This window comes from Phodopus roborovskii, unplaced genomic scaffold, assembly GCF_943737965.1.
Source record: "Phodopus roborovskii unplaced genomic scaffold, PHOROB, whole genome shotgun sequence".
Classification (NCBI taxonomy): Eukaryota; Metazoa; Chordata; class Mammalia; order Rodentia; family Cricetidae; genus Phodopus; species Phodopus roborovskii.
Window position 1 is genome coordinate 3,396,117 of NW_026126583.1, and position 71,038 is coordinate 3,467,154.

The window sequence follows — 71,038 nt, forward strand, 5'->3', positions numbered from 1 at the left end:
GTTTTGCCACTAAAGTTTGATGACATTTGGCTTCAAGTCCTATTCACCCTTCAGCTCCTCCCACTCTTCAAAAGCTCATGAGATGTTACCATTGTCACATATTTGCTAACTTCCCACAGGTTCATTCTGTTTTGCTTTCTCTGTGTTTTGGACTGATGGTTCTATATAGGACTTTCCAACTCTTAACATTATGTTCCTTTCAAGAAACTGCTCGCTTCTATCATCACCATCTGGCAGCTTCTCCACCCAAGCTCCACCCTAGCAGCAGCACACAGGTAACTTTAATCTTTCATCTGTCTATCAACTCCTAGAGGGAGAAACACTAATAGGCCACCCCCATGTGGCTGGGCAGGCAATGGTAGGCATGGCGGTTGATTGGTAGAATCAGTTAACTAAACACTCTGTGGCAGGATTTTAGCTGGAGTCCCCCTTTCTCATGCATTGTTTGACTCCTGCCTGTCTGGGTCCTGTGTTTTCCCTGCACAGACAATAGATCTTCCCCTAGGTCTACTGCTCTACCCGTTTCCACAAATGCAGAAGAGATCTCTTGTCTGTACCATTCTGGTCACAGTGGACACTATGAAGCCACTGTCCTTCCTCAAATGTTACTTATCATGTCCCATCAACCTTCCACACCACACCACAATAGGAAGACACTCCTGCATCCCAATTTTATCATTAGACTCAGCTTGTCTCAGAAACAAAGGTACCAACACCTGACCTAGACTTCCAGTATCAAAATACCAATTTCTCACAACTGTTGTTTCCCCAAACTGAGTTTTAACATAAGAAGAAGGGTAGGGAAAGGGAAGAAATGAAACTAATGTCCATTTGCATGAAAACCAAATCAAAATACTATCAAATTGTCACCAACATCTCTTGGGTTACGTGTAACAAGTCTTGAAATTGTTTATACAGTAATTTTAAGAACAACAAGATAATTGTAGTCTTGGGATTATATTTACCAATTGGAAGATCTGAAACATGTTGTGAAATGCCAAAATCAGGTGACCAGGACAGGTTATGAAAACCCGTAGGTCTCCTTGGAAAAACTGGGGACAGGGATCCCATTTATGCAATTTCCAAGGCTCAGCTCCCTGCACGGTCACCTGTGTAAAAGAGGCCTGGCACTGCAGAGCCTGAGAATCAGGCTACCAACCTGGTTAGCCACCTCCTTTCAGGGTGATAGGTGGGGTTATCCTACTCCTGGTGGTCCTGAGTGCCCCTGACTGGCCACAGGTATTGGGGGACAAGGGACTCCCCCTTCCTCTGCTGGTTCCAGCCTAGACAAGCACGTCCAGCCTCATCCCCGGCCTCTGCTGCAGATCCTCTTTCCCATTCAGACCTTCAGGGAACCAGGGGACCTAGAGAAGCAGAAAAGCATCAGGAAACGGGAGCCCTGAGAAAAGCTTCCATCGGCTACAGCAGTTTCTCAAAGCTCCGGAGCTAATAACTCCAAGATCACTGTGGGAGCAACCCCCAAGGCCAGAAATAACCAGTAGTTCTCAGTCCGATCTGCACAGATGAAGCCCCTGGAGCCTTGCTGGGTACTAGATTCTGATAGGGTGGGAAGGGCACAACTCTAAATGTGATCTGGAGTGGTGTACAGTCGAAACTACCCTGCTGGGAGCCCTGCTTATGCCAGACATCACCAAGACCCCGCTGCCCAAGTTTTCTTTCATTCATGAGAAATTCCAGCACCAATCCCCATCTAAATTCTAGAAACAAGACCACAACTAATTATGTTTGTTGGTGTTACATTCCATCCCATACGCATCCTGCCAATTTCCTACCTGCTCACCAAAAATATCAGTTTCTTCCTTCTGTAGCTTTGCCAGTAGTGTTGCTGTCAAAGGATATTACCAGTGTGATAAGTGACAAGTGTGCTCTTTATTATGCTGCTGAGCATCTCTCCACACCTGTAAAGATCATTGCCCTTAATCTGCCTCGTTTGTCTTATTCATCTGATTGTATGTACTTCATGACTTTCCCCTCATAGGTACATTCATGGGCATTTGAGCATCTCTCTATATGTATCCATCCCCCTCACTTTTTCTCTCTCCTCATCAAGTCCACTCTGTGTTTGTTAACCACTCCTGGGCATGGGGTCTGTCCTGAGTGTAGTCCATTGAAGAAAGCCATCCCCTCTCCCCCAGCACTGATCAAATGACAAAATCTCCTTAGCTTTTAGTACAAATTCCTTCCTACCTTCCTTTCCCCATGGTAGTATTTCATCTGTCTTTAGCTTATATACGTTTTACATAGGCTGACACAATCACTACAATTACTTCTCTATTCCAGCAGTGTATGCATAGTACTTTCTGGCACAACGAACCCGAACCAGTAGGGATGAAGCTTGCAGTTGACTGCCATATAGATGTCTTCATGTACTTTGACTCAAGTATGCATTTTCTTCTCTTCATCAATAGAGTCTTATTGACAAGTTCTGGGGGTAACCAAGACAATTGGGGGTATGTCTCAGAATCTATAATGTTTGGGGGATGTATATAGGAATCTATAGGTCAAATTTCAAAAAAAAAAAAAGTATATAATTCCTGGTATTAGGATTTAATTTGGTAGTGTTTGGTGTCTAGTTGAAGTATTTTCCTCTTTATTATAGAATGGATCAATTTAAACTCTTTTTATATATGTATATATTTTAGAAAGCCTTTATGGCAGTAGGTTTTTATGTGGCTTTTTCAAAAGGCCCCCATCCCCTACCCCCATTGAATCCTTCCTGATTATTTTTCCTCTTTATCCCTTTACAACATTGTATTCCATATATTCTTTCTTGAAAGATTCTTTCCTCTGAATGGTGCTTCACGAGTTACTTCACCTCTATGGGTTTTCTAAATAGAGCATACATAAAGCATAAAAGGTAGGATCCACGTATGAGAGAAAATATGCAATATTCACCCATCTTTCCTTTCATTCTGTATTTACTTTATATATTTAATTATTACAGTGCTTGGTGCATATACACACAGCTATTAGTACTCATATCATATAATGTATTTTGTTATCATATATGGTCTTCTTCACGACTATTCTACTACTGTAAAGAGACACTATGACCATGACAGCTTATAAAAGAAAGTGTTTAATTGGTGGCTTGCTTGCTTTTTTAGAGGTTAGTCCACGATCATCATGGCAGGAAGCATAACAGCAGGCAGGCAGGCTCTGAAGCAGTAGCTAAGTGATTACATCCGATCCACAGCTTGTGGCAGAGCGAGTAAGACTGGGCCTAGCCTAGGCTTTTGAAACTCAAAGCCTAACCCCATTGTCATACCTCCTCTAACAAAGCCATACATTCTAATGCTTTCCAAACAGTTCCACTAACTGGGAACCCAGCATTCAAATACATAAACCTATGGGGGAGGGTATTCTCATTCAAACCACCACAATGGATTTTAACATAAAGCCTATATTATCAAATGAAAATATAACTATTCCTGCTCTTGTTTTTGTTTCTATTTGCATAAAATAGTTCTTTCTAGCCTTTAATTTGCTACATATGCATATCCATGTAGGTTTGGGTCTTGTCTTTTAATTAGAGAATTCTGTCTATTTATATTCAAGACAAACAATGATGGGTAGAGACTTACTACTATCATTTTGTTGCTCTTTTTGTCTTGTGATTTATTTGCTGTTGTCTCAAATACTTCTCATGGTATCTTCCTTTGCTTTTTAAGCTATCTTTAAATACCCTGTTTTCTCCAAACCACCGATTTTCTTAATGTTTGTTTTATTTTTGAGATTAAAATATAATTACATTATTTTCCTCTTTACTTCCACCCTTCCAAACCCTCCTTTTTCTCTTTCAAATTCGTGGTCTCTATTTCACTAATTATTACCAAGTGCATACATGTATATACATACATAAATATACATACACATATGCATACATACATGTCTAACCTGCTGAGGGTGTATAATGTCTCTTGTTTGTGTGTGTTCAGTGCTGGTCATTTGATATTGGATAATCAGTTGGTGTGCTCTTTCCCAGGAGACTTTTCTCCCTTTCTGAGAATTTCTTAGTTGCTTTTAGTTCTTTATGTAGAATTAAGGCTTCATGGTCGTTCTCCTTTCTACTTTGGCATGTCTATAGGTGCTGTCTTTGTTCACAAATGTTTGGGCAGACATGCTGGTGACACTTTATAGTTGTAGATTCTAACATTACTAGGAGAACCATCTCACATCAAACTCCATGAACCTCTGGTTTATAATCTGTCCACACCACACCACACCCTGCACTACCCACCCCCCCCCCACACACACACATACACCTCTCCAATGTTCCCTGATCTCTGCATGCAGGAGTTGTTTTGGGACCTGAGCTCCACATCTCTGAATTTTGATTGGTTGTGGTTTTCTATAATAGTCTGTGGCTGTTACAAAGAGACACTTCCTTGATAAGAAGTGAGAACTATACTTGTCTATAGGTACAAAGACAGATATTTCCAATGTAGTTAATTATACTGGTTTAGTAAAGTGGTGCTTGTAGGTTCTCCTCCAAGATCCATGACTTCACTAGCCCTGGGTAGGTGACTGGGTTTCCACTATCATGCATGGGTTCTAACATGTTGAATGCTGACTGGGTTTCCATACCATGAATGGGTTGTAGCATGTTGAATGCTGGCTGGGTTTCCAGTGTCATACATGGATTCTAGCATCTTGAATTCCATTACCATGCATGGGTTCTAGCATGTTGAATGATGGCAGGGTTTCCATATAATGTGTGGGTTCTAGCATGTTGAGTGTCATCAGTTCTTTTACTTTGCTCTTATGGTTCTCCAAATGCTCATTAATTCTGGTTCCCTCTGCTACAGTTTTTGTTTGAGGTTTTTAGATACTATTTTAATCTCAGTTAAATTTCTCTGATAAATTTCTGAGTTGTGTGTTAGCATTACCTTAGTGTTGACTTAGTTTCTTCAAGACAGCTGTTTTGATTACTTGATCATCCCGTCGTCTTGCATCAGTCACTCATGCCTTCTTTGTTTCATTGGAAGAGTACACTGCTCTCCATTTGCTCTTAATTCCTATGGGTTCATATCTGTGCCTTTGCACCGAGGAGTTTGATAGTTACCCAGGTCTTTGTCATCTAGCTTGCTTTGTGTTTGTTTTGAAAAAATGTTGGGTTCTAAACTCAGAGTCAATGCTTCCTTTTGCCACCAGATGGCATCCTAAGCCCAGGTTGCTTCGGGTCTTAATAATAGTATGTTTTTCAAGATGTTGCAGTTTGAGCCCCACAGAAAGAGAGGGAGCAGGAATTGTGAGAGCCTAAGGGCTAGGAGACACCTGGAGATCATAGCCCATGAAATCAGCTAAGTGGGAATCCTGGGAGCTCTCAGAGACTGAAGTAACTAACAATCATGGCCCCTGAAAGAGTCTGTGCTAAGTCTTCTGAATATGTTATGGTTGTTAGCTTAGTGTTTGGGGGAATCCTGATACTGGGAGTAGGGTTGTCTCTGACTCTTTTGACTTCTCTTGGGACCCTTTCCCTCCTACTGGGTTTGTTTGGGTGCTATCCCTCGGAGGCCTGATCTTTTCTCAGGATGCATAGTTAAGGGAGAGGGGGCATGGGAAGGAAGCTGGGAGGAGTGGAATGAGAGGAAGCTGTGGTCAGGATGTGTTGTATGGAAGAGGAATAAGTAAAAATTAAAATAAAGAAATAAAAGGTGATTCTCAACCTGTGAGTCACCACCCTTTTGGGAGGCCAAATGATCCTTTTACCGAGGTCATCTAAGACCATCAGAAACACATATTTCTGATGGTCTTAGAAACTGAGATGCTGCTCCCCTATCTATCCCCAGGCGGGTCTGTCCACATGCCTGCATAGGAGTACATGGTGTGATAGCATCATTGAGCCAACCCCAGAACACACACCCCAAACAAATACAGCTGTATGTGACATGAACGATAATATACTTATGAAGACCAGTCACATATAGAGAGAGATGCTAGTGTGTTAAAAACAGCAGTACTGGAGGTAATACTACTTCAAGAATTATAATTACTGGATAAATATAAAATCATGTACTGTAAAATTATCAAATACTTCAACACACACACACACACACACACACACACACACACGAGCTTAATCTGAAAAGCTGAGTGGTCTTTTTATATTCACCTGTGGCTGTTGTGAATACTGTCTCCCTGCCCCCGTGTTAGTAAAAGGAATAGGTGTATAAAAAAAGAAGAAGAAAAGGACAGACAATGATAAATCAATGATGTCATAAGAAGCTTTAATGAACTTTTTACTCATTATAGTTTGTATTATTAAAGCTATTGGTACATATTATTTTCACTAGAAAACCACGCCATAACAATAGATCATGTAGAGAAGGTTAAAATAATATAGTCAGGATTTCTTTACAGTATGGTTTTACTGCAATAATTACAGGAGGAATTGAGAAACAACAATGTGTTATTTGTTGTAAAATTCCATCAGCAGCATCTATGCAGCAGAATAAACTAAAACGCCTTTTTGACAGCAAGCACAAGGATGCTGCAGACAAGGATACTACCAATGTTTGAAGCAAAGCAAAGCAAATGGCCTTGAGAGCCAGATTTGACATTGGGGGCAAGTACCACAAATAGAACGTAACAGCTGTTGGAGCATCATGTTTGCTGGCACGCAGACTCGCCAGAGCAATGAAACCTCACCCAACTGCTGAGGATTTGCTGTTGCCAGCAGCCAAAGACAGAATTCGAGTAGTGATCATCGGAGATGAATATGCTAAGCAATGGAGTGCAGTTTCCTTATCTAACAACACTGTCCACAGAATAGATGACATGTCTGTTGGTGTTCTTGATCAGGTAACCCAGGAAATTAAATGTGCCCCACTTTCAATACTTAGAGTTCAGCTTGATGGATCTACAGACGTTGCAAAATGTTCACAGTTACTGCAACCTTAATTCTCTTTTGCAAACCTCTTGAAATAAGTACTGCACGTGAAGTATTTGACACAGATAGTTCATTCCTGAAAGAACAGAAGATCTCTTGGAAAAGGTTCGTGGCGTTTGCACAGATGGTGCTCCAACTATGGATTTCAACTTGGAAGGAGTCACCAAAATTTATCAGAGCTCACTGTATGATTCATCAGCAAATAGTAATAATGATGCTGCCACAAGAGTTACAAGAAGTATAGCTGGGCAAGGTGGTACATGCCTTTAATCCCAGCACTTGGGAGAAGAGGCAGGTGGATTTCTGTGAGTTCAAGGCCAGCCTGATTCACAAAGCAAATTCCAGGACAAACATGGCTGTTATACAGAGAAACCCTATCTCTAAAAACCACAATAAGTAAATAATAGTTACCAGGAAGTAATGAGAAGTGCCCTAAGTTCCATCAATTTCTAAAGACTAGCACTTTGAACTGTTTTCTCATCCGTGCTATGAGTTGGATGCGTGGACAAAGCTCTGGTATTTCACACTAAAGTGAGATGGTTGTCAAGAGGAGAAGTTTAAAGCATGCTTTTGGGCTTCATGATGAATACAAAACATTTTTAATCAGAAAGCAAAGTTTCTGCAGTCAATAAAGGTAGATTGCAGAAAGAACTTAACTTGGTCAGTATCTTTACCATCCTGAATGAATCAAATGTATCACTCAAGGACCAAATGCAACATGCCTTGACTTGTCTGAAAAAAATCTGATCATTTCAAATGGAACTTCAGCTTTGGGGGAAAAAAAAAAAGATGAGGGTAAATTTACATGTTGCCTACTCTATTTGCTTTCTTTGAGGAACATGACATCAAACCAGACAAAAGGATTGTGACAATTTCTGTGACAGAACACTTACACATGCTTGGAGTCAACATTTCATATTTTCTAAATCTACCTGACACCCCAATTGCACTTTCCAGAAGGCCATTCACAGTCAAAGCTGAAGATGTTCCTGTGAGCTCAGGAACTTGCTGAACTTGTTAGCAGCTATGCAACAAGAACTGATTTCTCTACAATGCCAGTTACAAAAGTCTGGATCAAGTGTTTGCAGTCATAACCTGTTCTGCCTGAGACCTAGTTGTGCCTCCTTCCATTCCCAACAACTAATCTTTGTGAAACAGGGCTTCTAGCTAGTTGCTTATTAAATCTCAACACAAGAACAGACTTGCTGTGGAAGATGACCTTTGTTCTGCTTTTTGCAAAGACTGCTCCGAGGATTTCTGACCTAGTGAAAAAGAAGCAACCTCAATGTTACCACTGGCGGTGGCTTTTTACTCATCGGGTTGCAAAATGTAGCAATACGGTTTACTGTTTTTATATTCACTCCTACCCATGCTATACTGAGGGGGCCCCTGCAGGCTTCATACAGGGAGGCCAACTATGCAAAGAAATAAGAATGAAAAGAAAGTACAGATTGACTTTGGCAATCAGGACCCGACGTTGTACCCAACGTCTAATAACAGGTGATTTATTCCCAATTTATTTAAGCCCAGCATTAGAAACGTTGAGAACCACTGAGTTAAAAAGTCCTGGAGGGAACCTGGGTGCACCTGGACATCTGGGAAGTTAGATTCAGATGCCCTCCTGGAAGACCAGTCCAGCCTCTTGCAGTGTGTGCAACTGGTTGTTTTGAACTTTTCTTTTTGACGCTTTCCCAGTTGAATGTGGAAAATGTTCAGCATCCGTGGTGGTCACAAGCCTCAACTTTTAGTCTAACTGGTGTCAGGGCAGTAAGGGTTGTCAGCACTGGACACTCTTCCACATCACCGGCGGTGACTCGGGAGAAAAGAGGAGAGGAAGGAGTTGTCCACAATGGACAGCTGTATTTGGGTTTTTATGGCAGAGCGAAGCTCAGTTTCTTCTTCTGCACCTTTCTGATAAAGTCGTTCATTGTATGTTCCTTGCTGCTTTCAGTTTTGCATTTGTGCTGTTACCATTTCACTCTGAGTTTAGCCTCCAGGACAATTCCCAGGCTCTAACTTCCATACACAAGAACTCAATGTAACAGAATCAAAGATTGTAGAATTGTAGCAAGTAGTGAGTGAAACTGACACCTTTGTGCATGTTAAAATGTTTCTATGTGGAAATGCCCCTATTTTAATTAATTGTGTATGTTTTGAATAAAAAGATGTCTTAAAATCCATAAATAATCCACCCCAGGGAATGAGAGCCAATGCCATTGTTTTCTTCATAGAGTATGTTTTGCTTTGGAAAAAAAAATAATAAGGTTGGTAGTCAATGATTATGAGCTACTGTCCCTAACATCTGTGATACTTCTTAAACAACAGGCTAATATACATTTATGGATGGAGAGTAATATCATCACAGTTCTCTATTCAAAACCACACGTGCTCTCTCTCTGTCTCTCTCTGTTGCTCTCTCTCTCTCTCTCTGTCTCTCTCTTTCATACACACTCTTGGAAAAAATTAAACAGCCTTTAAAAAAATGTGATGTAATAGTACATTTGTTACAATTTTTATATTTGATGAAAAAGCATAGAACCATTTTTGTCCTGTAACAAAAGAGTAAGGGTGCCTTCGTGAAAGACATTTCCTTGAATTACATTTTGTACAGTCCATGACACACCAAATCTTCTTCATGTTGTTAGGTGAATGGAGAAAAAGTAAGCCTGACTAATAGAAATTGGTCTCTAAAATGAACATGCCATCCAATAAAACAACCATACAGATGTGTCAAAGAATATTCATGTCTAAGAAAATTGTAGTGCTGAGGGTGTAGTTTAGCTATGGAATGCTTACCTGGCATGCCAGAGGCTGTGGGTTCAAGTTCTAGCATCAAATAGAAGTTATAAAACACAGCCAGATTTATTTTCTAGAGATCTTAGTATTATTAAAAGTATGCTTTGGTTGTAAGTGAATATACTTATATGATAAATTTACTTTTCTACTCTATAAGAATTTTAGTAGTAGAGAATGTGATTAAGGCAGAATTTTGTTCTTATAAAACATTTTTTAAATAATTTTATATTCACAGACTAGTTGCACGAGTTATACAGAGGATCTCCACATGTGCTCAGTTTTCCCTAATACTGGCTTCTAGTGTCACACAGAAGAAACAATACATGAACAAACACATCACTCCTAATGTAAACTATACTAGTCTAAATGCACTAGAGTATGTAACTCATCACTGTCAGTATAAGCATTCATAAAATAGCAGAAACAATGAATTGTAAGAGTTATTAAATGATATTCTAGAAATGTGTTCTACAAATAAACCATTTCATTTATGAAGAGTTTTCTGGAGCCCTGCTGTGCCCTCTGCTTGAGGTGAGTGTTTGGCTAGCTCAGGTCCAACACCCTCACCCTCTCCTTGAAACATCCTGGGATAGCTCTGCTTATAATGGACCCACACCTCCACTCGGGATCATCCGGAGCCTGCCCTCACCTGACCCTTGAACCCCTATGACCTCTGCTTGAGACCTCCAAGAAAGCTCAGAACATCCAAAGTCACTGACATCGAAGTCCTCACCCACCTACACGCACTAGGAGAGGAGAGTAAAGAGAGATAGGCCTTACCTGCACCCACCAAAAGAAGGTCTGGGAAGAGGGCAGTACAAGAACATATTCAACAATAGAAAGACCAATATGACACCACCAAAATCTAGGGACTCTACACCAACAAGGCCTGGATACACCAAAGCACATGAAGCAGAAGAGAAGGCCCTAAAGAACAACTTCATGAAAATTATAAGAGGCTCTCAAAGATGATATGAGAAAAATCCCTTGAAGAAAAGGAAGAAAAAAATCAAAATTGGAAGCAATAGAGAAAAAGACAAACCAAAAAAGAAAACACAAATTGATGGAATGCTGGAAATAGAAAATCTGGGTAAAAAAAATCAGTAACTACAGATGCAAGCATAACCAACAGAATATAAGAGTTCAAAGAGAGAATCTCAGGCACTGAAGATAAACTAGAGGAAATAGATTCACTGACCAAAGAAAATCTTATATCTAACAAATCCTTAACACAAAATATCCAGAAAATGTGGGACAACATGAAAAGACCAAACATAAGAATAATAGGTACAGAAGCTGTAGGATAGTCACAATAGACAATTAACAGCACAACTGAAAGCTCTAGAACAAAATGAAGCAAACTCTCCATGAAGGAGTAGATGCCAGGAAATAATCAAATTGAGGGCTGAAATCAATAAAGTAGGAACAAAGAAAACAATATAAAGAATCAATCTAAAGGAAAGTCGATTCTTCGAGAAAATCAAGATAGAAAAACTTTTATCCAAACTAACCAAAAAGCACAGAGAAAACAGGCAAATTAGCAAAATCAGAAAGGAAAAAGAGGACATAACAAAGGAAATTGAGGAAATCCAGAGAATCTTCAGGTCATACTTAGAAAACCTGTACTCCACAAAATTCAAAAATTTAAAGAAAATGAACAAAGGAAATTACTGGATATGAATCACTTCCCAAAATTAAATCAAAAACAGATAAGCAATTTAAATAGCCCTATAACCCCTAATCAATAGAAGCAGTCATCAAAAGTCTCCCAACCAAAAAAAAAAAAAAAAAAATCTCAGGGCCAGATGGCTTCAGTACAGATTTCTAGAAGAAATTCAAAGAAGAGCTAATACCAATACTCCTCAAATTGTTCTACATACTAGAAGTAGAAGGTTCGTTTCCAAACTCTTTTTACAATGCTACAATTTCCTTGGTACCCAAGCCACACAAACACACAACTAAGAGAACTACAGACCAATATCCCACATATACATTGATGCAAAAAACTAAATAAAATACTGGCAAATAAAATCCAAGAACTCATAGGAGAAATCATCCACCATGAAAAAGTAGGCTTCATCCCAAGGATGGTTCAGGGATGGTTCAACATACAAAAATCTATTAATGTAATCAACCATATAAACAAACTGATAAAGAAAAACCATATAATCATCTCACCAGATGCAGAAAAAGCCTTTGACAAAATCTAACACCCCTTCATGATAAAGATCTTGGAGAGATCAGGGATAACAGGAACATACATAAACATGATAAAAGCAATATACAGTAAACCAACAGCCAATATCAAACTAAATGGAGAGAAACTCAATGTGATGCCTCTAAAATCAGGATCAAGACAAGGATGCCCACTCTCTCCATATCTCTTCAATATTGTACTTGAATCTCGAGCTAGAACAATAAGACAACAATAAGACTACAAAGGAGATCAAGGGGATACAAATTGGAAAGGGAAGAAGTCAAACTTTCACTATTTGCAGGTGATAAGATAGTTTACTTATGTGACCTGAAAAACTCTACCAGGGCAGCAAAGTGCAGGATACACTTTCTTGAGTTATCAAGAAAATCAGTAGCCCTACCATAAAAAGGCCATAAAGTGGCTGAGAAAGAAATCACAGAAACACCACACTTTACAATAGCCACAAACAACATAAAATATCTTGGAGTAATGCTAACCAAACAAGCATATTACCTGTATGGCAAGAACTTTGAGTCTCTCAAGAAAGAAATTAAAGAAGATATGAGAAAATGGAAAGATCTCCCATGCTGATCTATAGGCAGGATCAACATAGTAACAATGGCAATCTTGCCAAAGCAATCTATAGATTCAATGCAATCCCCATCAAAATCCCAGCACGACTCTTCATAGACTTTGAAAGAACAATTCTCAACTATATATGGAAAAACAAAAGACCCAGGATAGCAAAAAAAACAGCCATATACAATAAAGGAACTTCTGGAGGCATCACCATCCCTGACTTCAAGCTATACTATAAACTTATAGTTTATAACAGCTTGTTATTGGCATAAAAATAGACAGGTAGACCAAGGGTATTGAATTGAAAACCCCGATATTAGCCCATACACTAATGAACACCTGGTTTTAAACAAAGCAGATAAAACTATACAATGTGAAAAAAGAAAGCATCTTCAACAAATGGTGCTGGCATAACTAGATGATGGTGTGTAGAAGACTGCAGATAGATCCACGTCTATTGCCATGCACAAAACTTAACTCAAAATGGATCAAAGACCTCAACATAAATCCAGTTACACTGAACCTCTTAGAAGAGAAAGTGGGAGGTATCCTTGAATGAATTGTTGCAGGAGACTGCTTCCTGAACATACCCCAATAGCACAGGCACGGAGATCAACAATTAATAAATGGGACTGATGGGAGATGTCATTCTGTAAACATGTTTCTCGTATTGATTAATGAATAAAGCACTGTTGGCCAATAGGAAAGTAAGATAGGCAGGACTAAGAGACTAGGTGGAGAGAGGAAGTAGTAGGAAGGATTCAAGATGGAAGATGGAGAGAGAAGAATACAAGCCCCTCTCCGGTAAGATAATTCCACGTGGAAGTACTTAGATTAATAGAAATGGGTTAATATTTAAGACAGATGTAGCCGATAAGAAACTAGTAACAGGCCAATAGAATTATATCTAATACAGTGTCTCTGTGTTATTTGGGGCTTGCATGGCTGTGGGTCCAGGCCGGAAGGGAAAAATCTACTCCTAACATAAAATCTGTAAAGCAAAGGACACAGTCAGCAAGACAAAATGGCAGCCCACAGACTGGGAAAAGATAGTCACCTACCTCACATCTGACAGAGGGCTGATCTCCAAAATATACAAAGAACTCAAGAAGGTAGTAACCAAAACACCAAATAATCCAATCAAAAAGTAGGGTACAGAACTGAATGGAGAATTCTCAATAGAGAAATCTATAATGCCTGAAAGACACTTAAGAAAGTGCCCAACATACTTAGCCATCAGGGAAATGCAAGTCAAGGCAACTCTGAGATATCACTTTACTCCTGTCATGTCAGAATGGTTAAATCAGAAACACCAATGACAGTTTTATGCTGGAGAGGATGTGTAGAGGGGGGAACACTCCTCCACTGCTGGTGGAAGTGCAAACTGGTACAGCCTTTGGAGATCAGTACAATGGTTCCTCGGGAAAATAGGAATCAGTTTACTATAGGATCCAGCAATTCCACTCTTAGGCATATACCCAAAAGATGTACATCCATGCAACAAAGACATCTGTTCAACTATGTTCATAGCATTATTTGTCATAGCTAGAACCTCAATACAACCTAGATGCCCCACAACTGAAGAATAAATAAAGAAAATGTGGTACATTTACACAATGGAGTACTACTCAGTGGGAAAAAAGATGGAATCCTGAGTTTTGCAGGCAAGTAAATAGAACTTAAAGAAATCATCCTGAGAGGTGTAACCCAGTTACAAAAATATGAACATGGTATGTACTCACTCATACATGGATTTTAGACATAGAGCAAAGGATCATCAGCCTACAATTCACACTGCCAGAGAAGCTAGGAGGAAAGGGGGACTCTAAGTGACACATACATGGTCCTGCACAGAATGGGGAAAGGGACAAGATCACCTTAGCAATTGGGAGTGGGGGGATGGCAGTGAGTGAAGATAGAGTTAGGAGAAAGAGAAGGGGAGAAGAGGAGGGGAGAGGAGAACATGAGAGAGCAGGAAGATTGGGTCTGGGGAGGAATAGAGAACAAGTAAAAAGAAACCATAATAGAGGGAGCAATTAGTGGTTTGAAGAGAAAACTGGCACTAAGGAAATATCCAGGCACATACAAGGATGACCCCAACTATCAATCTGACTAATCTTGGAAACCTTACCTTAAATGTCCTTCCCTGATATGAGATTAATGACTATCTTATATGCCATCCTAGAGCCTTCATCTAGTAGCTGATGGAAGCAGAAGGTAAGAACCTTACCTTAAATGTCCTTCCCTGATAATGAGATTAATGACTATCTTATATGCCATCCTAGAGCCTTCATCTAGTAGCTGATGGAAGCAGAAGCAAACACTGAGCTAAACTCCTGAAATCCAGTTTCAGAGAGGGAGCAAAGGGGTCAAGACCAGGTTGCAGAAACCCACAAAGACAGATACCTGAACAAGGGGGAGCTCATGGACCTCAGACTGATTGCTGGGAAACCAGCATAGAATGGACCCAGACCCCCTGAACTTGGGTCCCAGTTAGGAGGCCTGGGAAGTCTGTTGGACCTCTGACAGTGTAACCAAGATGTATTCCTGGTGCATGAAAGGACTTTGGGAGCACATTTCCCATGGAGGGATACTCCCTTAGCCTAGAGACTCAAGGAAGGGCCTAGCCCCTACTCCAAATGACTTGATAATTTTGATGATTTCTCCTGGAAGGCCTCACCCTCCCTGGGGAGTGGATGGGGGATGGCATAGGTGGTTGGTGGGGGGCAAGGGAGGAGGAAAGGTAGAGGAAACTGGGATTAATATGTAAAATAAGAAAAAAATTAAAAATTAAAAAAAATAATTTTCTGTCTGTGAGCTCAAATTCATCCACATTAGTTGATTCTCTGAGGTTTTTGTGGTGTCCTTGACCCTTCTGGCTTCTACAACCCTTGCCTGAGCTCCAATTTATATCTGGCATTTGTGGGTTTCTATATCTGTTTCCATCAGTTGCTTGGTGAAGTGTCTCTGATGACAACTGAGCTAAACACTAATCTATGAGTATAGCAGAATATCATTAAGAATCCCAGCACTCAGGAAACAGAGGCAGTGGGATCTCTGTGAGTTGGAGGCCATCCTGGTTGACAGAGCTAGTTCCAGGACAAGGCTCCAAAGCAATACAAAGAAACCCTGTCTTGAAAAACAAAACAAAACAAACAAAAAAAAATACAAAACAAGAAGAAGAAGAAGAAAAGAAAGAAATCATTTCAGTAACATTAATGATTGGTTCTATCCTTGATCTCTTGATCTCTAGGCTATCCAAAGCTTAGCTCTTCATGTTGTCTCAGGGATGGGCTCCCTCTCATGGTGTCAGTGTCAGGCTGGACCAGTCATTGGTTGGCCTCTCCCACGATGTTTGCTCCATCATTACTCCAGCACATCTTGTAAGTTGTAGGTCAAAGGTATTGTGTCTGAGTTGGTGTCCCAATCCCTCCATTGGAAATAGTCCCTGGTTACAGGCAGGAACAACCTGGGAGCCTGCATGAAACTGGCCTAGGCCATCTGCATATGTTATACCTGTGTAGCTTGGTCTCCTGATGGGACACCTAGCAATGCAAGCAGGGCTGTCTCTGACTCTTTTACTGGTTTGGGGCTCTATTCTATTCTCCTATTGGGTTGCCTTGTCCAGCCTTAATACAAGGGGAAGTGAATAATCTTACTGCAATGTGATATGCCATGGCTAGCTGATATACATGGGAGGCCCGAAGAGAGAAATGGAGGAGTGGGTGAGGGTTGGAGGCCTGAGGAACTGGGAGGGAAAACAGCTGCTGAGATGTCAGTCAATAAATAAATGTTCTAAAAGAAGAATTTTCCACACTAATCGATGGATATGACATAAGGAAAGCAAGACAATGATCAAGTAACTCAGGAATTGCAAGACATTTGATTAATAGCTTCAGAGAACCATGATTTTGACCTGGTCTGGTCAGGAAGGGCAATTCAAGGAGAACTAGCTGTAACACAACCAGAGAAAATTTCCAGTGGTGCATTTCAGCCTTGGAAAGTAGTACAAACAGTAGTTGATAACAGTGATGTAATTAAAATTGAAAATGAAAGTCATCAGTAGGAAGTGAACACTGGGAATAGAAAAATTAGAACCTAGACATATATAATGTAGTGTCTCTCTGTGATGAGATTGACTGTTTTCCTCCTTGTGCTGACTTTATCCTCCAATTCCTTCCAATTCCCTAATGGCTAAGCCTTACCCATTAAGTGCAAGTCCTGATGGATAACATGGAGACTTTTTTTTCATGCATCACTTCATCTCTTATGAAGTTATCAACGTTTCCCACCCCAATAAAGAATCAACCTATTTTAAACCACAATATAGGTCTCTGATGCAAGCCCAGGAGACAGACATGGATGGGTTCTCTTTCCCCAGTGAGTGAAATGCCCAATTCTGATAAACTGGGGCAACAAGTTAGAAAGTATACACCCATTTTATACGCAACTCCTAAGGATCTTCAGAAGGCTTATGCTTGGTACGAGTGACTGTTCCTTTTACGTTGTCTCTCCTTGATTCTATCTTTGGGTATGTTTTTGTTCCCTCTGATTGGATGATCTTAGAAAAGCTTGTCTTACTGGGGGTGAATATTTACTGTGGAGGACGACTTCTCAGAAGAATGTCAGGACCAAGCTATTAAAAAATCAGCAAAATAGTGTGCCTAGAACTTTTGAAACGTTAGCGGGAGAGGGCATATATACTGATGCTCAACAATAGATGGCAAATCCTCCTAAGGCTATGGACAAATAAATGCTTTGGCACAGCAAGAATGGTATAAGTTACCAGATTCTAGAAGGAAGACAGAAACTTTCTGAGATTAGAGAGCAGCCTGAAGAGCTGTATCAAGATTTTGTTTGTATTTGCAGGTACCTAGTCTCCTGTGGTTAATGTTCATGTGCATTGTCTGGGATATGAAAATACCAATGCCATGTGCCAGAATGACATTTATCTCTTTCAAAAGAAAGGGGATATTAATGATTACATACATCTCTGTGCTGATATTGGGCCATGATATACTCAAGGCACATCTCGTCCAAAAAGAGTTATCACTCAATGTTAATTTATGTTTGCTGAATCTATAATTCTAGGCTCAAAAGGCAATTATTCAGGCAACAACCCATAAAAGTTTGTATTCCTTATGATAAAAGGCCGTTAGAATTTTCATTTTGACCATGAAGGGGTATTAGATTATTGGATTTTCTCAAAGATTTTTTCAACATCTAATGAGATGATCCTCTGTGTGTGTGTGTGTGTGTGTGTGTGTGTGTGTGTGTGTGTGTGTGTTAAAATGACAGATATTTGTACATTGAACCATCAGTGCATCTCTGGGATGAAACCTGCTTGATCATGGTGGATGATTTGAGTATTTTTTGCATCAGTGATCAGGAACTTTCTTTTTCTTTGTTGAATTTTTATGTGTATCAGGATGTCTATGACCTCATAAAATGAATTTGGTAATGTTCCTTCTGCTTCTATTTTATGAAATAATTAGAAGAGTGTTGGTATTTTCTCTTATTTGAACATAGAATTTGACACTAAACCATATAATCCTTGGCTTTTGGGGGGTTGGGAGACTTTATTGACTGCTTCTATTTCCTTAGGGGTTATAGGTGTATTTAAATTGTTTATTTGATCATGATTTAACTTGGTAAGTGGTATCTATCAAGAAAATTGTTCATTTCTTTTAGATTTTCCAATTGTGTGGGGTACACATTTTTTAAGTATGACCTAATGATTCTTTGTATTTCCTCATTGTTGTTGTGTATCCATTTTGTTTCTGATTTTGTTAATTTGGATATTCTCTTTCTACCTTTAGTTAGTTCTGATAAGGGTTTGTCTATCTTGTTGATTTTCTCAAAGAATCAACTCTTTGTTTCATTTATTCTTTGTATTTTTCTCTGTGTTTCTATTTTATTGATTTGAGCCATCAGTGTGATTGTCTTGTGCCATCTACTTCCCTAGGATATATTTGCCCCTTTTTGATCGAGAACTTACAATTGATGGGAGGTGTCATTCTGTAAATATGTTTCTTTTATTAGTTAATGAATAGAGTACTGTTGGCAAATAGGAAAGCAAGACAGGTGGGACTAGGAGACAAGGAGGATTCTGGGAGATGTAGTAGAGGAAAGTCAAGATGTAGGGACTTGAGGGAAGAGGTCCAGACTCTCTCTCTCTGGTAAGATAAGACCACGTGGAAACACTTAGATTGATAAAAATGGGTTAATATTTAAGACAGAGCTAGCCAATTAAAAATGCTAGTAACAGGCCAACAGCTTTATATCTAATACAGTGTCTCCGTGTGTTATTTGGAACTGATGTGGCTCTGGGATGAGGCTGTCAGGGAAAGTTCTTGTAACATACAAATGTGCTATAAAACTGCTGGAATGTAAGCTCTCCAATTTCTTTATGTGGGCACTTAGTGCTATGAACTTTTCTCCTAGCACTACTCTCCTTGTGTCCCATAAGTTAGGGTATGCTGTGCATTTATTTTCATTAAATTCTAGGAAGTCTTTAAATTTTATTTTTATTTCTTCCTTGACCCAGTAGTCAATCAGTAGAGAGTTTTTCCATTTTCTGTCATTTTATAGGTTTTCTGTTGCTTCTGTTGTTGTTGAAATCCAGCTTTAATCTGTGATGATATAGTAGGATACAGGGGGTTAATTTTCTTGTATCTGTTAAGACTTGCTTTGTGACCAAGTATGTGGTCAGTTTTGGAAAATGTTCCATTACATACCAAGAAGGTATTTATGTATTTATGTATTTATTTATTCATTTATTTATTTGGTTTTGAGTGAAATGTTCTGTTCATATCTGTTATTTGGCTCATAATGTCTGTTAATTATGTTATTTATCTGTTTAAATTTGTCTGCATACCCTGTCCATTGTTGGTAGTACAGTATTGTACTCCAATATTAATGTGTGAGGTCCAATGTGTGATTTAAGCTTTAGTGATGTTTCTTTTATAGACATGGGTGCATTTTGGTGCACAGTTGGGAAGGATTGAGATGTCATCTTGGTAGATTTTTCCTTTCATGAATATGAAGTGTTCTTCCCTATCTCTTCTGAATAATTTTGGTTGGAAGTCTATTTTGTTAAAAATTAGAATAGCTATGCCAGCTTGCTTTTCAGATCCATTTTCTTGGAAAATCTTTTTTCAGCCCTTTATTCTGAAGTAATGTCTATCTTTGGTGTTGAGGTGTGTTTCTTGTATACAACTGAAGGATGGATCCTGTTTTTGCATCCATTTGTTAGTCTGTATATTTTATTAGGGAATTGAGTCCATTAATCTTGGAAATTATTGATAATTAACAATTGTTAATTCCTATTATTTTGACGGTGTGGTAGTTGTGTGTGGGGTGTATATATGTGTGACTGTGTGTGTTTCCCTTCCTTTGGTTTTGATGGTATGAGATCATTTATTTCCTGTATTTTCATGAGTGTAGTTAACCATCTTAGAGTAAAGTTTTTTTTTTCCAGTATCTTTTATAGGGCTATTTATGGTCATGGACTTGGTCATGAACTGTCTTGATTTCTCCATCTATGGAGATTGAAAGTTTTGCTGGATACTGTAGTATGGGCTGGCATCCATGATCTCTTGGAATTTTCAAGACATCTGTCCATTCTGGCCTTTTGAGTTTCTATTGACAAGTCAGGTATAATTCTAATAAGTCTGCATTTATATGTTTTTCTTTTCAGCTTTTAATATTCTTTCTTTGTTCTGCATGTTTGGTGTTTTGATTATTATGTCGTGGGGGAACTTTCTTTTCTGGTCCAAATTATTTTGTGTTCTGTAAGCTTCATATATATATATATATACATATGTATGTATATATATATATGTATATATGTATGTATGTATGTATATGTCCTTCTTAAGATTAGGAAAATTTTCTTCAATTATTTGTTAAAAAATATTTTTCTGGGCCTTTTATATTCTTCTTCTCTTCCTATTATTTTGGGGTTTGGATTTTCATAGTGTCCCATATTTCCTGGATGTCTTGTGGCAGGATATTTTTAGATTTAACATTTTCTTTGACTGGTATTTCAATTTCTTCTATCATTCCTTCAATGCCTGAGATTCTCTCTTCCATCTTTTGTATTCTGTTGGTGATCCTTGTGTATGTAGTTCCTGTTTGCTTTCCTAGATTTTCCCATCTCCAGTATTCCCTCAGTTTATGTTTTCTTTATTGCATTCATTTCCATCTTCAGGTCTTAAATGGTTTTATTCATTTCCTTCACCTGTTTGTTTGTTTGTTTTCTCTTGACTTTCATTAAGGAATTTATTAATTTCCTCCAATTGTTTGCATTTTCTTGGATTTCTTTAAATGTGGTATTCATTTCCTCACATTTTTTGTTCATGCTTCCCTTAATTTCTTTAAAGAAGTTCTTCATTACCTCTATAGGAACATCAACCATCTTCATAGAGTTGGTTTCCTTGTGCTTCAGCTGTGTTGGACCATTCAGAGGTTATTGTAGTAGGACAGCTGGGCTCTGATACTGCTGCATTGGCCTGGCTGCTGTCAACTGTGTTCTTAAACTAGCATCCTTGCATCTAAGTTTGGAATGAATACAGGACTAAGTGCCAATTTCTGAATTTTTTCTTTGTTGGGTAGGTGTCTTCTTTCCTGGTTTATGTTTCCTCTCCAGTCTTCTAGACTTTGTGGTCTATATTGCTGGAAGCCAGTGTGACCTCTTTCTAGCATGAAGTCTCTGTTCTTCATTGATTGGCCTTTGCCTATTCTTCTAACTGGTGAGGCCTGCACATGAGCAGATATCTACCTGTGTAGGGAGCTGGCATGGTAGCAAGGGATTTGGGTGGAGATTAATGGAGGGTGGAAAGGGGTGTCAGTGGCTTGAGTCTTTGGATCTGAAAGGAAGCTATGGGAGTGTTCAAGGGCAGGTGGGTGATGGGGAATGTTCTTCTGTGTATGTTTATCTTATTGAATGATGAATAAAACACTGTTGGCCAATAGAGCAGCAAGATAAGTGGGACTAGGATATGAGGAGGATTCTGGGAAGTGTAGCAGAGAGGAGTCATCATGTGATCCCAGGAAGTGACATAGCTGGGCAGAAACTGCCACTAGCTAACCATGGAGGTCTGGAGGTCTGTACAGACAGGCAAGAAATGAGAAGTGATATAGCTGAGCAGAATCAGGATATAAGCAGGGACAAACAGGAAATCTCTCTCCTCTGAGGAGATGCTGAGCAGTGGGCATGTAGGACACCAGAGGAGCAACATGTTCCCTGACTTTTCTCCGATAAAAGAAGTCCATGTGGAAATACTTAGATTAATAGAAATGGGTTAATAATTAAGACAGAGCTAGCCAATAACAAACCCTAGTCACGGGCCAACAGATTCATAATTAATATTGTGTGTGTGCTTCTTTGGGGCAGAGAATGGAGGTGGGATCTTCTGGACAGAAAGTTTACATATCAGGTGAGTCTCTTTTCCTAGGAATTGACACCTAAAGGAAGTACAAGAATCTCACATATGCTTTCATCAGAATACTTCAGCATTAGAAAAAAACTGGCTTTCACAACTAAAGAGCAGGCTTGCTTGATAGTTAAGGAATTCCCTTCATGCATAATAATTAATATCATACTTCCTTCCTCCATATGCTGTAACTCCCAAGGATTATTGTCAAATCATATTCGGCACATGGACATTACCCATGTCCCCAGATTTGGGAAGTTAAAACATGTTTGTGTCATTGTGGACAACTATTCACTTCTCATTGTACTGTTCCCCAAGCAGGAGAAACAGTTAAAGATGGTATCACTTTTTTACTCAGAGCTTTTGAAATTTTAGGCCTCTGAAAATTACTGAAAATTGACAATGTTTCTGTCTATACTGCCAATCATTTCCAGAAATTTTGCCAACACTATGCTTTAACCCATACCGCAGACATTCCACATAACCCTCATGGTCAATTTTTTGTTTGTTTGTTTGTTTGTGAAAAGACCAAATGTACAATTTAAACATTATTAAAAATAAAGGAGCGGGTAAGTGTGGTATGGCTGTTCCTTATAATATGTTATGGTTCTTTGGAGAACATATGTCTGGCCAGTGGAATGGCCCAGATGAGCAATTCACCAGAGCTGAGATTTCCTCAGGGACCCAACCTGGGGAAAGTGGAAAAATAGGTTACAAGTGTCTGCAGAGGCTTCACCTGAAGAAAAAAGAAGAGCAGAGTAATGCAGAATCCTCAAGCCAATAAGAACAGAGTCTCTCTCCCAACAATAATTCAGATGAAGAAACAAGCGGCAGAGGAAAAGAGATGGCTGCTGCTCCTTGCTATATTGTCTCCGTCAAATGCATCTGTTACTGCTATGACATCTTGGGCTTATGTTTGTGATCCCCCCCCACTTTACTTTATTAGATGGGAAGAGAGTAACATCTCTGCACAACTGATCATATTGTTCCCCAGACAAAGACAATTTGTGTTCAGGCCTCCCATGCTGAAATATAAAGTATTCAATATTCAAAGTTTAATGAATTATGTTCCTCCAATTCTGTGCAAAACCTAGAAACAATTTTTGGTCTTTATTTTTTGTCACTGACTGAACTTCTTGACTGTGGACCATAGGAGTATCTGTGGCAATTTTGCTATTGGTTATATTTGGAAACATTACAGCCTTGAGATTGATTTGCTACTCCATGTCTGATTTGAAAAATGACTTGTATACCTTGAAATTAAAAAGTGAAAACTGCAGGTAATCATGGAGTTGGCCTGGTCTAGCTACATAGAGAGGCACACATTTGTAGGTATTTCAGGATAGATTCCATGGTTCTCGGGGCAGTGTGTCCCTTGTGGTTACTGAGAAACAGGGGCACTTCCTCAGACAGTGAAGCACTCAGGCCAACTGTGTTTGTCTGAGTTCCCTAGAAGTCAGCAAAGCATATAGAAGGTTGTCTGGACAACTGGTCTCAGACATTAATCTTGTGTACCTTGCACAGCTTGCAATCACCATTATACCCTAACAATGACAACTGTATTGATCATGGCAACCATCATTGTATTATGTTAACAATAAGGTTACAAAAGTCTGATTATTGCAATGAACTTGTCTCTCAGCCTCAGTCTTACTGAGACCCCTCCAATCCAGTCTGCCTGTCATTTCCACCAACCATTTTAGGAGATCCTGGAGTTTCTAAACAGCATTTCTGCAACATAAATAAAAGTCATGCCAAGACAAATGTTGTGTGTGTAATAAAACAAATTAAATGCTATTCTTCATACACAGACATGAAATAATCACCAGAAAGCATTCCTTTGAGGTTCATTTATTAATATTAGAGAGTGAAATATGCATAGAGTATGGGCTAATTTTGTGATGACTGCTTTTCCATTTCATGGTATCAGATGGTTTGTTTGTTGTATACTATCAAATGCTCACATTAAATGAGAGATGCAGAATTTAAGGGGAGCAGAACCTTCCATAAAAGAGGATGATATTGGTTTTGTTGTGTCTGATGAAGAAAAGGAATGGATGATCTGCATTGAATTCAATGGAAGGTGTCTTAATTCGAAAATCGACTTCACTTCCAGTGCCAGCTGCTGCCTCTGTGCCTTCTTCATTTATTTCCACAAAGGTTTTGTGGAAAACATTGGACAAAAACAGGTTTCTCTCTGAAGACATATTTGAGAAATCAGCTTTGCCCTGGCTAAAAGCATCAGTCATCCCCATACTTCTCAGGGCTGGCTTGAGATCATAACTCACTTCTAGCTTGAACTTGGGGAGGTATAACTGCACTTCCAAGGTGTCCATCATGTCCGCACTGGTCCACTCATTCAGTTTCTCATAAGTGATGGCTCTTTCCAGCTGAGGATTGGAACCCAAGAAGAGTCAGTAAAATCAGAGACAGAGACAGAGAGAGATAGAGAGATAGAGATAGAGATAGAGAGAGAGATAGAGAGAGAGAGAGAGAGAGAGAGAGAGAGAGAGAGAGAGAAGCACCATAGAGAAGATTACTATCACCGCTCTACTCAGGGCAGCAAAACACATTTGGAAATTCACTGGTTCAGTGGTGAGAATTTTCTGCTGTTGACGTACAGAGTCATCACTTCATAGATAGAAGCTCTCAGGAAACAGAAGAATTAAACTTCTAACACAGTATGGAAGATGTTAATTGTACTAAAACATACCAATATAACCAATGTTGGCATTTTTTGTTCACAAAGCATATATAGTCGTGTTGTTGGTTGTTGTGTGTTAGGACATGAATGGATCTTCACTACCAACTTGGTTAGATCTAAAGCCACTAACAGATTAGTTAAGCAGGCCTCTGATTTTATCCATGAGAGCATGTAGACAGAGAATTAGATCATGAAGACTCCCCCATAATAAGCAAGTTAACCCTTTGATGAATTCAAACTGAATAGACTATTGAGAGGTGGCAGAACTGGCTGAGGTGGTGCCTGGCTGGACAGTGGACATGTGTCCCTGGTGGCTTTATCTTGCTCTGGCCCTTCTGCATATTACTTCCTTCCCATCATGATGTGAACTACTCTGCCACAAGCTCTTTGCTAGGATGGGCTGAAATCAAGAACAGAATCAATTTTTTCTCCCATAAGATCTTTCTATTAAGAGTAATAATGGTAACAATAAACTGACCAACACAAACTACTCATTTTCTTGACATGGGAAAGAGTTCACTGAAAGCAAAATTTCAGATAAAGTAAAATGTCTATTCTTTATAATCATATTATAAGCTATGTCAAAAAAGGATGAAAAGAGGAAAAATGAAAACTCAAAAATCTTATGAGCACATTTGCATAATGCGCATAGGAAAATGTTATTCCTCTTTATAATCTAAAATTTCTAAAAGTAATGTATGGATATATATATATATATATATTCTGTAATGTAAGAACAATGTATAAATGTGTGTATACATCTGATTGTATATGTGTATAGATTTCACTTTTATTGAAAATTTGTTATAAAGCACATACTTTTGCTCATTTGGGAGTTTCATAGACCCAAGCACTGGCTGTAAGTGACATATTTGTGAAGAGTACCCATTAATAATATGACAATATCTTCATCTCAAGACCCTGAATCCCAAAGAATCAGCCCATTACAAATGGAGTGGTTCTCAGTCTACACAGGACTTACTATTGCCATCCTCTACAGTTTCACACATTTTCAAAAGCCATACAAAATATTTTCTTTATACTAGCAGAGCCATGAAAGCCTACCAACATTAAGAGCCTGATACAAATGAAAAATCGGACTCTGGCCAAAGAAAGACAGCCTAGCTATTGCAAGAGAGGCTACTGTTCCATTTAGGCATCTGTTTGATTTAATAGAGTGAACAGCCTAAATGGAGATGGTAAGGGGAGAGGGTTTTTTCTCCTGAAGATTGTATATTTGATAAAAATAAGTTTTAAATATATGGGACATGCTAGACATATAAATATATGTACTAGTATATAGGTACACATGATTATAAAGATTAATTTTGGGACGAGAGAGATGCCACAATGGTGAGGAGTACTAGCTGCTCTTCCAGAGTGCTCCAGTTCTTATCCACCACCTCCATGGTGGCTTACAGCTATCTATATATCTTCATTTCCAGAACATCGAATGTGCTCTTCTGGTCTCCACAGACGACACTGCACACACACACACACACACACACACACACACCCACACACACACACACACACACACACATACACACACACACATACACAGAGAGAGAGAGAGAGAGAGAGAGAGCATAGACATACATGCAAGCAAAAACACCCATATGCACAAAATAATAAAAGTAAAAACATTTTTGAAGATTCATTACGGTCTGGGATGCAGTTATATCACAGAAAGCCTGCTTAGCACACAGGAGGCCTTGGGTTTGGTCTGAGGCACTAAAAAATCCTCCCCAAGAGTTTCTGTGTACACCAGTCTGATGTGGGTCTGCAAGCGGCCTCCAAGCATAGATATAGTCCTGCCTACCCTCTGGCACAACAAGGGTTATTAAATATGAAAGTGCTTTATGCATTTAGTATGGCTTCCAGGTTCCCACATGCCATTTCTTCTGCAGGTAAACACCAGGTTTCCATAAACAGTAGCCATCCAGGGTGCTCTTGCACTCCACCCACATCATCCAACAACTGTCTCTGCTTCCTACTGCACCACAATCATCTAGAGTCCCTCAGCCAATTACAAGCCAAGTCCAGCTTAGCAGTGAAAATATCAAGATTCAGACTAAACTGAAACACTCTAGGCTACTAACTTTCATCTGCTGACAAGCCAAATGACACATTATGAGGAAACTGTCATCAATCTATGATGAAATTAGGTAAAATTTTAAAATGATGTATCTACCTTTATTTTGTCTAAGTTAATTATATTCTATTTGTATGTTATACCTCATTCCTAAAATTGAAATGCCTTTTAAAAACAGAAGAATAATGTTAATAACATTTCAGTTTGTTTAATATAATAAAAAGTAAGCCATTCTAAATAAAAGTTAATCTTGAATTAGATAGTTTCTACTAGCCCGAGAAGATCCAAGGCAACTCAATGTGTTATCCCAATTTGTGATAAGAGCTAATGTATCTGTGTATATGTGGCTATGTGTATGCTCATCTTGTGCTAGAAATGTCCATAGTTATGCAACCTTACTAAAAAATAGTAATACTAACTTTATAGAATTTTGTAAAGTATGAGCAATGTTCAAAGACCCTGAGCTGGGGCTCAGGGTATTTTAGTTGATTGCCTTGCTATGCAGAATTTTAAAAAAAAAGGGAAGCCAAATCCATCCTCCTGTTTTTCTCTTTAGGGCAGAATAGAAGCACAGAATCCATCTATGTCAGGCAGACTGATATATCTACCTGTTCCAGGCCATTCACGTCTTCTGGCAGCAACAAAAGCAGGCTGAGGTCACGGTTCTGATAGTGGAGTTGAAGGCCTATGGTTTGCAGCTCCTCAATGTGGAAGACTTGAAGCTCCCTTTTCATTGACATCATTTGCACAGGTTTGCTCGTGGTCTGTAGAAGTGGACAACAGAGTCACAGAAGAGGTTTGCACCCGATTCTTCAGCCTGTCACCATCTGTCCCTTTGTCCTAGGCTTTAGTAAAACTGGCAACCTTACAGTAAACATAGAAGTTTTCCTGATGTAGCTTCTGGAAATTTCTACTAACAATATCAATGATAGTAAGAAAGGCAGTTCCTGTCTCTAAAAATCTACAGGGTGATGGAAGATGTCATTCTGTAAATATGTTTCTCTTACTGGTTAACGAATAAAGCAGCAATGGCCAATAGGAAAGCAAGATAGGTGGACTAGGAGACTAGGAGGAGAGAGGAAGTAGTAGGGAGGAGATCCAAGATGGAAGACAGAGAGAGCAGAACGCCAGCCCCTCTCTCTGGTAAGATAAGACCATGTGGAAGTACTTAGATTAATAGAAATGGGTTAATAATTAAGATAGAGCCAGCCAATAAGAAACTAGTAACTGGCCAACAGAATTATATTTAATACAGCGTCTCTCTGTGCATTATTTGGGGCCCAGGCCAGCAGGAAAAACTACTCATAACAGGGCAACCTGTTTATGCCAAACACTTGAAAGCAGAAATGCATGAAACATATAAATGCTAATGACCCAGAAATTACGGGCCTTCTTACATGCAAAGATTTGAGAGCCCTGGAAAGTATTTTTAGTATCCTAAAAACTGAAATGCATTTAAAAAATAAACCTAAGAAATAGCAATAGATTAGAAAAACTTCTGCAAAATATTATTAGATAAAAGATTTCTGTTAAAACGAGTACAAGTACCCACAGAGACCAGAAGAGGGCATCTGGTCCCCTTGAGCTTGAGTTATAGACAGGAATCTCCCCTGTACTAGGAATCAAACCCAGTCATCTGGAAAAGCAGCAAGAGCTTGTCATTGCTGAGCCATGTCTCTAGCTCCATGTAAAGTATTTTTAATACAAAACAACTGCAAATGAACCCTCAATGAACTTTCTGCAATCCAGTGCTATAGACATATTATTTATCCACTGAATGTGAAGCAAAGGTCATCCATAAGGCCTCTCACATATGCTGATGAGGTCTTCTAGCCAGGCCATTGATACGGTGACAGCTTCCATGGTGTGCATAATGGCACCAAATAGCATCCTCTTCAGATCCCACTGTTGATACTAACAACTAGGACATTCCATGTCAGCTTTGGGGTACTACAGGCTCTTTGCCTAAGAATTAAAAGTGGGGCTTATCAGCCTATTCTCCAGAGTAGAAGAAATGTTGTGAGCTGCTATGTTTAGCCACTGTGAAATAGAAACAGAAAAAAATTTAGAATTCAGCCAAAGAGAAAAAATATGGAATGCTATAAGCAGCAAGATCACACAGTAAGTATTCAGCCACCATCTCATGAAGACAGTGCAGAAGAATTAAGAATTCTTTTGAACGATTAAACTAGAATGCAAGGCATATTGTGAATGAATTGGTTGCTTCTTGATGTGGATTCTTCCTGTAGCTTACTCATCTTTGTAATAAACTCGGGATTTACTTTGTACCATTTAGCACTATGTGATCATTTTCTGGGAACAATTTCTCCCATGCATTTTGGCGTTTACTGATTACACTCCTCAGCTATATGTGAGACCTGCCTTCCAGTCTCAAGTCCTTTTTCCCCTCTCCTATGTAATTGCAGAGGTTTGTCTTCTTGCAATTTTCCTCACTGACAGGCATTTGGTCAGTGTTTAGGGCCCAGGCAAAAGCATTCTAAGACATTCCCAGATATCCAAGGACATAGAATTACTACATGCCCAAAGCTATTGATTCATAGCTGCCCAGATAGATACAATAAAGAAGCATGCCCTGGTTTTACATCACTGGCAGATAGAGAAGTGATAACTTAAACTAGTCTTACACTAAAAGATTCTCAAACTTCTCATTAACCCAAAATTCTAGCTCAGAGATTTACTGTTTGTCTTTCTCCAGAGAAGATAACGACAAAGGTAATCATCCCATTTGCTCATCCTCAGGGAAAAGTAAACTTTCCTGAAGGCCTATCCTGCCACTGAGGCTAGAGCACTGGAAGGCGCCAGGTTGTTTCTTGTGCAAATTAAACATAGACCCTATCCTTGAATTACAATCCTAAGCAGTTAGTGCCAAAAGTTTCTCCTACCAGTTTTAGTTTATTGCTCTGTGTGTAAATATTATCTGACTTGCTGACCCTGAGAAACTCAAATCTCATACTGTATTGCAAAGAAATTATTGTTGCAAATGTATGTAGATCCATAACTCCCCAAGAACTGGGGAGAGAAGGAGGAGGACAAGAGGAAGAGTAAAAGGAGGAGGAAGGGGAGGAAGACAAGGGAGAGGAGGAAGAGAAGAAAAAGAAAGAGGCATGGATAGAAAGATCATGTGGTATGTAGATTATTCTTTCCCTCAGATTTTAGTTCCTTTGCTCATTTGTGGCTCCTTTTTCTTTTCTTTTCCTTCCTTCCTTTCTTCCTTCCTTTATTCATCTCTCTCTCCCTCCCTCTCTCTCTCTCTCTCTCTCTCTCTCTCTCTCTCTCTCTCTTTCTCTCTCTCTCTCTTTCTTTTTTAACCCTCAGCAAAGATTTTAGAACCTGGCCTTCCAAAGATTTTGATAATGGAAGAAATTCAGTGGGGGAAAAAATATGAGGAAAAGCAAAAAGCTTCCTGATAACATTTTGATTCAGCCTGCTGCAGTTTGGGTCTTAAGTGTATCCCAAAGGCCCTGTGTGAGGAAGCCTTGGTTGCCAGCGGATGATGCTGCAATCTGTAGAAGTTGGGCTTAGTAAAGAGATTGAACTGCTGGAATATTGGGATTCTAGTTTCTCTGTCTGTCTCTCTCTCTCTCTCCTCCCTTTCTTCCTCTCTTCTGTCTCCCCATCCCCCACACCATGAAGAAGTGAGTAACTGCTTCATGATTGACTTCCTGCATTAGTGCTCTGCTGGGACAGGTGAACATGGACTAGAGCTCTGAAATCATGGGCTACCCTCTGCTACCCTCTTTCTTTCTGTCTGTATTTGGTCATGGTGATAGCAAACTGACAGCCCTCAGAATCTCTCAGATCTCTCTCTCTCTCTAACTTTGTATCTTCCCCACCCAACATGGATACACATACGCATTATGATGGGCTTAATAGAAACAATAGAGCTTAAATTGGGATAATCTTTGGTTCTGGAAAGTTTACCTCAGACACTCCTACACTTCCTTAGCTACCTGTATTTCTCAACTGAGAAATAAATGTAAAACCTACCCTTCTCCACTCCCACGGGCTTAGCAGCATGAAAATAATAAATTGAACAAAGTCTGTATTCAGAAAAAAAACAATGAAGTAGGACATTTTAGTAGATGAGACTTAAAACTCCCAGGCCAGCCTTTTCTTCCCCAATAAAAGCCAGGATACAGGAAGAACCCATTAGAAATAAAGTAGATTTAACATAGGTTCTAGTTTTGCAAGGTCATGTGTCTTTAGTCAGTTCTTACCTTGTTAATTCTGAAAGGCCTTTCAGTGGTATTCTGCACTGAGAACTGATATTCCCAGGTTCCTTTAAAATAAAGGGCATTCACCAAAACCATCTTAGTCATGGAGTCCACTGAGTCGACAGGGAGGAGATTTGGAATTTTACCTATAAGAGCATGATAGATTTCAAAGTAACTATGTATATTTTAATTAGATAACCTGATTTCCATTTTTTTCTGGAAACAAAGTTTCTTTTAAAAGTGCATTTTCAGATATTCCAGAGATAGAACAATTTCTGATAAAGTAGTGTACTTTTTCTCAAAAGCTATGAGGAAAGAGAGAAATGCTGGAAAAATATTATTGTAACTTCTCCAATGATCATTATTTTACAGCCACAGTAAACAAATGCACAGTAGTATCCACAGCCTTCAAGGACTATTGTCACTTAAAGTTTTCCCCAAAATGCTAATTTATGAATCAAAGCAAGAAAATGAAATGTGGTTTTAGTTACATAAAAGGAAGATATGATCATATGGTTAACAAAGAAAATAAACTGAAATACAAAAGAATATTTATGTTGACCTACACTACTTCACAGACAATGTATTTTTCTCCTAGCAATAGATAATACAATATAGTTGTATCTTAGTCCTGTATCACATTTATAAAATTGTGGTTGATAAATATTGGTTTACTTAGATGGTTATTTATGCATCCCTTCTATGCATCCCAAGGCTAGTGTGAAGAACTCAACAGGTAGCTTAAACGGGCCCCAAGGGCACAATCTTCCTGACTCAATCTCAATGGGATGGGTTGTGCTTCCTAAAATAGTATTAAACCATAGAACCCGTGTCTGCCAAGGATCTCAACCAGAAAGTTAGCTTCAAAGAAATGCTCTTAACAAGCTGGATTCAAAATCATCAGTTGTCCCTCCCCTCTGGGCCAGAAATCAAATCAGCATCTCAAAGGCACTTGGTTGTGATGTCTTTGCAGTACGTTTACTTCTGAACAGCCCATTGCTTTGAAAACTTTAACACTTTTGAAAAAGAATTGCCCTTTGTTGTGAAGAGTGTTCTCCAATTCTAATTGGAGAGTATCTCATTGTTCCTTGAGATAACATTAAGAATATCCATTTTTGTGAAGAAATCTTTGTATGTTTAATTTGCCACACCTCCAAAAATTTTATGTTCCAAGCCCCAGGACCTGGTATTATGTGTCGATTTGGAAAGAGAATTGCTACAGATTTAATCAAGTTAATATCATGTCTAAGGAGTTAAAGTAATCCTCAGGCCTGTGGCTCATGTCCTCCTAGGAAGAAGGAAATGTAAACACAGACATTAAAAAAGAAACAATGTGAGCACACAGGAACATAAAAGAAACTCAAAGACATCTAGTGCCAACAAAGACAAGAATGATATATCCTCACTCCAAGGACTGCTCTGGAGCCAGCAAAACCCAAGGGAAGCACACACATGTCACCCCCACCCCACCTTGAGGACAAGTTTGGAGACAGATGGATTTTGACTCTTGGCCTCCAGAACTGTAGCAGAATGCTTTTTTTGTTTGTTTGTTTGCTTGTTTGTTTGTTTGTTTTTGTACCCCAAACTAAAACAGATAATCTTAATTTTCGAGATAGCTATGATCATGCACTAGTAAAACATTGCTCTACTTTTGATATTAATTAATAACCATTTGAAATAACAGAAGCAACAATCATTCCTATTTCCCATTTCTTTCCTTTTATCCTGGACTCCTCTTTGGAATCAGTAAGCTATATTTCCTTTCCTCTCTACTGGGAAAAGTGGAAGTTTGACTTGACTTTAGATAGGACCTACCAGGAAGGCTACCAGTCTAAAACTTACAGGTATAAATAAAGATAAAAGTTTTGAATATTTAGTATGTGTCCCAAAGTGCCACTAAAGAAATCTATAGGCATGGATGGCACAACTTTACGTAAATAAGGTGACGCTTGGAGCAAGGCCTTGGCTGGCCCCTGGGAAAATGCTTACCTCCTGTCTGGCTTTCTACCCAGGAGTTGATGTCTGTTCTGATTTGTCCAGAAGCACCGACAAAGTTAACAGACTGAGGTTCTGCACTAAAATATGTTTGCATGTCCTTCAAATATTTCTGAAAGATATAGGTAAAATTCACTTTTTGTACAGTTTGTCTAAAACTGGGAAATCAAATCTGTGCACATTATTTAAAACAAAAATCAATTGAGAACAACAATTCCCACTCCACCCAATCTTCCCATGTCTATTTTGTCATTCCTGGTATCTGCCAAAATGCAAATGCAATCCTCTTTAAACCAACTAGCCATACAGACTCCAGGGATAGAAAGAAAATCTGCCCACCCATGGATCTGGGTTTGACACCCCCTTCTTGACTATTTTTAGATATTATCTATTTTAATTTTGATATTATAATTGCACTATTTACCCCTTTCTTTTCCTCCCTCCAACTCCTCTCATATACCACTCCTTGATCTCTTTGAAATCTATGGCTTCTGTTTTTTATTAATTGTTATTACATGCATGTAGGTATATGTATATACATATTCCTGAATATATAAACACAACCTACTCAGAGTACACAATGCTACTTGCATGTATGTTTTGTGTGTGTGTGTGTGTGTGTGTGTGTGTGTGTGTGTGTGTGTGTGTGTGTTTTATTCAGGCCTGGAACTGAGACTAGAATGAAAAGAGAAGACTATAAATCACAGGAGTTACCCAGGGGACAAATGGTATTTAGAGCTGGGCTTGGCTTTCTGTGTGAGACAAGGGAGGGAACACAGCGAGGCCTGTGGGTCTGCAAGATGACTGCTTGTGGTCTCCAAATGCCCAGGAACTGAGAGAAATCTGAAGAGAACCAAATTCTGCCAGGCAATGTGACCTGGAAATGAGGCCAAAGGCCCCCCCCTAGTCATTTTGAGGGAGTGATCAAGGCTGCTGACTCTGGAGTTGTGATGTCCCAATCCATGGCACCCACCAGAGCTGGCAGTAACTGAGGACTTAACTTGGGAACTTAACTTGTCCCTGGGGAGGTGTCATGTTGCTTCCTTCAGTTTGCTTACTTCTTGGACAACTTATAAGAAGTAAAGAGGGGCAAATGAGTCCTGTCCCCAAGCCATGGGTTAACAGTTGTGAGGTCTGCATTGGGATTTATAAGTATGAGACACTACACCCTGTTAATTCACCTGTATTCCCATAAAAAGATGTGCAGATGCCCGTATCCTTTTTATTTTGAGCCCGGTACTCCTTCTTGGTAATGAGTCAAGTAGGATTCCAGAAGCCTGCCAGTCATGAACCTGTCTTTAAGGCTCTACCTAGATGCTTTTGTGGATTCAGTATTAACAAAGCCTAAGGCCCTAAATCCAAAAGAACTCATTAAAGTGGGCAGCTACTACATGCTTGAAACCACAGGATACCTGCTACTCATATGTACTATCTAACCCTTTCTCTCTGCCCCTTATATGCTCGATTTACTACTCTTTTTGATCTTTGTGAATGGTGTGATCCACAAACTTAAAAATAAAAAAAATAAAAAAAAAAAAAAAAAGACTCACTGTACTCTGAGAAGCACTTGGGTCTTAATGGGTCAGGGTCACCAAGGTTATCATTGGTGCGACTTTAACCATCAGCAAAAGAGCAAAAGAGGGAACTTGACATCATCTTGTGGTTCATATTCACTAAATCTCTACAATCCTGTTGTGGGAGTTTCTTTCTACTCTCATCTCAAGGTCTCCTTTGTCTCCAAGGACAGCTTCTAGCCACAGTACCGTGATGGACACCATTGTTGGCTCATGGGGTTCTACCCTACTTTTATATGATTTTATGTCATATAATGTCCCCATTCTGTTTTCTTGTGGAATAAATGTTAGCTCAAGGAGCCCATGTCTATGTGTTCATGAGCCATTTCTGTGTCAGACCCAAAACTGCTTTCCTTTAGAACTTGGCATTCATGATCATTTTACAAATGATTGATTACCAGGAAATACTATCCTCTTTTCCTCTGGGGCCCCTAGAGAAATGCGTGTCTGATTGCTGGTTCTTGCTTGCCTCTTCTTTTTCCATTAATCAACAAAAGACTTTTACACTCACATTATGAAACGGATATGTTTTCTCTCCATATATCCTATTGGCTGTTTTGAGTAAGTAGGAATTTCCAGGCTTGAGGATTTCTGAAGCAAGGGACTGGAAATCAGAATGTATTTCTTCAACCTTGCCTGAGTTAAATTCCTTTGAATAAAAAAGGGAGCGGGGTTAGGAAAAAAAAGAAGATTGAACAAACGTCAAATAATATATGGCTAATCTATAGTTAAATGAAATTAATTGGCATATTGTAAACACAAAGTGAAAGCCATTTATTTAAAAAAAGATAAACATGTTTTCTTTGATGTTACTAATATATAACTTTAACGAAGACACCTTCCCTTCACAGTTTAGTTGCAAAGACAGACAAGAACAACTTCAAAAGTAAGACACGAACTTGAAAGGGATGCAAAGGGTGACACCACAAGAAGCAAGCAGAACTTGCACAAAGACTGAACTCTGAAAAACATCCCAGTGTATTTAATCTAAGAGAGGAATTGGTCAAACTGACCGCAAAAGGCATATATTAGGAGTCACCTCTCCACGAATGTCAAATGGATAGCAAATATATAAATACCATTTTTCTCTTCTTTTCACTATCAATGCCAGATTTGAAGTGCAGGCCTCTGTCTAATTGAAGTACCTGTCATTTAAAAATAAATAAATAAATAAAAGTGAATACGCTTTGCAGAGAAGTGCCCATATGAAATAACACTTGTAAATCTGAGTTGGTAGTTCTGCTGACCACAAAACACTGAGTGAAGAGGTTCTAATGGAGCTCATCTAGTGTCAATAGAGTGACTCAAAGCTCTTCAGGTGACATATTTTTTAAAAATCCATTTTATGTTTCTTGTGACAGGGTGAGGTGGTGCACACCTTTAATCCTAGCACTCAGAAAGCAAAGGTAGGAGGTTTCTGAGAGTTTGGGGCCAGGCTGGTCTACTAAGTAAGTTCCAGGACAGCCAAGGCTACACAGAGAAATCCTGTCTCATAAAACAAGATCATAAGCAAACAAAAAGGTTGCTCATGTCTTTATTGTCATATACTTCAGGGTATTTGTCACAATGCTGGCAATATCCTGACGTCAAATTCTCTTGTTTTACAAAGAGAGATAAGTGTCAGAGTACAAAATCCACTAAAACTAACACCTGACTGTAGAGAGATTATTTTACATAGTGAAATATTATTCATGCATAAAGGAAGGAAATCCTGGGGTTTGTGGCAACAAAGATCCCACATATGGAAACTTATAAAGTTTATTTCATAGAAATTTAGAAATGGTATGATATGTGCTGTATAATTTTTTTTCTCTAGTTCATATAATTAGGTTTCTGGAAACTAATTCCCATAACCTTTATTATTTCCCAAGTGACTAGAATCCCATTAGGACAGAATAGAACAATGCTTATGCCCCATGCATTACCTTTCTCTTGGCCTTATTTCGCATGCTCCCTTTTGAAACCCAAGCCTTAGATACTAGTTACTGTTCCTTAGGATGGATCATAGAAACTCAAATGTAAACTTTGTCCATCTTTCTGTCTTTAACAATGCCATCAAGACATCCTCTGACATTTCTTGTCTAATAGAAGATTTTAGGAAAACAAAACAAGCAAACAAAAAAACCACTTGCTCCATGCCTAGAGAATGGAATAGACAGACTTGCTGTGTTTCCTGAGAGTCAGTCTGTTAGCATCAGAATACACTCATGACCACTATCTTTCTACATGACTGTCACCATTCAAAAATGCAATCAAGTTTCCCCCAAACACCAGAAGACAGGGTTCAGATCCATAGAGGTTTGCACCCTGGAAAAAGTCATGGAAACTGTCAGCCTCTATGCTTTATACATCACCCTCGTCATTTCTTCATCTGCAGCCTTTGTAGAACTCTTCATAATGAGCAATAAATAAATAAACAATCAAATAAATAAATGAGCATTTTCCTGAGTTCTGTGATCGACAATAGCAAATTAACTGAGCTCAATGAAGGTATTATGGGAACTTGGGTTTATAACTGGCTGTAAGGTCAGAAGCATAGGTAAAACAGCACAGAGCTCTGACTGTGTCTGCAATAGACAAGAAACCTTGAGGATCAAGCCTCCAGTTGTGGGATCTAATATTTGTGGGTACAATGTACCAGAATTTAATGAATCTGAGTACACACTGTGTAGAAGTCCTCTAACATCTCCTGCCAAAAGTGGTGTATGCTATAAAAAGTATCTTACAATAAAGTAGGTTTGAGTTTGTTTTGTCTCCATATGCTCAACTGAGAGGGAGAAAGATGGAGAGAGGTTGTCTGGGTATCAAAATACAGCTAGACAGCAGCAATAAGGTTGAGTATTCTGCCCCACAAGATGAAGACAGTTCACAATGATCTATTCTATATTGTAAAAATGAATCAGAAGACAGGACTTCAGAGTGCCTAAAACAGAAATGCAACTATTTGAGAAGAGGAAAACATGATCATTATATACTGTATTCACATGTCCTCCCATATAACAGGTGTACAAATTAAACAGGAAAAACGAAAATGAAAAGGCTCAGGGTTCAGTTGGCACCATCATTTAGATAACTTACTCAAAACTAACAGAGCTTCAATCATTGGGAAGATTTGGTGATGATTTTAGTTCTTTTTCTAGTTAATTGCTGTATTTCTCATTAACACAACTCAATATATACAGACAGAACCTTCATGTTCACCCCAGCATTTCATTTGGAAGCTACCAGGGAGGATACTGTTATTTTATTTCCCCTCAAGTGTGTGACAGTATACCAGAAAATGATGGATGGGATTAGCGACCTCCATCCCTAGGATAATTAGGTATATAGAAAGTGTGTTAGACTCACTGCAACCAAAGTTAATAGTTATATCGTGGACAAGCATTGCCAAGAAATAAATTCATGAGAAATGGACTCAAAATGAAATCTACCTAAAACCAAATCTATAGGTAAGCCATATTAACCAATTAACAAACATTATTTAGTTGTTATTCACATACCTGATTAAACATATCATACATGTGGCTTTTGCCATATATTTTACTATATTTATTATATGATTATATATATTTTATTTTATATGATATTATTTTCATATTTAAATACTATCTCTTAGCTCTTTAGATTTAGACAAGCAATTGGGGTTTAGACAAAGATATGACCAAACAAAGCATGAAAACAGAATTTGTTTATTGTTGTTTTGCTTAAGCTAGGGTCTTACTTTATAGTTCTGGGCTGGCAGGCATATAATTCACTATATTCTGCAGACTGGTCAAGAACTCATAGCTACCCTCCTGCCTCAACCTCTCAAGTGCAGAGGTTAAAGGAGTAAGCCACTACACAGAGCTAGACTTCTTTAATATTCCCTATAAGATGGATACTAAATAGTTCTATTACTTAAAGTTTGAATATTAATTTTAAAAAGAGGCTTGTCATCACGCCTGTTTTTGGTTAAACTGTGTTTAGTTAAACTAAAATGTATGACTTCATCATTCATCTATTTTTCTGGAGAATGAAAGTTCTTAAAATAATTTCCAAAGATCAGGTTGCTTGTTGTAATGTAACCATATCTCTGACTAGCCTGGAACTTGCTATTTAGACCAGGTTTACCTTGAACTAACAGAGCGAGCTATACCTGTTTGGATTAAAGTTCTGGCACAAAACAACAAATTCAAATGGATTTATTTCACTTGACATAATTTTCTAAGTGTTTTGAGAGATGTTCTTGTAAAATTTGGGCCCAATTGAAATTTAAAAAACAAAACAAGCCAGGCATGCAACACCAATGATTCAGTAAATCCCAAGGCTAGAATCTGAAAACTAAGCAGTTTCATTGACAAACTTCACTTCATTCAACGTATATGAAGATTTAGCAGTAACATTTACTTAAATGTCTTTGTAAGAATTGCTATCAAGCCAGGCGGTAGTGGTGCACGTCTTTAATCCCAGTACTTGGGAGGCAGAGGCAAGGGGATCTCTGTGAGTCTGGTAACAGAGCTAACTCCAGGATAGGTTTTGAAAAACCAAAAAAAAAAAAAAAAAAAAAAAAAACCAGCATTCAGACAGTGGAGTATGGTTGTCTTTTTTCCACTCACCTGGGACATCTGGGCTGCAGTGTTACCTTTGGTACCCAAATACACCATAGCCAAGGAAGTCGAGATGCCCCAAGGAGAGAAGAACATATTTTTACCCTCAGCAGATTCAGCTAGCTTTTTGCTAAACTCCAGGGCAAACTGGTTGATGGACACTGCTAGAGAAGCCATTGGGTATCTATAAAAGGCATAAGACAGAAAATACACAAATGTTAAATAGTTTCCATTTAATTATTTCTTGTAAAAGCATCTGTCTAAATAGAGAAAGTTATATGTACAACTATCCCCAAGAACTGAGTTGATTTTAACAAAATTCGTTCCATCCACTGTTTTTCTCTTATATATTCTAACACTTAAAAACATGGAATATAAGACCATGTTTTTAAGGGTTGGGCTTATGTGCCCCAGAGAACAGTTGGATAATGACCAGTTGACAGCTGAGTACCGTGACACAGTTTTCCCATTTCTTAGACTTTTATTACTTTTATGCCTCTGTCTAGTCCTGTATACCCATAAACACATAGTTCAGCACTTTGCCCCAAATAGTTATTTGTATGTACTTTTCTATTACTTACACACCATTTTTACTGTTCGAGATACACTAGGCAGTGTAATTTGATATTATTCACAATTACATTGGAAATCCTCATACAAAAATTGAGAATACTTTCACTTTTTTCTTATTCCCTTTTTTTAAGAAGAGAACCCAAAGTTTCCCAAGTTTTGTATTATTATATTGAGTAACATATATTACATTCATCTTCTAAATTTCACCCCTAATTGCCCTAGCATTTTTATGTAAAATGCTTTTTAAAACTGAATATCTATCTATCAAATATATATATATGCATGTATGTATATGTATATATATGTATATATATATATATTTAACCTACCATTGTTCTATGATCAAATAATTTTAAAATTGATCAAACGACTGATACCAAATGCCCAAGCCTGAGACCTCTGTAGGTACTTGTCCTGTCCTGACATCACATTTGTACTGAGAAATTTCCAACAAAGGCTTTGGGGAAGTCAGGCATTCTCTCTCTCTACCTGTGGTCAGAAACTGGAATCAAAGACAACTGTGTGTAGATTTTGGTTACGTCATGATTTTATATGACTTTTTTTTTCTACAGTGATTCTTTAGAAATTCCTCCCACACATAAAGTCACACTTGATCAAACAGCTTCCTAGACTCAGGGTCACACCCAAGGTGTGGTTTCTACCCACTGTGGAATCTCCTGATGGGCCTAGACAAATACTCTTTGAAGAAATGAAACTCTTTCCTGTGTGTGGTTACTCTAAACTCTCACAAATCCTTGGAAAGTTGCCAGTATCCCTTACCCACCAAACAATCATCTTAGAAATAACTACTTCCTTAAAGATCATATTCATTCAGGTTACATTTTGATTATACAATTTATATTTTTAAAACTTATGAAGTATATTCACAAGAAAAATGTTTCATTCTGTTGCAAATCACATTAACCAGCAAGGTCAGAGAGCAAGCAACATCTCAGGACCTGAAAACTTCATATCTTAATATAAAGATTATGCATAATATAGTACTTATTTGTTGTGGAATATTATGTTAAGATGTTTTACCTTTGTTTATGCTGTGGAATAATGCAAATGTTTTAATGATACAAAGCTATGTTTCATTCTCTTATGTTGCATTTGTTTAACTCCGAGAAACTATGTTACTTTGCCTTTCTAAAACACCAGATTGGTCTAATAAAGAGCTAAACAGCCAATAGCTGGCCAGGAGAGCAAACTAGGTGGGGCTGGAAAGGAGAAGGAATTTATAGGAGGAGTCATCTTGGAGAAAAGGGATCCAGGATCTAGAAAAGGAGATGGAGAGAAGGACTCCAGGGTCAGTCATTCAGCTGTACAGCCAGCCACAGAGAAAGAGTGAAACTAAGATATACAAAAGGGAAAGATAAAAATCCATAGGCAAAAGGTAGACAGGATAATTTAAGTTAAGAAAAGCTGGATAGAAACAAGGCATACTAAGGCCAGGCATTTCTAAGTAATAACATACCTCTGTGTGATTTATTCAGGAGCTGGGTGACGGGTTCCCAAAGACCCAGAGTAAAAACAACACTTATTCATGTACAATAACTTTCTGAAAATCATACTTTTCTCTAACAAAGAGATCTCCCTGTGTGGAAAGTTAATATTCACTTATCTTCACTCTTCCTAACATCACTAGTAACATATTAAGTGTAACAGAACAGACCAGTGAGAAAACCCTGACAACTCAACTGTAAGGAAGCATTAAGCTGGTTACCTAACCCAACTGTCAGCAATATAATTCCTGAAAGGTACAGAATTTATGAAGAGTTTTTATTGGAAGTAATTTATATATAAATATTGAACAATCAGAAGCCTAGTCTCTTTCTCTCTGAGTCTGTCCATCTGTCTCTCTGTCTGTCTCCCTCACTATCTCCCTTCCTCCCTCTATGTGTGTGTGTGTGTGTGTGTGTGTGTGTGTGTGTGTGTGTGTGTACAAATGCATTTGTGGGTACAAATAAATGTAGAGCCATAGGACAAGCTTCATGTTGTTTCTCAGGAGAGGCCCATTTTTTTTTACAGACAGGGTTATTACTAGCTTGAGATTTACTAAGTAAGGTAGACTGGCAGACCAGCAAGCCTCAAGGATCTACCTGCCACCAACACCCTAGCACTGGCATTAGAAATGGGAATTACCATGCCTGGCAGGAGTTCTGGGGATCAACCTCAGGTCCTCATGCCTGTGAGGCAAGTATTTTATTGATTGAACTATCTGCCCATCTCCCTACTGTATCATCTACAAAATGAATTGGGTTTTTTTTTGAAATTTTCAGAAGTTACAAAACTGAATATATATATATATATATATATATATGTGTGTGTGTGTGTGTGTGTATGTATGTGTGTGTGTCTGTACCATATTCACTATACACATGGAAGAGAACATTAAGAAAGTAAGAAAAAGATCATACACTCCAGCGAAACACCATTATAAACAAACATGCTTCTAGCACAAGAGCTTGGACAGAATCTTCGAACCATCCTAGTCCAACTCTCCCTTTTAATCTCCTAAGAAATTCAGGACCAGAGGAGTTAGATGAACTGACTGATGATGCACAGCTAAGGGAACAGTGAAAAGTGCAACCCCATCCTCTTTGCTATGAATATGAATCTTGAGGTCAGCGCAGCTGATGCTCTGCAGGATTTTGAGGGTCACAGCAAGATTGAGTAATGTTGGACCAACCGTGAAAAAAAGAAAGAAGTTTAAAAGAGGAATGAGGAAGAAGTAGGTCTGACAAGGGTGTGCTTGTTCTTTGTGCCATGCAAGAATACAAGATCTCTTGCCTTACTGGTGACAATGCTGAATCTTAGTGAAACTATGCATAACAGAAGACAACATTTTAATTACCTTCCAGGACTTCTTTATTTCCCAAAGCCTTTCTCTAGGGGAGTAGTTACTTTGAAGTGATTCTGAAGAGTAAGCTGTGCTCAAGCTTTCAGACCTTCCACAGCAGTGAAAGAAGCTAAAGGCTCACTGAATGCTGATGCATGGGAGAATGGGTTGTGTAGATAGCATGACCAAAGCCATATATCAAAGTTAGCACTGCCCAGCCACCCCATCAGAGGGCCTAGAAAGATGGGGATTCAATTATTCTAAGAACACTCTGTTTCCCTTTGTTAAGTTGGCAGCAACAACTCAGTAGCTGGCAAATCCAGACACGGCTAGAGCAAAGGAATCCACTCATGTTTCTCCCAATTCCATTGGAATAGCTGAAGCCCCCTTGAAAGTAATTTGTCTTCCTCTTAGTCAACCACACTTCAAACCAGTTCAAGGCTACTTATCTGCTTGTACAGAAAAGTGCTAAGGAAATGGAACCTCATCTATGAGTCTGAGTTTCCAGTAGAGGTCTTGGTAATTTGCTAGGCACCACAATAAGGAAAATGTAAACATTCTTAACCAAAGAAATATTTACAATACCTTGTCTCCTTCTCCTGGAGCAGACTTGGCAAATTGTTCCTTTACTGCGAGGCTGTGGCTCAAGAATGAGGTAACTTTTAACTGAAGAAACTTTAAAAAAAAAAATTTAAAAAAAAAAAAAGCCCCTCCTTCAACTGAGCCCCACCCTTGGTCCCCTTTCACAAGACAGCACACTCTTCCTTTCAGGCTTATCTTGGCCAAAAGTTCAAAAAGGTCTGAGTAGCAGACGGCAGACTTCTTTCCTGAATCATTAATAGCTACATTTTCCACATGAGACTGCATGTAGAGACATGAATTCTGACAAAGTGTAACTCATGCCTTCCAAGCTAAATCCCTTCTATAGGTTGCCAACTGACAGCAAACAGCATGGTCTCTTTCATATGTCTCCTTTTAAAAATGAATTGTTTCAAGTAGAATAATGGACCACAAAACAGAAAAACATGATTACTATATCATTGGTGCTGGTGTCTTAAGGTTTCTCTCCAAGTATTCTGTGAGAAGCACACAGGCCTGGTTCCAATCTTGCTTGGAAGGCTAGAACAGAACTCAGAGTGAAACTTGGATCAGAGTCAGTTCCTCTACCAATAGGAACAAGGCTTCCATGAAAGTGTTGGGTACCATTGTTATGTGGGGCATTGCTCATTTTCTGCTTTTTTTTTCCTCAGTAGCCTTCACATAGTCACTCATTTTTAATAACACAGGAAAATGCAGTAGAATGCCAGTATCATTTTCAGAAGTGTGGAGGAAGGATGACAGGAGTGAAGAGAAGTATGAGAATATCCAAAATAGCCCAGAGGAACTGAGGGACCTTGCCAGGTACTGAGTGCTGTTTCCACTTGTGATATGTGTATACGACTCTTCTAGTAAACTGAAGACCAGGACAGAGCCTACTGTGGAGAGTTGCTCTGGATTATAAATAGTATTTGTGGTAGGAAATTCAGTGATGCCTACTGGGCCTGTAAACAGCAGATATTATTTTCTATATCTGGCTCTATTCTTAACCCAATGCATCATGCAGTGGCTCTGGCAGACAGATCACCGGCTTTGACTGATAGCCCTTCAGCGGGGTAACTTGGCTACATCACTGCTCAAATGGAAGACTTGTTCTAGTTCTTCATGCTGCTTACATTAAACATTACATTAAGCATAATGTAATGCTTACATTACATTAAACACATTTATATCCAGATGCTGCTGGATGAACCCAATTGTTTCATCCTTGTAAGAGTCACTAGACAGAGACATCATTCTCGTCTCTATGTCTTTTCTACTTAATTAAAATCCCTATTTAAAAATTATCTTTCTCTATTAATAGAATCATGCTTGTGTGTTATTTGTTTCCTATTAGGGCAAAAACAAACCAACCAAAAACAAACTAGTGGTGGAACCTGGTGGCACAGGCCTATAATGCTAGCTATCCAGGTGGCCAAAGCAGAAGGATTACACGTTCAAGTCCAGCTTAGACAATTTAGTAAGTCCATCTCAAAATCCATAGACTGGGTTAAAGCTCAGTGGTACAACATTTTCTGAGCATGTGTTAAATAACAGGTAATTGAAAGACAGAGGAAGAGTGAGTGTTCATTATTACATTAATTGTCTTCAAAATTTCCTTCAGAGGACTCTGACAAAAATTGTTCTGAAAGGGTTAGGGGTGCTGATCCACGTTTCTATAACCAGTCTGTAGTGTCTTAGATGAGACTGGCCCCATAGGCTCTTCTACCAATATATGTGCATGCTTAGTCCCCAGGTGATGAGCTCTGAGGTAGGATTAGGAGGTATGGTCGTGTTGGAGGAGGTGTGGCTTTGTTGGAAGGGGAGTGTGATGGGAGACGTCATTCTGTAAATATGTTTCTCATACTGGTTAATGAATAAAGCACTGTTGGACAATAGGAAAGCAAGATAGGCAGAACTAGGAGACAAGGATGATTCGAGGAAGTAGGAAGGAGGAGTCAAGATGGAGAGACTGGGGAGGCGAGACACCTGCCCCATTCCCCGGTAAGATTAGAGCACATGGAATTACTTATATTTAACATAAATGGATTAATCCTTAAGACAGAGCTAACTGATAAGAAACTAGTACCTGGCCAACAGCATTCATATCAAATACAGAGTCTCGGCATGTTAATTGGGGCTGGCATGGCGGCGGGACAAGACCAGCAGCAGGAGGAAAAACCTTACTCCTTACAGGAGTGGGACTGGGAGTGGGCTTTGAAACCCAGTGTCTCTCTCCCTCTCTGCCTGTGGATTAGAATGTAAAACTCCCATCTACCACTCAAGCACCAAGCCTGCCTTTGTGCAACCATGCTCCCTCCATGACAATAATGGACTACGTCTCTGAAACTGTAGGCTGGCGGCAATTAAACCTTTTCCTTTATAAAATTTCCTTGGTCATGGTGTCTCTTCACAGCAATAGAGCAGTGACTAAGACACCATCTATCTTAGTTAAGGTTTCTATTGCTGTGATAAAACACCATGAACAAAAGCAACTTGGAGAAGAAAGGGTTTATTTGAGCTTACAATTCAATATCACAGTCCAGGGTGGTAACTCCAGCAAGGCAGGAACCTGAAGTTTCTTTCTGGTTTGATTGGTGTACTTTCTTAGAGAAGCCAGGTCCCCTGCTCAGGGAGAGCACCATCCACAACGGTTTGGACCCTTCCACATCAATCACTAATCAAGGAAACACCCTACAGACTTGCCTATAGGCAACCTGATGGAAGCATTTTCTCAAATCAGGTTCCTCTTCACGGATAACTCTACCTTCTGCCAAAGGAAAATCCAGCTGTCCATCACACTTACGCTCAGTATTGGCTCTTTGAGCAAGACAAGTAGTTGTGCTCTTTGCTCCTTTTTACTATCTATTATTCTATGTTTCCACAAGTAATACACGTGTTTGGATACGGAATGTTTTCTAAAGTCTCATGCATTAAAGGGATGGTTCATTGACTGATGCTATTAGAAAGTAGTTGAAACATTTAAGCGATAGATCCTGATATAAAGTCAAGATCTCTAATCCTATGTTCTCTAAGGCCCTCAGGGACACTAGTCTCTTTTTCTCCTTGGGAGGACATCCTTGAAGTGAACAGCACTATTGTACACACAATTCACCACATTCTGTTGTTTTACCACAGACACAAAATCAGTCATCCACCAACCTGGGACTGAAACTTCTTAAAGTTTCTTTCAACTTTATTATCTCAGGCATTTTGTTACAGTAATGGAAAGAAGACTAACAAACAAGGACTGATTATTACGCTCAACATGCCTAAGAGAGAACAACAAATACCTAAGGGTAAGTAAGCATGCTTACTTATTACATCCTAATTACAGATGAGTTGCAGATACACACTTATGACATACAACGATAGAAACATAACATATCGTTGACTTTTATTAAGTGCTTCTGTTTGGGTGATTATTATAGGAGAGCATATAAGAACTCATATTTTCCCTTATTATTAGATCAAGCACTTGCTTTTCATTAGATAGAAAATTATCTTATCACCTGCTTCTTTGGGATTACAATTTCATTACACAGATGACAACAATGTGCAAAACTGCCATTATATAAATAATAAATAACACTGTAAAAACTAAAACAATAAAGACAAGGCAATAATGAGTATGAACTAAATCGACATCATCTGGTTTTAGAAAAAATAGTCTTCTATAAGCATTGTCGAAAGCTGTGCAGTTATTTTTGAGTTTATATTTAGTGTATAGCAGAAGCACAGAAATGTATGAGAAAGTCTCCAAACTTTTGGCTCTTGCAGAAGGAATTCTGAGGCTTATAGCTTGTGCTATAAAATATAATGTATACATCAGGTCTTCCCTTTTTAGGGTGAGGAGAGTCTACCACAAAATAGTATTGCATTGGTAATTTTGTTAATGATGAAGAAAAGAAAAGGATGATCTGCCACAAACTGTGGGCCCCCGTGGCCAGTTCTCCCTGTCACAACTGCTCCTGTGCCACCAGCAGCAACAGTGCCTTCCTCATTGACATCCACCATGGCTTGATGGAACACCTCAGAAAGGAAAAGGTCATTCGTCAGGGACATTCCTGAGAAGTTGGCCTTGCTCTTATCAAAGGCATCCTCCATGCCCATGCCTCTCAGAATGGACTTGAGTTCATAATTTTGTTCCAGTTTGAACTGGGGAAGGTAGACCTCAACATCATCTTCAGCCATTGTGTCTTTGCTGATCCACTTGTTGAATTTGTCAAAGGTGATTTCACTTTCCAGCTGCAAAACGTAAAGGACAAACAAACAAAAAAGGGAATTTGAGAAAGAAGGAAAATACTTCAAAGTCTGTGGTTAAGCATCAGTGGCCAAGTGGCTGGGGAGGGATTAAAAGCATTGGCTGTTCTTCCTGGGGACCCAGGATTGACCCCAAATACCCACATGGCACCTCATAACCATAAGTACCTCCAGTCCCAGGAGATACAATGCCATCTTTCGGCTTCTGTGGACATTGCCTACATGTGATATACTGATATTCATGCAGTCACTATAACCATAAGCACAAAATAATAACAAATAACACTTAAAAAATCAAAACAAAAAAAATCAAAGCAAAACATGGCTATGGTTACTATACCCAAGAGGCAGAAGTAAATGGAGCTCTGTGAATTCAAAGTCATTGTCAACTACAGTGAATTCCAGACTAGCCTGGAGTGAGAGCCTACCTCACAATATATATTCATATTAGTTGTCAATTACTCCTCTATTAGAGATGAGACTTCTCGAGCCCCTCTACTATACATACTCTTATTTTGGCTGGCTTGATCTTTTATAGGTTTTGTGTATGATTCTGTGAATCCGTGTGTGCAATGGTGTTGACATGTTCAAAAAACACTAATGGCTGCAATGGGAGGGAAAATTGGTTGTCTTCATAGATATGGCTCCTAATGGGTTGTCCATGCTCCAGTGGATAGTCTTATATCCACACACATTTTGCCAGCACACAATGGACTTAGTGAGGTTAAAAAAAAAAGTGTATGTGAAGTTGGAAATGTGGTGAGATGGTTTGAAAGGAGTTGAAGGGGAGAGAGTATGGAGTAAATATTATGAAGTGACATTACATACATGCATGAAATTCTCAAACAATTAATAAAACACAGAAAGAATTCAAAAGAAAGCAAGGCCTCAACCCCACGCAAAGAACTACAGGCAACTAGAGAATTCTGGGAGTGACAGCAAAGGTCTTCTTGAGGGAAAGCACAACAATTGGTCATGTAATATCAAATGGTCAGCCCTGAACACATACATACAAGTAACATTATACAGTCTGAGCAGGCTGTATTTAAGATGGTATTTTCTATACATGTGTATATAAGCATGTGATGATAAGTAATGAAAAACAGGCCTTGAGTCTGAAAGATAGCAAAGGGTACAAAGGTGGCTTGAAGGGAGGAAAGAGAAGGGAGAGATGTAATTATTATAAGCTCAAAAATAAAAAAATAAAATAAAATGAGCAACCAAATGACTTTACTATGTTTAAAATTCAATGAACTGAACAAATTTTGTAAGATGGTAACATACACAACTTAAGTTTCAGATTTTGAAATGTTGTGCAATGACACATGTAGTATCAACGGAATTATTCATTTTTGTGACAAGTTACACACCATTGCCAAGGCATAGATGCTTATTTTAAGCAAAGGAGATTTTTCTGCCAAATTTTAAAGTAGTTGAAATTGTAATGCATTACCAACTCCAAGCCAGTGGATGTGTCATCAATCTCATCAGGAAGGAACACGAACATGCTAATATTTCCAATATATGGCAGCTCTAGAATCTGAGTCTTTAGGTCCTGTATATATCCAATGTTCAGCTTTTCACGTAGGTACATCATCGGAACAGGTATGCTCTCACGCTAATATTGTTAAAAAATAAAATGTGAAAGTCAGTTCTCAGATGTTTAAGGAATTTATAGCAAGATTAAATAGTTTCTACTTCAGTGCTAAGGAGATGTGTTTTCTTCAATCAGTAAAGCAAACTATTTGTATATTTTTAGAGAAAGTTCTTAAATGTAATGGCTTTTTTTTACTTTATAGCCAATACTTAATAAGATAGTAATAATAAATTAGTAATCTCTAAAATGAGCCAGAAAGTTAGGTAAGTTCTGTTGAATATTCACAACAGCCTTTTGAACTAGATGTTATTCTAGCTCTAAAGATCAAAAACGAACAAATGGCTGATAAATAAAGTCATAGGGTATGTGTAGAACCAACATTTAAGACCAGGCAAGTGGTATTATGAAGCATAGTTATAAACTATAAAACTTTGGCCTTCACTTCTATCCACATTGACTTAAGAATTATTGAATGGTAGTCAGTAGTGTGAAAACGTTAATGCCCAGCATTCACAAGCTGTAACTAGAAAGTAGTATGAAAATCAGTGAACAGTCAGAATTTTCTGTATCTTTATAAAGCTCTGAAATAAAACTATGAAGATGCATCTTGTGTCATACCGAGTTCATACGGAAAGGATACAGCTCATTAAGTTTCTTCTGAAATGGAGTTTTCCACTTCCCTTTGAAGTAGACAGCATTTACAAGCACCATCTTCGTGTCTCCATCCACAGAACCTTCAGGTAGCAGGTTTGAGATTTCACCTGAGGGGAACAAAATGACGTTCAGGTTTTACAAAAACAACAAACAAACAAAAAACAATAGAAACTATAAATATTGCATATAAAATATAATTTCTTACATTATTTAGAGGAGTTTTCACGTTCTTTTATATTGTTTTCCAAAATTTTTAAGTAATTTGAGACTAATTTAACTCAGAAGCAGATGAAGGAGTGTCAATTGAACAAATTTTAAGGGAATGAGGGTGAAATTCAAGGATAATTTCAAAAGAAACACAAAGTTTTCTACATGGGAAAAAGAGAGAAGAAAAAATTTTCCAAAGTTTTACCTTTGGTCTGGGTCTTGACCCAGGAATTTATCTTTTTTCTGGCTTCTTCAGCACATTTAAGGAAGTCTACTGCCTCTGGTTCTGTAGAGTAGTACTTCCTACAGAGCTGTATGTATTCCTTTAAAACAAAACAAAACAAAAAAAATGCCAAATGTACATACACTGTATGTTAAACAAGGGAAGCAACAAAAGCAGGGAGACATGGGAGGTGTAGAGCCAGAGACTGTTTCACTTCCATTGATAATACCCAGTCCTACACTCCAGGCCAAGTCTATCTGCCCTTCGCATTAAAGACACTGAGTAAGAACAAAAGGTATAGGCTGAAGAATAGAGCAGAACAGCAGTTACATCACTGGGGAAAGCATTTACAACACTTTCATTCATTCATTACAACCATCATTCATTGATCTTTGCATGGGCCATCTTCAACAGAAACAGGAGAGACCGACTGAGCAGAAGAGACAGGAAGGCCAGCGTTAAAAGCCTGCTGGCAATTCTGATTATGCACCTGGGAACTGTGGAGAAGTGTTTTGAAACCGACCTCACTGCTGCTGTTGGGACAGCTTTTCTAGTTACAAGCTTCACTTACTTCCTTGAATCTAGCAGACTTCTCTCCAAACAGCTTGTTGGCACTTTCCAATAAATAATCTCCCGAGCATGTGTTGATTGCCGAGCTGAGCAAGCTGAAGGATGAATGGACTTTGTCTCTTGCTTGTGCCTGTACAGAAGCAAGAAGTTGTCATGTATAACACAGTACTACTAACTAAAGAATCCTGAAGCAATAACATTTTCTCAACACAGCAATAAAATACTGTACTAATGTGTGTTGTTAGTCCATTAGAGAAAAATATCTGTAAGAATGTTGTTCAAAAAGATTGGAGCAGAGGCTTTCATCTATGATCCCAGGAGAGGCAGAGGCACAAAGACCAAGGCTCATCATGGCCACATAATGAGTTCAAGGCGAGCTTGTTGCAACACCCCATGGCGGGGGAGGGAGAAAGCAGAAACGTATATAGAAATGAGATGCAGGAAAGCTACAAAGGTACATTTTAATCATGATAGACTTCTATTGTGTCTGTAGATCAGATTCATTAGAAATAAGGGACCCCAGAGCCTGGAAGAAAGACAGTTTCCTTTGACATTTGTAAACTCTGGTGTTTCTAAGGCATTTTCATTATATTACAAAATGAATAAACCCAGAGATGTAAAGTACAGAAGTACAGTTAGTGAGGCTGTACTGCTTTTGAAGTTGGTGATAAAGATATATTTAAATGGACTGACCTCCCCGCCACACACACACACACACACACACACACATACACACACAGTGACTACATATGTGCTCAGTGTGTTACTTTGTGCTAATTAATTATGTCACAGTGTATAGATGTATCACCTCATACACACTGCACATGTGTAATTTTACTTGTCACTTGGGAAGTTCTCACTGAAACGCTAGTAAAATGATACCAAAATGGATATACCTTAATAGGTTCCCATTTTACAAGATAACCTTTGTAGTAAGAAAAAAAAAATGGTGCTTTAAAAATTCACAAAATAAATGAGAGAGCAAATGCTACGCTTCAAGTCTGTAAGAAATGTGACAGACAGACTCAGTCCTGACAGCAACTGGACTAGTGTACAAGACAGAGAACTCCAGCATTTCATAAAACATCGTGGAGGCTTTTTCTACCTCCTCTACTCCATAGCACACCAAGTGGTGGTGGGTGGACCACTACTATATCCAGGAAAGAAGATTCAGGGGACATGTCCCTATAACCTAATCATGGGCTTTAGCATGTGAATTGTTATCAATAGATTACCATTTCACAGTTATTTTAATGTAATTGTGCAGCTGATTTTTAAAGGAAATAGCATATGGGGAAAGGGTATTACTTTGTATAATAGATAATTGGTGGATGAAAAGATTTATTACCTGTAATAGATATAGATAGATGGACAGATGATAAGTTGATACTAGGTGGGAGATAGATACAGAAGATAGATAGATAGATAGATAGATAGATAGATAGATAGATAGATAGACAGACATGACAGGTAGATATAGGCAGATAGATAATTAGTAGACAAAAGACAGATGATAGGTATAGAGTTGGCAAATGCATATGGGTAATAAGTATGTAATAAGTGATAGATAGCTAGACAGGTGACAGAATATTAATAAATTATAAGCACATAATACATCCATGCTTCACCACCTCGTAACTATTATCATCATCTTTTCTTCATGAAATATCCAAACCTATTTATGGACATATGAATCCAAACATTCTTGTAACATAGCAAAGAACACTTTCAGAATAAATAATTTATTACATATAAGTAGATATTATATAAACTGCACACACACACACACAGCAGAAGAATGTGACAGGATGGAGGGATAACCATGGCTGAAATGCTACCAAGTTTGTATGCTGTCCAGGCTCTTCTCCTCATTATTGGATGCCTTTAACCTATTTATCACCTATTTAACACAGCACTTAGCCCTTAGGCTATTGATCACAGTACTTAGTCTAGGTGCTCTTCCTATGGATAGAAGAACTCTTTTACATTACTTCTCAGTTCAACACTATGACTTTGAGACAAGAAGCTGCTAGAGAGAGAATACAAAAGAAATATAACAAACCAAGCCAGATACCTGTAAAATAGCATCAGGATAGTTTCTCCTCTGTATCTGCTGTGTGAAATTACAGCCACTGGCTTTCTCTGGCATTCCTGTGGTGATGTCATAGCCACCAACTTCGCTAAATTGCAGAACCTGCAATCAGAATCAGGGGAAATGACAACAGGGTCATGCAAAATTATTTCACTTCAAGCCAATGGCTCAGGCATCTCTCGAACAGCATTTTTGTGAGTTGCCACCTTTTGGGGACCAAACAAAGCTTTCTCGGGGGTCACCTAAGACTTTCAGAAAGCACAGACATTTACATTATGATTCATAACTAATAAACCTACAGTTATGAAGAAGCAAAGAAAATAATTTTATGGCTGGGAGTAGCCACAACATGAGGAACATTATTAAAGGGTCAAAGCATTAGCAAGGTTGAGAACCACTGCTCTGGATGGTCCTATGCCTGTCTCCCTCTCTCTTTTTTATGTGCAAAATAACCATAGACATTATTTCTGTGTCATAAAAAAAAATCTATGAAGTCCTTGATGTTAACTCCTATACTGGACATTTTAGAAACCCTGAATTACCTAAGTCTCATCTAGCCCACAAATTGTCTTGAAAAACACCAGTATTAGAGGGAACTGGGATCTATATATAAAATAAGAAAAATATGTAAAATAAATAATACTATCTTCTCAAAAGTATTTTAAAAGTATTTTAAAGAAAGTAATAGTACTAACTCATCTCCTCTAAAGTGGTCTTTCCTAATAAATACTTTTTAAGCTGAGGTAAGTTAGAAGCCATAGTGAGCTTTAACACGAATATCAGTAACCTAATAAGAAGGATCACCCAAGATGAGATACGCACATAAATAAAAATTAATACCTGGGACAGGGGACAATTTATAGGTATTTGGTACACTGAATCTCTTTCGCTGTAAGTTGTTTCATACAGCCCAGTGATGGTGGTAGGTAAAGACTGGCCTCAAGCCCCTTCTCTACAAACTGCCACCAGATCAGCTTACTCATCCAGACTCAGACTCATGGGCAGCCCCCTCTAATGTCTTTGGGAACCTCTGACCCTGAAGCATTTCCCTTTGAGGACCATGGTAAAGAGGAAACAAATTTGTAAACAGGCTGGTAATGAAGTAGGCAACTATATCTAGCCAGTTGGCAAATTTCCTAGATTAGAAGAAAAGGTATTGGTATTTGGAGGGCTTTCTCTGATCTACCAGTCATAGGCCATAGGCCCTGCCCGCCTCCCCTCCCCCTATTTCTGAAAGGACTATTTCCTGTACACATTTTCTGGTTTACATTCCTTCAAAAGCAACTGACTCTGGAGAGCAAAAGAGTCTGCCTGGATTCCCACAGACATCACTGGAGGGTGGTGTCTCTTCACAATGGGAGTGTAATGTGATTCTGGCCCATGCAGAGGGCCAAAGAGACAGCATGGCTAGGATAGGACCACAGAGTCATACTAAACTTAGCCTGACAAGTGTCCCTTGCCTGACACTGATCTCCTGTGCCTCTGAGCTCTTGAGCCGTTGACCTGCTCTATTCTGTTTCCTCCTGGTATAATAGTATTACATCATCCACCTGACCATTTCCCAACTGCAGCTCCTAGTGTTCTTATCTGTGAAATGAGTATGATAATTATTGCATCCATGTCACAGGATGCTGAGTGATGTAAATTCCTGAGAGGCTTTTAGAAGGGTCATTTACAGGAATAATAATCAGAATTAATAAGAGTTAGCTATTACTAAAGGTATTGTTTCTAGATGTTTTACATAGTATCTCTCATCTTCACAGCTTGCTTAGAAGTTACAGGTGTTCCTTCCCATTTTATAGATGAGAAAATTGAGACTCAAATGAATTCAATGACTTTATGCACAAGCTAGGGCAATGGTAACTTATCATATAAATGTCTTCCATTGTTTAATCTAGGATTGGAGCAGGAAACACAGAACTGGTGTTACAGCCTGTGCTTATTCCCTAAACTAAAGAAATACCCTTTTTATTTAGAAACCAATCAAGTTACCGTTTGAATTTTAAAATCTTTTTATGCAGCAGAGTTGTAAGAAGATTGCATGATCCCATATACTAAAAGACCTTTTGTTGATTTAGGAAATCTGTCTCTGTCTAGAGTGATCACTAGAATTTTTCCTTTAGTATCAGAATCATGTTACTCCAGAGCACTTCATCTGAGCCTTACACTCTAGCTGATTCACTCCTGGGCCTTTGCATTTAAAAGTTGAAAACACTAATGCTTTCTAAGGTGTGTAAAAGTGCTTTACTATGTTTTGTCAAGGCAAAGAAAACAGAGGGGAAGAAGTGTTGTACAAGTCTGTGATCATCAGGGTTGAACAACTGAGTTTTGTTCTAAGATGTGATGTTTAAACTGACAGCACCATTAAGAGGCATTTATGGACCTCCTGACCTCCTGGCTCATGTTGTCTCTGTGAAACTTTGTACTTGAAAAGAGGCTCACGTGAAGTTGGTCACCATGTTCCTGGGAAACCTGTGTTTATGCTCAGACAGTTCTCATGGGAAAACACGAAGGAGCCAGTGGCATTTTGGTGTGACTGAGAACACAATGCACGCTTCTACTTAAAGCATACATTCTTAATATTTGCATGTATGTGGTTGCAGTGAAATTTTAATTATATGATTTCCACATTCAGGTCTCTGACCTGGCAAGATGATGAGAAATTGTAACACACTGTATGAATCTTTAAGTGTACTCCAGTATGAAGTTTAAGTAGTTCTGAAGTTTGGAGAAGGGTCATCCATTCATCAAGGAAGGAAGACAAAAACCTTGATACATAAATCCCTGGCAACGATGCTTCACGTGTTGTCCACACTGATTCTGAAGACTGGCTATCTATAATATTCAGCCCCACTGTGTAGACAGAGCCTCACCCATTAAAGACTTATCTATCTATATATTACTCTAAGTATGCTGACCAAAGCCACCCTGCTTTATCCTTGTTTGTGACCCTGACTTGGAACTATCAGGAGACATTCCTTATAAGAAAGAAAAACAAACCCTACCCATAGTGGCAGTGTTAAGAGCAAGCCTCAGCTGGAAGTTAGGAAGCCATGGTGCCAGTGTTCTTATCTGTATAATGACATTTGACTTGAAACCAAGTGAAGCAGGCAAAACATTTGCTTTGTAAAGTACGAATGAAAGATTTTTGCCTGGTGCTATTTTCATCCCTGTAGAAATGCTGACACCCTTCTGCTAGCTGCAGTAGAGGCACTCCCTGATTCAGACACTTTACAGTCTTAAACTTATGGAATCTGTGGTGTGATGGCTGGTGAAGACAATCATGCCACCATCTCTGCTTTCTTAGAGTCAAGATGCCCTGTGCATATATCAAGAGCAAGCCTACAACTGAATCCAGAAAACTAGATTCTGAAGTGAGGTTTAAAGCAAACTTACTTTGGCCATCTGGTGTTCGGTGTCACCTCTGGCACCTAGGAAAACCATGGCCAAGGTGGATGAGATGCTCCAGGGAGAGAAAAAGATATTCTGGGCAGAGTTTGTTTTTTCCATATGCTTGAGAATATTGAGGGCGAACATGGTGTTTGCCATGGTAAGTTCCTCCATTGTTTCAGTCTAGAATGAAAGTGAGGAGAGAAAAAGAGGTTTGAGTGACGTTTTGGCATCTTGAATGAAGTCAGCAAACGAATATAGGCTGTCCCTGCCTATCGCTTCCTTCCTACCTTCCCTTCATGGGACAAAATGAGGGAAGGTGACAATAGCTTAGAGTCACAAACCCTGTGGAGTTCACAGTGCCCAGAAATAGCATTCCCTGTTACCATTTTGAAATCTAAATCATTTTAAACAAGAAACCCTGCACTTTCAGTTTCCCCAGACTATGTAAACTGTGTAGCCAATCCTGACATATAATGAACAATCTTATAATGAGGAATGACTCTCTGTGATATTTATATTATAATAGGGATAACAGTAACACTCATTTGAATTCTTACTCTCTACATATTAGACCCAGCAGACTGGAGACACTAAATTGTACTCAACACTTCATTTCTGAAATCATTTAACCCTCACTGAAATCGTAGGAGGAAAATGGCTGCTACCCCTCTACAAAGGAAGAAACTGTTACTGCACAAAAGCCAGTTGACCATGCCATTCAATAACAAACAGAGGGAGGGGAAGCTGAAGACAGGAAAATGACCTCCAGGGTCACCCGCAACCTCCATGTTTCACTCATATTCATACTACTCATACCCACACTACATAAACATATGTACATATGCAGAATACAATAGGCATATCCAAATGGGTAACATATGTACACAGTCTTGCTCGGTTCAGGTGAGACAATCTTTCAGCTTCATTTGGAAGGGCATAGACTTATTTCAGGGCCATCATCTGCATCCCAATCCTACCACCCCCACATATTCACCTCACATGTTCCAGCCGTGTTCTAAAGTGATTTCCTATGGACCAGGGAGTTCACTTTGGTACCCTCTTCTTTTGTCACACAAATCCAGGTGCCCACAAGGATTCAGGGATAATCCAACAGGTAGGAGCCACCCAATTTGCTTAAAAAAGACAGGCACACCTTCCATGACTTAAGGTGCAGCTAGAAGCTTGGACACACCCAAGGGTGTATGTGTGGGAAGGGATGCTGGGAAGTCACCTTCTTAACTTCTCTATTTTCCTTTCATCACAGTATAAAATACCCTATAATTAGCAAACTATACAAATACCCCAAAGAATAACAATACTCATCTCTTTGTAAACCCTCTAGAACAAAGACTTTCCAGAATTGGGGAGTAGTGGAGAGACCCCTGGATGAAGCAAGTCTGTAGCTACTGTCTTAACTCTCCACGGAAGTGTTGTGGAAGAGAGAAGAATTTGCACCAAAATTTCTCATTTATAACAATTGCATTTTGTAAAGACAAAATTAGTAAATTAAATTGTGTTCCTTAAAATCTTCCTCACCCCTTGTCTCTTCATTCAACTCATTGGTGTTGGGGCCGGGAGCACATGAGTGTGAGCATGGGTGCACATGTCATGGGGGAGGGGAGGCACGTGGAGGTCAGAAGATAAATTTATGGAACCAGTTTTCGTCTTCCACCTCTACATGGGCCCTGGGGATCAACTCAGGTCACCAGGCTTATTCATCTCACCGGCCCTTTTGTTAAGTTTTATAGGCCCCTAGGATATAGATATGACTGACTGTTTCACTGAGGGCATTCCATAGCTCTTGGAGGTGAGGCAACTCCTGTGAGTCCCACAGCTTTCTGTAGTGCTGCAGAGGGGGGTAGGCCGAGACTTGCCACAGAAAGCCCCCTGACTTCCGGGTCTCACAAGCTGATACATGTCTTCTCTATGACTGTCAGTTACAGAAGTACTATGTTGAGAAATATAAGAAAGGAGAAATGAAAACAGGAAAGCAGCAAGTCCGCATTGCTCCTAGAAAGTGTATTAATTTAGAAAAAAATAGCACTGCTTGCCTTCTTATTTCATTACAGACTGAGATAGGTAGTTCAGAAAATAAATTCTTCTCCAGTGACTTAAAATTTTAATTCCTCCATGAATAAGTCTCGTTAACAAATTATTTTAAAATTATCAATAAAAGGCTTCTCTGCCCCTGCATAAAAATTCCAGTAAGGGATCAGGCCAGGAGAGTACATTCCAGTCTCTCCTGCTCTCCTACCACAATCTGGAAGCCAGTCAGTCACTTAGACATTAACAAAGTGTAAGGGTCATGGCCTATCACCAGCAAAGGCAGTTAATACTGAATTTCCCCAGATATACGTATATACTTCTTAAGAATTCATCTCCATCTGAGGACATAGGCCAGTACCATGTGTACAGCAATTGTGTTCACATCCCCAGTTCTAGCAAAAGAGAAAAAAGTTGAACCAAACATCCTGAATTACTTTGTATTGGAGAGGCTGACCTTGAACTCAACAAGTAGCCAAAGATTATCTTGAACTTCTGAGCCTCCCGTGTGCTCAGATTACACATGTGTGGAATCAGGCCTGATTTATACAATACCAGGGATTGAACCTAAGGCTTCATGATTATTAGGAAAGCAACCCATCATCTGACCAATATCTCTTATCTTGGAGTTCTATTTTCTAATGATGTTCTGTTAATTACATGTGCATAAAAAATTGTAGTGTATGTCTTTATTGCAGTTACCTAGTTACATCTGCTACATTTTGTTTAATGGAAATAATCACATACCTTGTCTCCTTTGTGATTTCTGCTATAGTAATAAAAATGTGAAGATGTAGGTATTTCAGAACTAATTCAGTTCGGAGTCTGTGCTTTTTCCTATAAATTCCTCAAATAATATTTGAAAGTTTCAAACTAGTATCCACATAGTATGCCCTGGCTCTCAGACAAGCCCCCATCCTGTGTCTGAATGGGACAATCCCCAAACAATATGAAATCAAGACATGGCATGACATTAGAACCACAGCCTCTCCAGACCAGCACACAACATGTGATGAGCTTCCTAATAGTATAATAAGCCATACAACTTAGTATGCTTCTAAATATGACACTATTATTAACATTATAAGAATGAATAGAAATTATCTACTGGGTTGGGCTCTCTCCTCTTTCTGTTGGTTCCTGTAATACAAGTTGGCAGACGCACTAGTGAAACTTGGCAGAAGGAATGAATTTGGGAGGTGCCACAGGCTTACCACCTGCCATACTCCCTCTCCATAATAGGCCTAAATGCTAAATTGGATTTTACTGTAGCATTTCAAACATTTTTTTTATAATATCACACAATGAAAATATTTTGAAATTGATTTTAAAAAACCAATGAGAACTAAGATAAAACAGTAATAGAAAGGAAACATCCCATCAAAAATAAAACATATCTTCCAGAAATTGGGAGCAGTATTTTAGTTGATAGTTTTCTTAACAAGTAATTATCTAGAGATTAAATTTCCAACTTGGTTAACCCATCAGCTAAATAATTTGACATTTACCTTTCACAGACTTGACCCACTACTGAGATAAGTTAAATAAAGATATTCTAATCCTGAATTTTCCTGACCAAAATTGCTGCTTAATTTTTATAGTTTCAGGCTGCTAATTTTAGGTGAAAACTGAATGTCATTTATTTATACCTAATGTAATGATTATTTTCAATTTCTTAATGATAAGCATTTTAATATTTGTAAGTATTTATGTCTAATCCTATACCAAGACAATAGCTAATATAAAACATACATGTGACCTGTTCAATAATATTAAAATTGAAAGTACAATAAATGTACTTTCAAAGTTAGGCAGTCATAAATTTAGTTCAAGTTTTAACCCAAATTATCTTTAGTTAAACAAGTGAAAAAGAAAACCTGGTTGCAGCTTTACTCACCCTCTATCCAGGTCAATATGTTAAAATATTACTATGAAGGAAGAGAAAGAACAGAAAGCCTGGATTCATTAAGATGGCCAGGGAATTGCTGACACTGCATTATCTCCTTACCCCGTGAGTGAGTAGCTGGCAGTCAGGAAATGCTCCTTGGAAAGCTGTCACGGTACAGACAAGGTAATGACTGGTTTTATAGGGCTGTGCCCCTCCCACACAGCTTTTTTTTTTTTTTTAACTTTTTAATTTGTGTTCTTTGTATGATTCAACATTTTACTCATAAGACATCATTAGAAAAAAAATGCTTGTTTGTAATGTTCAGTTTAAGAAACAACTTGAGAGTGTGACATCATTCAGAAATTCAAGAATTTAGCAATTTCCAATTTAAACTATTAGAAGCAATCTGCACCATTCACACGTGGGTCTTTCTCATTTCTCATGGGTACTCAATGATAATATTAAATTCCATGGTGTCCAGTCCACCTTTGGACAGCCACTGTCTTCGAGGGGCTTGACAATAAAAGATAGAGTCTTTTTCTCCCTTTTGAAATGAGGGAGAATCAAAGGACCCTCCACACATAGAGGAAAGAGAGAAACTAAGTTTTTATCACTTAATAATTCTCTATTTTACACTCTGATTTTCTCAGGAATAATAATCTAAATAATTCTGGGCTCAACCCTAATGTTCTGTCTCAAGACACACCCTAAGAACTTTTCGTATGTCCTCAATTATAGCATAGATCTTACCCTACTTTAAACAATAACAAGCTACTGCTTACATTAACTTATAATTGACAGAAATTCATACATGCTAACTGGAAATTGTTATCTTGAATACTCTTTTGGGAAAACCACCAAGATTTTAAGTGCACCACAAATGTGGAGAACAAAAAAGATAAAAATTACACATAACTAAATGTAGTAATGAATCTAAAAATGTTTGCATGGTTAGAATGTATTAGAAACACATCTCCCAGATCACTTCTCATCTCTTCATTGTACGTTTCTATAAAAGAACATAGACGCAAGGACACAGAAAGCGGTCTGTTCAACATGCTAGGACTCTGTGACTTTCCCTAGACTTGGAATGAATATCTCAAGTGTCAGGGAGACTGAGACCAGCCATGGAGTCAGTGTGCATTCCTAGTTCCACCTGTGTCCACAAAGCCAGACTTCACCATACCTTGACAGTCTCTGGTCACTAAAGAGCACAAGGACTTAAACCCTGATTGTCAGAGGAGGAATAGTGAAATTGGCAAGATCTTCTGAATCTGCCTGGGAGTCAAGGGCAACATCACGTTTTAAGTGATAGAAGACCTCAGGCCACATAAGAAAATTATCTACATACTTTCCACCACAGATGAACTTTAAACCCCCTAAATTACTCCATTAAACTAAAGGGACGTTTAGGGCTGATATGCACACTTTACAAGCCATATCATCCCTTGTGTTCTGTTCTTTCCCCTGTAAATAACCGGTTATGCTATCACTTGATGGGTTCTTTCCCCTTTGAGTCTTAATTCTCTAGATAGCATCCTCAATGTCTTTTCAACCATTCTCCATCCATGCATCAGCATCTGTTTCCTGCACATATCAGATGTGCCTAGGCTTTGCCCACACTGGGTCTCGTTCATTTTTCAGGTTATGCTGTTTCCAACCTTACTCTTTCCATTTAAGTCATCCTCCTCCCTGCTGGTCCAGATCTGTGCCTTTTCCACTCTGTGGCTTCATGAAGCCCTTTCTGACTCCTGTAAGCCTCACTGAACTTCTAGTTAGAAACAGAATTGAGCCCACAGTATAATAATCAGCTTTATCCCAGCTGCTTCCTCACACTTAGACTTCTGCCCCTAAGGGGATGATGTGATTATCCTACAGCAGCAAGAACAATATGAGCCATAAAGTGGCTTCTTGCTAAACCATTTTTTGTGAGTTGAGAAAAATGCTAAATTTCTCTAGAGAGGCCCTATAGTGTGGTGTGTAAGGAGGGGATGATGAAAGAGGTAGAAAGATCTGGCTTAAGTTCCCCTTTCTCCACTTTGTAGTTGTATAACCTTGCATCTACTTCTCACCTTTTGTAAGCATGCACCCCTAGTAACACCATACAACTGGGAGGGATAATTATTTAGACAATGAGCAGTCCTCTTCTGCAACCATTCCCTTCATCTTATTTCTATATTATTCAGATGCTCCTTGATCTCAAGGGATAAAATCAGTCCTGACTTTTGGGTTCTGGGAGAATTTTGTAGGGGTACATCTTCTGAAAAAAATGAAAAGAAAAAAGAAAAGTTCCTGCTGCTTAGAAGAAAAATTTCCATACTGTACAGCACCAGCCTTGCCATGTCTGTCACTTGGATTGCGTGATGCCAGAAGAAGCTGCAGCCATGTTATATCCAGAGAGTAAGGCTGAATTTTCATAGCTGTCAAACCATACCCCTAATTTCAGAGCTCCCAAGCCAGTGCCACAAACCACTTTCTGTTCCTATTGTCATATGAGATAAAAAAAAAATGCACATAGGATAAGCATTGTTTTACACACACACACACACACACACACACACACACACACACGAAGAACAGATGAGACTGAGACAATGCTTGCTCAGTATTTGCTATTACTGTCCCTTGAATGGTAAGGGCACCATTGCATGAGCCAGCTAAACAGTGTGGCTGATGGTTAGGTTTACAAGTCACTGTCTCATCTACATTGGTGCAATCTCACAATTTTAGCTCAATAAAGAACTCTTTCACATAACATACAATTAGAAAGTGTAGAAGACCGAAGACCGTACAGAAACAGGAATTAAATAGACTAGTACCAATACTGTCCTAGGGAAGAGAAAATGGGATGCCTTGAAAAAGTTGAGGTGAAATAAAAGGTAACGACACAAAAGAAAACCCTGAAAAAGATAGAAAGGGAAAGATGCTAAAATTAACAGGAATAGGTAGGAAAAGTATTGCTTCCCTTCCTGTAATCTTCTTGAAGAGGCATTGCTATTGTAGGACAGGGAGAGAAACTATAAGGGAAAAAAAAGATCTTATAGAAGATTCTTGGACTCAAGCCAGAACTAAGACCCAGCCTAAAGACAGCCTCGACACTGGAGGAAAGATAGAACTAGGGAAAGGTATTTCACAAAGGGAAATCAGTGTATCTGGGAAGGGAATTCAAACAGTAGGAGACCTGCAAGAGAACAATAGTAGTGTCCGGGTAACGTGTCATGGTAGCAAAAGTCCACCCGTCACAGAGTCCCTTTCCACTGCTAGATAAATTTAATTAAATAAAATTACTCATGCTATATTCTAGGACAAGCCATTCTTAGAAAAGCTGAAAGCGGTGGAACAGGGGGTCCAGGAAAATGTGTATGCAACAATCAAAACTAGAGAAAAAATATAAAATTATATGCGTAATAGGACCTCAGCTAAATAAATAAAATGTGCACAGAAATATGGCTTGAGGGAAACGTCAAAATATAAGTGAATTTTTTTTTACTCTAGATGTTTATCATTATTTATACTTTAAGGGTATTTTTATGTGCTCCTCGTACATAGACATTACTTTTATTTGTGGAATTTTTTTGTTGTTGTTGTTGTTGATAGCTTGTTTTTGTTTTTAAGTTGTTGAGAACTTTTTGTTTCTTTGTTTTCTGTGGCAAGGGAAGAGAACTTAGGACCTCATGCATGCCAGGAAAGTGTTCTACTATTGAGCTCTGTCTCTTGTCTCACAGACACTGTATAAAATCAGGAATACATTATCAAAGAGTCTATTTCGAGTGCCTTCTCCTCTGTTAGCACTATTCAAATAATTGTGTGTAAAGAAAAATAATTTGGTGACCAAGTTCTAATATTTTAATGGGAAGGTTTACATATGCTATGCTGCCTACTCCCTGCTGATGGAACAAACTATCCAATGTCTGTCTCCCCTGATGAATGGAAATGACCTTGAGGTCCTCTGCTGTGGGATCCAGGGGTGAAGAAAGACACTTGGCTTCTAGTAGATGCTCTCTAATTGTCTGCTCAATGGCTTAGTTATGGTAAGTATGAGGCAAGAGTGTTCTCTCCACTTCGAATGAACAATTATGTGTACTTCCATAATTACCTAAAGTATTTTCTGTTAGGTGGATAGTACACAAATTGGGAATATTCATTACATCTACATTAACAAAAATACCACTGGAATGATCCAGCACTTGTCAGTCAGAAAAGAAACATGTAAAAGTCCACATGATGATCTTATTTTACTGATCACTTTCAGTAAGGTATGTTCAAACACTTTTAATTTATGACCAAGATTACGTAGCTATAGATAACACTTATGTAACATGATTTATTCTGAAGCTTTAGCTGGCAGTTTCTGTGAGGGAGAGTCATAAAAAGAGTTACTAAGTGTAAATTTGGAGGTATCTTGTAAAACGTTCTCCACTTGACATTTCTTAAAATATTTTTAACAGAGAAAAAAAAAAAACAACCTACTTTTACTGTTAGCAATAAAACGCAGCATATTAATGGCTCAGGAAGAAGTGTGCCAGGATTCTAAGTTCCTGCATGGAGGGTAGGAGAGAGGAAAGCAGGCAGGAAAGGAGTTTCGGGGTGTGTGAAAGATAAGCAAGTGACTTAGAAAGCTTTGGGTGAGGGTGGCCCAGACCAGAGAAAGGAAGTTCTCTAAATCCAAAACAAGGGCCACAAACCTCTTGATAAGCCCCAGGCCAGCCTGAGTGTGAGAATGTTTGCATAAGAAACAAGCTTTGTCATGGAGTGTAACACCTCTGGTGGAGTATTTATCTTGTTACCAAGTAAAAACCCAAACACAGATGCCTTGGTTGGGAGGCTGCTGAAACAAAGATCCAGTATTGTATGATTCAGCTCCATGAGAAAACTAATAAAGGCCCAAAGAGCTGTCATGACAAAAGCATGCACAGGACACTCTGAGAGCAGCCTCAGAACCTACTGTGACTCACCCATCACACAATACATGAAAGTGGATGCTTAGCATTAAGTGTTTCCTGAGAGGGGCAAATGATATAATGTTAGACTCATAGAGACTTAACTGCATTCATCATCCAACCTACCTTATCCTCATGGATAATTTATGAGAAAACACTATTTATATTTATATTTAAATCCAAATTTAGTTACTCTTCCTCTTGCATAACCCTAATCTGCCACAGCCATTTTTCTATGCCCAAAGAAAGAAATACAATTTTTTTATGTTAAATTTCATAAAATACATTTAGAAGACAAACTACTAGCAAATAATGAGTGTTTCCCCAACTTGACATCAATTACTTCTGTTTTGTTCTGTCAAAGATTTCTGTATCTTTTTTCTTAAGGTTAGATAAAATATCAGACCAATCAATAGTACTAATTTGTATTGAAGCATAAAGATATTATACACATGGAATTCAGATTCTACCCTCTGTAAAATAACAGGGACAATCCCTTGATTTTAAATGAGCTACAAGACAGTCATGCACATAGCCTCAGGGCTGGAATTTTCATCTCCTTCCTAAAAAGACTGGTATCAGTTTAGGACATCCCAAAACCAAGTTCTCAGCACAAAGGAGATTTGTTTTCCCAGAGAGACAAAGGACAGGAAGTAAAAGACAAGGGCAGTAGATAGAGGACAAGGGAGAAGGGGAAAGGAACAAAGGAATGGGGAAGGGACATTTAATCCAAAAGACTGCTTCTGGATAGGCAGGAGACAGATGTGGCTTACAGGCAAATGGCAGTATATAAAGGTTAAAAGGGGAGAGCCCTGTGTTAGGATGAGGTGTTTAACTTTAATTGGTTATGTTAATTAGGTGAGCCAAAGGAGGCTTTTGATCATTGGACTTCAATACTTTGACAGCTGGACCTTGGTAATCAGATTAAGGAGAAGAAAGTGGACATATAAAGAATGGACCTTGGTATCTGGCATTAGGAATGTAACCTGATAGGTTTTAGCCAGGCAGAGGGAATGGGGAAGAAGGGCATGACCTGCCAGAGCCATGTCTGCCATGTTCAAGCTGGCTAGCTTCCCTTTCCTTCCAATCCTAACATTTTTTATTTTAAGAGTTGTGTGAAAGTGAGGAGGAAAGAAATTATTCCTGTTCATTAGTTATAAAGCACAGAGAACAAAGGTAGGAAAATGATATATGGGTGGGGAAAGGAAGAATAGGGATCTGAGAGAGAGACTCCAGAAGTCTCTCCAGTCTTGACCTCTCTCCTCATCTTGAGAATTGCAGCTTTGGCCTCCTCGCAGATACCTCCACCTGAACATTTTTACAGCTTTGTGATGTGATTTGAAAGAAAATGGTTTCAAAAAGGGAGAGGTACTGATAGGAGGTGTGGCCTTGTTGGAGGAAGTGTGTCACCGTGGAGGTGAGCTTTGAAGTCTCCTATGCACAAGCTATACCCAGTGAGACAGTCCACTTCCTGTTGCCTTCATATCAAGATGTAGGATTCTCAGCTCCTTCTCCAGTATTATGTGTGCCTTCACATTGCCGTGTACCACCACGAAAATAATGGAAAGTGGGGGTGGGGGTGGGGGTGGGGAAAGGACAGATTTAAAACAAGTAAAGGGTATTGCTTTAAACTGATCTTGGTGAATGCTAGAAGTAAATGAGGAGAAATAGGTCTGGGACAAAGGGACTTAATGTTTTTGTTTTGACAGGTATCTTAGGATTTCTATTGTTCTGAAGAGACATCGTGACCATGGCAACTTTTATAAAGGAGAACATTTAATTGGATAGCTTATAGTTCAAAGGTTCTATCACATTCTCACAGGACTCCATCAACAAAGGAACAGAAACCATTATCTTCAGTGGCAGTGCTGGGTACCAAGGCTGTAAAGCATCAGGGAAGAGTATCCTCTGCTCCACAGTTTAGGTGAGAGTCTCACAAATGCTGAACCACAAGAGTTCTAAGAGCGAGAAAATATTGAGCAAGAAGAAAAGACAGTAAATAGTAAAGAATGCAAGAGGAGAAGTCTACACTTTGGTCACCGAACTAAAATGTATCAAGCTACAACTGAGTTGGCTAGCTTTCACAATGAATGAAGGTGTTATGTGGGCTGCTGAGGATGAAAAAGATACCAACAGATTTACACAATTGGAATATTGTGAGATGCAGCAAATACATACCAGGAATGAAGCATGCTGGGGAATATTCTTTTTGTACACTGTGAAGATTTGTCACTTCGATTGATTTAATAAAAAGCTGACTGACTGGAAGCTAGACAGGAAATATAGGCGGGACAGCCAGACACAGAAGATGGTGGGAAGAAGGAGGTCAGAGTCAAGAGGAGTCACCAAAAGACACAGAGGAAACAAGATGTGCTAGAGGACAGGTAAAGCCACAAGCCACGTGACAACACAAAGATTAATAGAAATGGGTTCATGTAAGTTGTAAGAGCTAGTTGGTGATAAGCATGCACTATCAGCCAAGTATTTATAATTATTATTTAGTTTCTGTATCTGGAAACTGGTGGTTGGAAAGTAAAGTCTGCATACAAAATTACTCTCTAGTACAAATAGTATAAATACCAGTATGGAAATAGCCAACCACTTTCTGATTGGATATGAGTCCAGATGACAGGAGGAAACTCATCCAAACTTTGTAAATCTGGTCAAGGGCCTGTGGCTGGGAAATCATAGGCATTTGAATGAAACCCACCAGGTTTTTTTGTTTGTTTGTTTTGTTTTTTGTTTGTTTGTTAGCTTCTAAGTGGTCATGCAGCAAACTACCTTCTAAATATTCATGTTTAAACATATAAATTAATGCTATACCCAGCATCATCCATTTGAGAAACTTCTCCCCTCAGTGGACAGTGGTTAATGTAGAAATCTACAACTAGCCAAAGTTCCAAGAATAAGTCATGGTGGAGTTCTCTGCCCTAAATGGGCCAAATAAATCAGTTATCACCTCCTGCAAGGCTCAGAAAACCTTGAAGATATAGCAGAAAGAATATGATCCAAGGTATGAGGAGATGTGCAGCACAAAGATTTCTTTTAGATATGAGGGAGCTATTGCAATCATGGTCTCACTGCAGCTGTTTATCTGAAAAAGGCTTGCATAAAACTGGGCCTTCTAACATGTCATTACAGATGGGAAGTTATCCATGAGGCCTCACTCTTCCCCACAGGACTACTGGTGGTGTGTGGGGGGGGGGGGAGGTGTTTGCTTCAGTGGTACAACCACTGATTAGATGCTCTGCTCCAGTAACTTCCCGCCCACTCTCAGACAAGAAATTTTAACTAAATGAAATTATAAATTACAAAACAGAGAAAAGAAGGCAAGGAGGTAGAAAGGGGCTTGTTGACAAAAAGCAGCAGGAAAGAAAACGGTGAGAAGGGGGTTGGGGGAGAAAGGACCAAAGTTGTTATATAAATGTATGAAAGCGTCAACAGTGATACCGAGAAAGTACAGTTCCTGAGGATGGCTGTCCCATTAGCCTTTCTATGCTTTTGAACACTTGGGCATACACAGGGGAAAATAGTTTTGAAGATGCTGAAAAACATCATTTTCTAGGGAATGGATTACATATGAGTTTTACAAACATTAGCTTTACAGAAAAAAATACTGAAATGATTGATGTGCTTGGCATTCACACGATTAGCTAATGCAATTATGAAAGATCAGAGCATCTCAGGTTTCTGCCAGGTCACAACTTGCTGTGTCCTATTTTTCTCTTTTATTAGATTCTAGACATCAAGGTGCTTAGACTTAAAGTCTGAGTCAAGGGACAGAATATCCAAATGTGTTATTTCTCGGTGAGCTTTGCCTGTATTGCAGCTGCAATGATATGTTCATTGGTTGGTTGGTGATTTAAGTGTTCATATTCATAAACAGTTGTTGCCTTGATGTAAATTGATTCTCTTTTCAGGCCAGGCATGACACTGAGTGTTGTGACTTGAGACTTCCTCATGTTTGATAGCCTTTGGCTCATTAGAACTGACTATACAGTAGATCAGTCTCAAGCCTCATGTCCATGAAGGAGAGATGGTAGAGAAGAGGGTAAAACTCTATCTTTTACTTAAGACAGGCATTCTTTGCCCTTGTGTTCAAGTACACATATCTTTGTGACCATCTTTTAGAGCTACAAATACCTAACCGTTCTTATTCTACAACAAACTTTGTTTGCCTGGACCTGAATGTACAACACCATTTCTAAAAAAAAAAAAAAAAAAAAAAAACAAAACTGCAAGACTTCAGCATTAGTTAACAAAAAAGAAAACATTTTTCTGCTGAAGAGTCATGACCCCTTCCTCTAAATCTGTGACTCATGTTGAAATTGCACTGTGTGGTTTCCTAACATGTCATCATAATCTTGAAGTAAGATCCTCTTTCTTCTAATTTTATTGATGTGGAAACATAAGTACATGTTCTGCATTTTAAAAGTTCTAAAAGGGTATCTTAAACTACAAAAATGCTAACTAGTGATGGAAATTTTCCTATGATACACAGTGCACTGTTATATGTGTATGTAAGTATATATGTATCTATATATGAATATGCCTCGTGTGTGTGTGTGTGTGTGTGTGTGTGTGTGTGTGAGTGAGTGTAATTGTGTGTGTAATGCTTATGAGTTCTGGATTAAAAGTATGAAATAGGATAAATTTGAAAGCATTTATATACCACATATATAAAACTAAAATTTTGTTCTTATAAACGGAATAACATAGGTGACATGGTAGAAAAACATTCTGATACCAAAAATTCTAGAAACCTTGAATTTTCTTACAGAAACATCTTTGCAAATACCTTCACTAGGGTGTAACACTACAATCTAATAATAGCTGTGGAATCTTATGTAGAACATTTCTTTGAATTTCTTTTTCTTTACATAAGTGAAGACATAAACGTATATTGTTCTGTCCTCATTTTTTGGTGTGTTTTGTTTTGTTTTGGTTGTAAAAAAAAAAACACCACTACTAAAGGCACCTTGGGAAGAAGAAAGATCATTTGGCTTCTGCTTCCCCGTCACAGCACACCATTGAGGGTAGCCAGGCCAGGAGCAGAGGTAAGAACCAGGAAGGAATGCTGCTTGCTGGTTTGCTTTCAGCTACATTTCTTAAACAGCCCAGGCCCACCTGCCCAGCAATGGCACTTTCCACAATGGGCTGACCACACCCACATCAGTTGCCAATCACAAACATGCCTTTCGGACATCCCTATAGGTCAGTATGATAGAGGCAATTCCTCTGTTAGGAGCTCTGCTGCTCTAGGTTTCAGACTACCAAATCCAGAAAGCTCTCTGAGCTTGGCACAAAATGGAGAGCTCCCTTCCTTCAGCAAGACGTCCTGCTGTCTGCCTGACCTGATTTGGAAACTGTCACTGAGCTTGGATGCTCCTCCATTGCTATCCATATGATAATTAGGTATTGTGCTACAGCTGTATGGTAGGACAGTACACCAAATACAACTTAGGTGATGCCCTGGGCAGCAGCTGTTCCCATCCTATATATTCCCCTTACTCTGGAATAACATTGAGCTGTATCACTGAAGACAACTTTGGAAGGCTATGTCCATCATTCTCACAGACCTTGCAGAGCCCTGGTAGTCAATGGATCATGAGGAAAAGGAAGACCTCATATTCCTCAACTGAGGTTTCCTCTTTCCTATGTGTCAAATTGCCAGCCAAGATTAGCTATTGCAGATTACATACAATTTACAGAGACTTCAATATGTTTTTTCTAATTTATTTCTGTCAACAGTTATTTGAGATCAATGATGTATGAGCTGAGGAGATAGGTCAGTTGAAAAGTACTTGCCACATAAGCAAGAGGACCTAGTTTGATTACCTGCATCCATGCTAAAACAAAAACAGTGATGTGTGCTTGTAATCTCAGTGCTGAAGGGGTAGAGAGAAACAGGTCTTTGGGACTTGCTTGCCAGTCAATCTTGTCTAACCAAGCTCCATGTCAAAGTGAGAGATCTTGTCTATAAACCAAGGTGGTCAGAACTCTAAGGAATGACTCCTGGGGCTGAGCTCTACCTCGACCTTCACATGCATCTGTTGTGTGACACTG

At 38.8% G+C, this 71,038-nt stretch overlaps 2 protein-coding genes and 1 pseudogene across 3 annotated transcripts; 1 reads left to right on the forward strand and 2 right to left on the reverse strand.

The window, feature by feature from the left end:
- Positions 1–8,520, forward strand: part of LOC127236307 (zinc finger BED domain-containing protein 5-like) — a 20,638-nt pseudogene extending 12,118 nt beyond the window's left edge.
- A 15,237-nt stretch (positions 8,521–23,757) lies between these two features.
- On the reverse strand, positions 23,758–43,421 carry Serpinb10 (serpin family B member 10). The gene is made up of 8 exons (XM_051203910.1): positions 43,112–43,421; positions 39,121–39,295; positions 35,605–35,670; positions 35,037–35,174; positions 32,946–33,063; positions 30,960–31,102; positions 27,330–27,485; positions 23,758–24,312 (listed from the first exon to the last, which is right to left on the reverse strand). Exons 2-8 carry the CDS (start codon positions 39,286–39,288, stop codon positions 23,908–23,910), a joined length of 1,194 nt encoding a protein of 397 aa, XP_051059867.1. The 5' UTR covers positions 39,289–39,295; positions 43,112–43,421; the 3' UTR covers positions 23,758–23,907.
- A 2,865-nt stretch (positions 43,422–46,286) lies between these two features.
- Serpinb2 (serpin family B member 2) lies at positions 46,287–60,217 on the reverse strand. 2 transcript variants are annotated; one of them, XM_051203907.1, is made up of 8 exons: positions 60,153–60,217; positions 56,105–56,281; positions 52,691–52,810; positions 50,618–50,746; positions 50,029–50,146; positions 49,581–49,723; positions 48,819–48,983; positions 46,287–47,350 (listed from the first exon to the last, which is right to left on the reverse strand). In XM_051203907.1, the coding sequence occupies exons 2-8, from the start codon at positions 56,270–56,272 to the stop codon at positions 46,946–46,948; spliced, it is 1,248 nt and encodes a 415-aa protein (XP_051059864.1). In that variant the 5' UTR covers positions 56,273–56,281; positions 60,153–60,217; the 3' UTR covers positions 46,287–46,945. The 2 variants fall into 2 exon arrangements, with proteins under 2 accessions (XP_051059864.1, XP_051059863.1); XM_051203906.1 differs by lacking the exon at positions 60,153–60,217 and adding an exon at positions 60,042–60,060.
- Between the last annotated feature and the right edge of the window lie 10,821 nt (positions 60,218–71,038).

Excerpts from the sequence above, each read along its gene's own strand:
- Serpinb10 (XM_051203910.1), bottom strand. The coding sequence starts at position 39,288 with ATGGCTTCTCTAGCAGTGTCCATCAACCAGTTTGCCCTGGAGTTTAGC. Across the intron at positions 35,671-39,120 it reads CTGCAGCCCAGATGTCCCAG|GTACTTCAATTAGACAGAGG; the intron begins GTGAGTGGAAAA and ends TTTAAATGACAG. Across the intron at positions 33,064-35,036 it reads AAACATATCCGTTTCATAAT|AAATATTTGAAGGACATGCA; the intron begins GTGAGTGTAAAA and ends TATATCTTTCAG.
- Serpinb2 (XM_051203907.1), bottom strand. The coding sequence starts at position 56,272 with ATGGAGGAACTTACCATGGCAAACACCATGTTCGCCCTCAATATTCTC. Across the intron at positions 49,724-50,028 it reads GGTCAAGACCCAGACCAAAG|GTGAAATCTCAAACCTGCTA; the intron begins GTAAAACTTTGG and ends TGTTCCCCTCAG. Across the intron at positions 47,351-48,818 it reads CATCCACTGGCTTGGAGTTG|CTGGAAAGTGAAATCACCTT; the intron begins GTAATGCATTAC and ends TACGTTTTGCAG.